The sequence below is a fragment of the Hordeum vulgare genome, chromosome 4H (genome assembly GCF_904849725.1).
Source record: "Hordeum vulgare subsp. vulgare chromosome 4H, MorexV3_pseudomolecules_assembly, whole genome shotgun sequence".
In the NCBI taxonomy this organism is placed as follows: domain Eukaryota; kingdom Viridiplantae; phylum Streptophyta; class Magnoliopsida; order Poales; family Poaceae; genus Hordeum; species Hordeum vulgare.
In genome coordinates, this window is record NC_058521.1 from 398,745,353 (window position 1) to 398,817,441 (window position 72,089).

A 72,089-nucleotide genomic window follows, 5' to 3' on the forward strand; every position below is an offset into this window, starting at 1 on the left:
TTTAAAGGGTTGCCAATCCTGTTTGACAGATTGTGCATATAGCAGCAATTGCATTGAAATGGAAACAATCTGAAGTTTGCCTCTGAAATCGTCTTAGAATGGCTGAGCCAGTTAAAGCTTGGCTGTAAAAGCTTGTGTCTGCGTGTTGCCAACTTACCATTAGTGGCTTCTTCCCATATGTGAACACTTATCTTCTGCAATCTGAAATTAATCCTTGTAGATTGTGTAGCACGTGAAAGAACCTGGTAAGGGCATCTTCGACGCCGATGCCCAAACCTCCCCTATATGTTCGGTCCAGACAATTATAAGCTACGAAGCACCGATACGGCGATACCGATACGGCGACACGGGTACGGCGATACGGGATACGGCAATTTCTAAAAACATCAATACGGCGATACGGCAAGCATATATATGAATAATAAAAAAATAACATGTAATAAAAACTAAAATAATAAAATGTATGCGATGAGATGAAAATACCGTTTCTTCCAGGTCCTCAACTCCTCATGCCTTCTTCCATTTCTAATCTTGAATTAAATGATCATCCAGGTCCTCAACTCCTCATGATGTATGCAAAATAAAAAATACAACACATGATATTAGACATGATAATATGAGATTGACAAGCATGAAAAATGAAAAACCAGTAAACAAGTTGGCTTGTAGCAGTAACATAAACTAAGAGAAAAATAACATGATAAAGAGGATGATCAATATCAAGTAGTGCATTACAACATAACAACAGAAAGATACAAGGCTGACATGGCCATAGACCCTTAGTCATACAGTGCATAATTGTGCATTACAATATAAACTAAATGAGGACAACTCAAGTGAGAGCATCCATGATCTCAGCCTCCAATTCAGGTTCATCAAGTGTCAAATTAGCACCTTCAAGCATGCCAACACTAGTGAAGCTCTCAACCCCATCTCCACCCACATCCCACATCCGGCTTGGCCCAACATGATAAGTCTCAGATTGTCTTGAAAGCAAACGCAGGTTGTTATGTGCGAACACTAAATCCTCAGCACGTTCAGGAGTGAGTTTGTTTCTCTCGGAACTATGGATGAAGGAATATGAGCTCCAATTCCTTTCACAGCAAGATGAAGATGAAGGCTGACCAAGTAACTTTAATGCCAAACTTTTCAAGAACTTTGTGCTTCCTCCATGAGTGCCCCACCATTGCTTTGGTTCAAAATCATCTCTATCTTCAATTGAATCGGCATTCTGGAAGTCATTCATCATTAGAGCAAAATCCGCAAATTCTTTCTTGACGGTCTTGTGGTCATTTGGATCCGGAAATAACTTCTGCAAACACTTGTTTCTCATTTGAAAAATCTCATTATCATCAAGGGGGGTAATACGGCCACGGGCTGCCGCAAGCCAATTTGGACTGTAGTACCTATTTACATGACAACGTAAAATCAACAAACCTTTTAATGTTGACAACTTGAGATTGTCAAATGACAAACATATATAAAGAGCAAACCTCGGATTGCACGAGTGAGCCAAACAATGGAGGGGGGTGCTACTCTTCTCCCAACGTTTTGCAAGTTTTTTCTTGATAACGATATAAAGAGCACAATCTTCATTACGCTCCTTCTTTTCATAACGATAAATAGGGACTCTCACCTATGAAGATGAGGACAATTAAAATCAGCAAGCACCACACATAAAAAATGCACGAATAATGATGAATAAAGCTAAAAGAAACCCTCACCTTCTCTATCATGTCGTCCCACATCTCATATATCAAATGGAGAGATGGTTTGTCCGTGTCGGTCAACCTTATCATTGAATATATGGGTGAGGTGAAAGAGACAATGTATGCAATTTTATCCCACCACACATCACTCAAAATAAGTTCCTTCACCCTTTGAGCTGTAATAGGATCATCCTCTCTATAATTAGCCCAATTTGCATGAATGACCATTAGCGTGAGTGCATCCTTGATTAAAAGAAACCTCTTCAACATGATGACAACACTTGCAAATCTGGTTTCTGCGATGTGAAGAAACTTGAGTTTGCTAAACTCATTCAACATTGACAACCTCATACCATGGGTCATGATGAAGTTCTTGACAAACTGAGCTAGGTCGGCAACCTCTTTTATAAAATGAAGAACCTCATAGTCATCATCATGCATCTTTGGATCACATATGTCCTTCAACACAAGATTAAGGCAATGCACAATGCAAGGAGTCCGGTAAATATTGTTGTACTTTGCTTGAATCATCAATCCAGCACCTTTGACATTAGATGCATTGTCCGTGATCACTTGGACCACATTCTCAGATCCAATCTCCTCAACCACTTCCTTCATCTTCTCAAATATGAATTGCTTAGATTTGACCTACCATTGAAGACAATGAACAATCAGCAATCAATTTATAAAAAAAACAAGACAAGAAAAACAAGTTAACCAAGGTAGAAAGAACAGTTTTTACCTCCCCTTCAGTGTTGATCGCCTTTAGAAACATTGGACCACTCTCTGTCACAGCCATGAAGTTCAAAATTGGCCTCCTTTGAGGGTCAGACCAACCATCAGTCGCAATAGTCACACCTTTGAGCGGCCACGTTGACTTGAGGGGCTCCAGCATCCTCCCAACATGCTTCTTCTCTTTTGCAAGACAGGTAGTCCGCAATGCGTTATATCCAGGAGGCACATAGCCACCCAATTCATTGTTCGCAATAAAATTGTAGGACTCTCGATAGTAGGGATTTCTTGCTAGATTGAAGGGAACCCCTACAAACAAAATAACTAGTCAACAACTATGCTTCAAAAAGACAACAACAATTGACATTGTAATGCAAAGTTGCATACCTCCGGTGATGAACATTCTTGCAATAAGAGCATCAGCTTGTTGTCGAAGCTCTGAATGAAAACTATCTGAAATCCCAGACTGCTTTCCTGCTACCTTCCTTTTCCTTGATGATGCCGATGGACCGGATTCCTCAAAGGGTGGTAGAGGAAGTGTGTTCCTCGTTTTACCATGTGAAATAAGTATAGCGGCTGCCTTATCTTCATTGCGAAGTTCCTCAAAGAGAGGTTGTGTTATCTTGGTACAAGGGTTTATGCCTGCATTTAGTATCTTAAGAAGATGTGCTCTTATTCTCGTGTAGCTGCCCGGGAAATCAAGCATACAAAAGTGGCAACGGAAACGTGTGTTGCCTCCTCGACCTGATTGGTCTGCCGCTAGTTTTGTAACATGCTTCCATAATGGATATTTCGGCTTCATAATGACATTCTGAACCCCTTGATTTGCATCATCAACCTCAATGCTGTTGCTTGCGGTACCACCGATTGAAGATTGGCTTGCTGCCATGCCACTACCCGCAGATGACATGATGTATACTTGTATCTATCTTCTTCCCTAGCAATATGAGGCAGCTAACAACATCAGCAAATAATTTCAGGTATAAAAAACAGCAAGTTTCATGTATAAAAAACAGCAAGTTTCAGGTATGAAAAACAACAAGTTTCAGGTATATAAAAACAACAAGTTTGAGCCTTTTTCAGGTATATAAAAAACAGCAAGTTTCATACTTTTATTACACTAATTACCTAATTACAGAAACAGAGGGAGGCTAATACCAGAGTGGCTGGAGGGGTGTCGGCGAGGGCGGTGGCTCCGACGGCTGGAGGGGCGCCGGCGGAGGGGCGCCGGCTGGAGGGGCGCCGGCGGCTGGAGGCGGAGGGGAGCCGGCGGCTGGAGGCGGAGGGGCGCCGGCTGCTGGAGGCGGAGGGGCGCCGGCTGGAGGGGCGCCGGCGGCTGGAGGCGGAGGGGTGCCGGCTGGAGGGGCGCCGGCGGCTGGAGGCGGAGGGGCGCCGGCGGCTGGAGGCGGAGGGGCGCCGGCTGGAGGGGCGTCGACAGGAGGGAAGGGCGGCTGCCGGCTGGAGGGGCGCCGGCGGCTGGAGGCGGAGGAGCGCCGGCGGGGGCGGGGGCGGCAGCGCGACGGCGGCTAGCGGGGCGCCGGCGGGGGCTGCAGCCTCGATGTCCTGCTGGGAGCCTGGGATTAGGTTTAGGCTGCGTGGTCGTGGCCTCGTGGTCGTGGGCTGGCTGCCTGCCGTATCCCACGCCGTTCCACCGCGTTTTTCAAACGTTCTGTCATTTTTTTCTTTTTTTTTTAAATCAAAAATACCGATACTTTTTAGATACCCGTATCCTAGCCGTATCGCGCGTATCGGAGTATCGGCCGCGTTCTGGACGGCGATACAGAGATCAGCGCCGTATCGGTGCTTTCGAGATTATAAGCCACCAACGCGGCCGTCCAAATTGTTCGGATCGATCCGGGCGTCCAAATCCCCCGGCCCCAAACCCGGGGAGCTCTAGGGGAGTCCGGGCGTCCGCCACGTCGGACTTCGACACCCCGGTGCCATCCAAACCTGGACCGACACACTGCTCCACCTACTGCATTGATTCCCGGTCGGCTGAAGACCCCTCACCCCACCCAAACCCTAGCCAACCCATTTCCCCTACCTTCACCCATCCGCGCCGCTGTCGGCGCTCCTCCCCTCACTATTTCCTCGCCACCCTCGCATCGCAAGATCAACTGGACATACCTCTCATGGCACTGCATGACCGCCGCCGCCAAGAGAGAGGAGGCGTGCAACACTCGTGTGGTTGCCTAAGAAAAAAAGGAGGCACTCGTCGCTCCTCAGTCCATGTGTATTTACTTGGAGTTGTGCGTCGGCCATCACGCCTCCTATGCAAAGGAGGAGGAGGCGTTCGCCATCCGTCACAAGCTCAAGAAAATCGGTTCAAGGTTTCACCGAATGGAGTCGGGACTTGTTTTCGAAAGCCAAGTTGCAGCACCATGCTGCCCTTTGGGTCATTCTCCACCTCGACATGGCACAAGATTTCATGCCTCTCTCGCATGCGGAGGCGAACCTTCGGACAAGGCTCAAAAGGAGACTGGTAAGCTTAGAGGTGCTTGAAAGAGCGAGAAAGAAGCAGTGTGCTAGAATTACAAACCTCAGAGAGGGTGATGCGAACACTAAGTATTTCCGCCGACGCATCAATGCGAGACTCGGAAAGAACCATGTTCATCGGATCAAATACAACCAGTGTTGGGTCACGGAGCATGCCCTCGAAGAGAACATCCTTTTTTACCACTTCTCTGGCATCATGTCTAGGAGTGCTGCCAGGGAGATTGATTTCAACTCGGAGGGTCTCGGCATGGAGCCGCAGGAGTTTTTCTCTCCCGGAGACCCTATCTCCGAGGAGGAGGTATGTGACGCCATAAATCATATGCCACATAACAAAGCACCAGGGCCTTCACTGGCCTCTTTTTCAAGAAGTGTTGTGTGACGTTCAAGATGCGGGCTTATCCATATTTTGACACGAGGGCCTCGACAGGGATAGAAACGCATCTCGTCGTTTCGCAAGAATGGATATCGTTACAAGTACATGTACTGAAAAGATGAGTATAAGGAGTTGGCTTACACTCACCACAAACTACAACAATCACATCAATACAACAGTATACATTCATCATGAAGAAGAGCAGGGTCCGAGTACGGACAAAAACAAACGATAAAAAAACGATGACCATCCTTGCTATCTCAGGCTGCCGGTCTGGAACCCATCCTAGATCGACAAAGAAGAAGAAGAAGAAGAAACTTCAAATGAACAATCATCGCGCTCACATCAAAGTAACTTTTTACATGTACGTGCAATTGGTGTTGTAGTAATCTGTGAGCCACATGGACTCAACAATCTCATTCCCAAAGGTATCAAGACTAGCAAAGCTTAATGAGTGAGGTATGGTTAAGTGGAGAGGCTGCAACAAGCGACTAATCATTTATTTGAGGTGGCTAACTTACGAGTACAAGAATAAGAGGGGGATGATCTACGCATAGCGTACGTGAACTATTGATGATCAAATGAATGATCCTGAACACCTACTTACGTCAGACATAACCCCACCGTGTTCTCAATCGGAGAAGGAGCTCATGAAAGAGACAGTCACGGTTACACACTCAGTTGGCAAGTTTTAATTATGTTTATTTCAAGTTTTCTAGAACCGGATGTAAACAAAGTTTCCACGTTGTCACATAACCGCGGACACGGCTTTTCGAAAGATTTAACCCTGCAGGGGTGCTCCAACTAGTCCATCACAAACTACTACATGCTCCGCCGGAATGACCTCGATCAGGGAAACTCGTGATCTCCTCGGGTTCCTATTGGAAAACCTCAACCTCGAGATAGCCCAAAGTATCCTCGGTATCCCTCGCACAAGACGTTTGAGAAGAGTAGAACAAGTCCAGCAAGGCCACTCGGTCAGCCAGATCCGCATCTAGAGTCGTGCGCTTTCTATCTACGGGCGTCAACCGTCTATGCAAAGTGGACGATAGCCTGAAAACGCCTCGAGTTGCCCCGAAGTGGCACCGCCGACTGCTAGGTGGGTGGATCAACACTCATGAGGAGCACTGCCCCGGGGGGTTTATTAATATCCACGGGCTGATCAAACCCTATGCATATTTTAGTTGTTATTAAGCAAATAGTACCAATGTTGGGCCTTGTCAAACGAGATTTATCCCAAAACAGAAATCTAAGGGGTCCCCATAACAACCCCAAGCATGTTAGGAGCGCTCAATTATTGAACATAACACCGGTAGTCGAAACTAAGGCGGCAAAGGTGGAACAAAACATCATGCTAGAAAGGCCGAGCCTTCCACCTTTTATCAAGTATGTAGGTGCATTGGATTAAATAGCAATTAATATGGTCATATAACAAGGAACCCATGTTATCACATGGAAGCAACTGCACCTGCAACTGGCAATGCTATCCAATGGTTAAGCAAGCGATAACATAGCTAATTAGTGGTTTGTGAAAAGGTTGAAGGTTTTCATGGCAATGTTGGAAGGCTGATATTTAACAGGTGGTAGGCAGCGAGACATAGTGGTAGAAACGATATAACTAGCATGGCAATGATAGTAATGGTATCTAGGGAAATGATCATCTTGCCTGTGATCCCGCTTGGAAGAAGAACGACTCCGTGAAGCAGACAAACGTAGCCGAACGGATCCTCACATTCCGACATGCTTGCGGAACTCTATCGAGATGAAGGCGATCGGAAACAAGAATCAACACATGATATTCACCATGACACATGCACGATATGATGCACACCCTAATCGGTTTTAAATATGCAAGGCATGGCATGACAATTAACACAATCAAACACTACACATTCAGTGAAGCTCAATATGCAACGATTACATATTGACGTAGTTCCACATTTAATTATTTAATTCACTCTCGTTTAGATACACGACAATGTTAACTGTTGTTTAAACATGGAAGGGGTGAAGCGCAATTAAACTACCTATCTAGGCATTTTAAATGAGGCCCGAAACGACATATAGCATCTCCGAACTGACCCCACGTGTTACTTTCAAAATCTATCTAGATTTATTCTGAACACATTTTTTGTTTGTTAAACGGCATTACAAAGTGGTTCACATGATTCTACTCATCGTTTTAGTCCATTTACATATATGGCTCATCTCCAATGGAGCTACGGTTAAATAACTATGAACTAAACCGTTTTTAACCCGTTGACACGCAAACCAACGCAACCAGCACAGCTAACAGTCTTAAATATGCATGCAAGCTGAAAAACAATAATCTACGCGAAAATCTAATCACTATATATATATATATATAATTTGTCGCGATCCGACGCATGATTTAAAAACTACGGGCGTTTAAAAATATGCATTTTTCTGAAAATAATAAATCTGCAAACCTAAAAAAAGTTGAACGGGCCGAAATCTGCTACAGGCCGAAACAGGGGCAGAGTGCTAGATAACTAAAACGCGCGCGGGGGCGCTGGATAGAACGGGGTGCTCACCAGAGGGCCTTGGGCCGGTTCGGAGGAGAGGCTGAGGAGGCGAGCCAGGAGCTGGGCCGCGGGAGGTGATACGTCTCCAACGTATCTATAATTTTTTATGGTTTCATGCTATTATCTTGTCAAACTTTGGATGTTTTGCATGATGATTATGATATTTGCAATAATATCGAAAGTGGGATTGGAGAAGTCATGACTTTAGTTGATGATAATCCCATTATTTTTTAAGAGCGTCAACTTTGCATGCATGTGGATCATGAAAAGAATATCCTTTATGATAGCTACATTGTTGAATTTGATTATGATCCCACATGTAATTTCTTTAAGAGAGGAAAATATTATGGTAGAAACTTTCATATTACCAAATTACCTCTCGTTATGTTGAGATTGCTATTGTCTCTTTCTTCTTCCTTGCATATGGTAACTATTGGTTGTCTTGACAATCTGTTTTCCTATAAAATGCTTATGCATAGGAAGTATGTTAGACTTAGATGTGATTTTCACATGCTTTATGATGCTCTCGTTGTGCTTCAATTCTTGTCTTTTGTGTGAGCATCATTGAATTATCAATGCCTAGCTAAAGGGCGTTAAACCAGAGCGCTTGTTGGGAGGCAACCCAATGAATTTATCTTTTTTTCTGTTTTGTTGCGTCCACACCATCATAATTCTGTTATGATAGTGTCTTTTGTGTTTCTTTTTTGTGCTTTGCTTGGAGCGTCTTGTATCGTAGGAGTCTTTTCTTTTTGTTGTGTCACAATCATCCTTGTTGCACACCTTTTGAGAGAGACACACACTCATCGTGGTTTTGCTAGAATGCTCATCGTTCTTCACTTATATCTTTTGAGCTAGATAATTTTGCTCTATGTGCTTCACTTAGATCTTTTAAAGCACGACGGTGCGTAACTTGGTAGTTGGCTTGTGCTATGAAATTAGTCCCAAAGGTGATAGGTACCAAAGAGGATACAAAAACCTCCATCTTCATGTGCATTGAGTAGAAAGAGAAGTTTTGATTCCTCTCAATTAGTTTTGAGACGTGGATTTGGTAATATTAAGAGTTATGTTAGTAGGGTGTTGTGAATCTAGAAATACTTGTGTTGAAGTTAGTGATTCCCGTAACATGCACGTATGGTGAACCGCTATGTTAGGAAGTCGGAGCATAATTGATCTATTGATTGTCATCCTTTGTGTTGCGGTCGGGATCGCGCGATGGTTAACACCTACCAACCCTTCCCCTAGGAGTATGCGTTTAGCACTTTGTTTCGATTACTAATAAAAACTTTCGCAACAAGTATGTGCGTTGTTCATGACTAATGTGAGTCCATGGTATAGATGCACTTTCACCTTCCACCATTGCTAGCCTCTCTAGTACCGCGTAATTTTCACCGGTGAACAAACCCACCATATGCCTTCCTCAAAACAGCCACCATACCTACCTACTATGGCATTTTCATAGCCATTCCGAGATATATTGTCATGCAACTCCCACCGTTCCGTCTCATGACTTGTGCCGTCACTCTCGTATTGTCATTGCATGATCGTAAGATAGCTAGCGAGATGTTTCAACGTCATACGCCAAGCTAGATCGTTGCACATCCTGGTACACTGCCGGAGGCATTTCCTATAGAGTCATCATTGCTCTAAGTATTGAGTTGTGAGTAAATAAAAGTGTGGTGATAATCATTATTAGAGCATTGTCCCATGTGAGGAAATAAAAAAAGGCCAAAGAGCCCAAATAATAATAAAAAAATAGGCGGAAGAGTCCAAATAAAAAAGAGAGAAAAAGAGAGAAGGGACAATGCTACTATCTTTTTCCACACTTGTGCTTCATAAAAGCACCATCTTCTTCATGATTGAGAGCCTCTCGTTTCGTCACCACCATATGCTAGTGAGAATCTTTATTATATAACTTGGCTTGTATATTTCAATGATGGGCTTCCTCAAATTGCTTTAGGTCTTCGTGAGCAAGCAAGTTGGATGCACACCCACTAGTTCTCCTTTTGACCTTTCACATACTTATAGCTCTAGTGCATCCTTTGTATGGCAATCCCTATTCATTCACATTGATATCTATTAATGGGCATCTTCATAACCCTTTGATACGCCGAGTCAATGTGACCATCTCCTCCTTTTTGTCTCACAACCACCACCACACTCTATTCCACTTATAGTGTTATACGTATGGCTCACGCTCATGTATTGCGTGATAGTTGAAAAAGGTTTGAGAAAGTAAGAGTGCGAAAACAATTACTTGGCCAATACCGGGGTTGTGCATGATTTAAATTAGTTGTGTGGGGATGATGGAGCATAGCCAGACTATATGATTTTGTAGGGATAACTTTCTTTGGCCTTGTTATTTCGAGAGTTCATGGTTACCTTGCTAGTTTGCTTGAAGTATTATTGTTTTCATGTCAATAGCAAACTATTGTTTTGAATCTTACGGATCTGAACATTCATGTCACATGAAAGAAGTTACAAAGGACAACTATGCTGGGTAGCATTCCACATCAAAAATTCAGTCTTTATCACTTCACTACTCGAGGACGAGCAGGAGTTAAGCTTGGGGATGCTTGATACGTCTCCAACGTATCTATAATTTTTGATGGTTTCATGCTATTATCTTGTCAAACTTTGAATGTTTTGTATGCCTTTTATATCTTTTTTGGGACTAACTTATTAACTCAGTGCCAAGTGTCAGTTCCTGTTTTTTCCGTGTTTTTGACCCTTTTCAGAGGAGGATTTTAAATGGAGTCCAAACGGAATAAAACTTCCGAAAAGATTTTTTCTGAAACCGAAGACGATCGGGAGACTTGAGAACCAAGGTAGAGGGTCACCTCGGACCCCACAAGCCCCCTAGCCACAGTCAGGGGGGGCGCACCTCCCAGGCTTGTGGGCTCCCTGGGCCTCCTATACCCTAGGTCTTTCGCCTATATATTCCCTAAAATCCCAGAAAAAATCAGGAGATCCATGAAAATACTTTTCCGCCGCCGCAAGATACCATCTGGGGCACGTTCTGGTGCCCTGCCGGAGGGGGGATTCGGATATGGATGGCTTCTTCATCAACACCGTGACCTCTCCGATGATGCGTGGGTAGTTCACCATAGACCTACGGGTCTATAGCTAGTAGCTAGATGACTTCTTCTCTCTCTTGGATCTTCAATACAAAGTTCTCCATGATCTTCATGGAGATCTATCCGATGTAATCTTCTTTTGCGATTTGTTTGTCGAGATCCGATGAATTGTGGATTTATGATCAGATTATCTGTGAATCTTATTTGAGTTTCTTCTGACCTCTTATATGTATGATTTCATATCCTTGTAATTCTCTTCGAGTTGTGGGTTTTGTTTGGCCAGCTTGATCTATGATTCTTGCAATGGGAGAAGTGCTTGGTTTTTGGTTCATACCGTGCGATGACCTCACCCAATGACAGAAGGGGTAGCGAGGCACGCATCATGTTATTGCCATCAAGGGTAAAAAGATGGGGTTTCATCATTGGTTTGAGTTTATCCCTCTACATCATGTCATCTTGCTTAAGGCGTTACTCTATTCGTCATGAACTCAATACACTAGATGCATGTTGGATAGCGGTCGATGTGTGGAGTAATAGTAGTAGATGCAGAAAGTATCGGTCTACTTGTCTCGGACGTGATGCCTATATGTATGATCATTGCTTTAGATATCGTCATGACTTTGCGCGATTCTATCAATTGCTCGACAGTAATTTTTTCACCCACCGTAATATTTGCTATTTTGAGAGAAGCCTCTAGTGAACACTATGGCCCCCGGGTCTACTTCACATCATATTTCCAGCCTTACACTTTCACTTCGTTGCACTTTCTGCCTTCAGTTCTCACTTTGCAATCAATCTTGAAGGGATTGACAACCCCTTTATAGCGTTGGGTGCAAGCGCTTTTGTGTTTGTGCAGGTACTCTGGACTTAACGCGATTCTCCTACTGGATTGATACCTTGGTTCTCAAACTGAGGGAAATACTTACTGCTCCTGTGCTACATCGCCCTTTCCTCTTCAAGGGAAAAACCAACGCAAGCTCAAGAGACGACAGAAGATTTATGTCGCTGTAGCACCCGTCCACCCCCTTCATCTTCGGCCAACACCAGCTCATCGCCAGCGTCACCGTCGTCTACCCCGACCACTTCGTCTACTCCGACCATCGCGGGCAACATCGGCCCCCGCCAATTTGTGTTGCAACTGTCGTCGAGGCCTTCTCTGCTAGCCTCCTCGACATGGTGTACAAGTTGTGTGCAGGTCCCCATCTACGCATGCCCGATGCTGGCAACACCGATGCGTGCCTTCATCCCCGTTGTGTTCCCAGGCGTCTCAGCGACGCGTCTCAACTACATCTTCTTCCCGGTGCACCACTAATTCGACACCACTGCGCCCATGTCTAACTCGGCGCCTCCTTGCGCCCACAGCTCCACGGCGACTTCCTCGACACTGGCTACCTCAACTTGACATCGACCATGGAGTTCTTCACACGACTACCTCGACCACGGCTACACCACCCTACGCTCTCGGCTACCTCGATATCGGCACAAAGGGCTACCACCTTGCTTGAGCAACCTCATCGGTTTTCACTCCAGCAACAACTTCCGCGATGCATCAATCGTTACGAGTGTGGGGGGATGACCATCGTCTTACCTTCCGATTCTTCTCTAGTCTCAACTTTTGCATCGCTACCACTATGACTGCGGGGGGATGCTGAGTATATTGATTATCAGGAAATATGAGATAGACTAGGGTTTGTCCTACCTTGTCTTGTACTCTAAGTTGGTCATTGTGCTTCTATATATATACCCATGAGGCTCAAGCAATACAACAACTATTCCATCAATCCCTTTCTCCCTTCTAACATTAAGTACTTGGGTCTCCTAAGCTACCAGTGTGAAAGCTTAAAAAGGTGGATTTCCAATTTCTCGAAGATAAGGCGGCCTCTAAGTTGGTCACTTGGGACAGGCAAAATATCACCACTATTGGGCGTGCAAACCTAGTCAAGTATGTGCTTTCCTCCCAAGCAATGTTCTTCATTACACCCCTCGGTGTCCCTGTCGGCACGTTGCAAAACCTCAACAAGCTTGAGCGAGCCTTCCTTTGGGAGGGTGAAGTCACAACCACGAGGGGCAAAAGCAAAGTCAATTGGGAGACGATTTGTCTCCTGATTGAATATGGAGGGCTTGGTGTACTCAACACAGACAAATTTGCATGGGCATTGCGTTTGCGATGGCTTCGGTTTGAGTGAAAGGAACCAAATAAGCTTTGGGTTGGGATGGGCAATTCATGTGATGAGGTTGATCGAGACTTCTTCTATGCCTCGACGACCATTATTATTGGCGATGGTGCGTGCATGTCTTTCTGGGATGCGCCGTGGGTGCACGTCCGAAAACCAAAAGACATTGCCCCATTAATCTTTCAGGCTTCTAGAAGGAAAAACTGGAAGATTCGTGAAGCCCTGAAGGATGACGCCTCGATCACTAAAATCAACACCTCAGCCAACTTCACTTTTGCGCACTTCCGGGAGTTTGTTGAACTCTGGACTATCATTTGTGATTTTCAGCTTCATGATGGAGTTGACGACGACATCACTTGGAAACACACAGTCAGTGGCCTCTACTCGGCGACCTCCGCCTACAAGGCCCGGTTCCTTGGCTTGATTCGGTCCTCTATGTTGGGTACGGTTTGGAAGGCTTGTGCACCGCCTAAAGTCAAAAGTTTTGCGTGGTTGGTCATACAGAACAGGCATTGGACCGCAGATAGGTTGACAAAGCGGGGATGGCTAAACAGTGGACTTTGCTCCCTATGCAAGCAACAAGTACAGGAATCTCTTGACCACCTCCTCTTCAAACGTAGGTTCACGATCACATTTTGGGGCATGCTCAAGGCTTGGCTGCAGCTAAATCACATGGACACCTCTTCTTGACACCTCTTTCGGTCCACCGAGGAATGGTGGATTGGGCTATCCGACGCGTTGATGCCTAATAGAAAAGCAATGGCCTCCCTTGTTATGCTTGCCTCTTGAACCATCTGAAACTAGTGAAATGCTCGCGTCTTCTAATAGAAGAGTGCATCGCTTTTGGTTCTCCTAGATAATCTGAAGAAGGATGTGTCACTTTGGGCGGCTGCTCGAGCAAAGAAGTTGGGTTCAATCATTGCTGCGAGGGTAGTTAATTTTTGGAATAGGAATGTTGTAATTCATGCAAATTCTTCTCTTCTTAATTAATATAGGAGGGAATTTTATTTTTTTTACGTTTTTTTTAAGTTGCGGTGTGCTAAACCCGTGATGCCCTCATTCGGGCTGCTGGGCAGAAGACAGGTGGGTAGGATGAACAGCGGTGACGACGTGACATCCACTTCTATGCGAAAGAAGCCAAGATCACAACCACTGCACCAGTCAACGCTCCGACCACAACCCTCCTATGGGCATTGAGGATGCCCACTCAAATATGTCTGATGAGGAGATGTCTTCATGGGTTCCGCCCATCGTGATAATAGATTAGATTTATATTTCTATACTAAATGCATCAGAACAACTGCTTTTATCAACAACAAAAAAGTTTAACATATAGCATTGGATGATAGCCGTCTGACCAGATGTGTCGGTGTGTCCATTGAAATATAGGGGCATCCATCTTTGGAACCACGTTGGAGATGCCATAATATTGTTTTTTCATAACCTTTCCTAAAGGGCATCTCCAACGCGGATGCCCAAACCTTTAGTATATACATGTTCGGACTAGACGGTCCATACATCTTTAGTCCTTCAACGCAACCATTTAAATTAGGTAAATGTTTTCAGCTAGCGCACCGGACGAACACTTCGACCGGTCTCGTCCACTCATTCTGCTACAGCGAATTAAATCGGGAGGGCCCACCACATTATTTTTTTCCACATCCCCGCATCCTTCATTCCTTCTCCTTTCTTTTTTTCCAACCTCCCGGTTGTCATGGAAAATCTTGCCCCGGCGATCTCCTCCAGCGAGCCTCCGTCTTCTTCCGCGGCAAGCACCCTCGAAGCCTACCACCGACCCATTGTCCTCCCCTTGATTTTTCCCTCTCTCAACTGCTCCATGGTGACCGGAGCTACAACAGGCATGGTCAGTGAAGTTGCATCCATGGCCGAAGGCCTAATTTACTACATGCTTCAACCGGTATCTAAATTTACTACACCCGACACAACATTTTACTACCACCGGCGTCGCATTTTGCTACATCGCACACGACGTGATTTTTTCTACAATCAGTGTTTCATTTTGCTACAACCGGCATAACGTTTTGCTACATCCATCACAGCTGAGTTGCAACCCGCGACGACGGAACTATGCTCGCATTGTTGCAAATTGACAAAAAAAACTTCAACGATATATGAAAAATGTTTCAATAAAAAAAGCTTCAACGATATTTTGCTACATGCATCATGACGGAGCTGGGACCGCCGGCGATGACCGCGATCGACGGCGAGGGGGTGGCGACCAGGGATGACCGGCGATGAGAGAAGATGAGGAGGCATGGCATGGGATGCGACGTGTGAGGGGGCAACGCCCTCCTTTTCCTCTTTCTCTCTTTCTTCCGTGTATGGAAGGTTGAAGATGGGATACAAAAGAGGAGGGGGAGATCTGAAGGCTACCGCATGCAAATCAGATGGATCCAGGTTAACCGGCCGAAATATTTGAACCGACGCGCCAACGCAGAGTACTGTCCTTCAAATTATGACCGATCTATCCAGACATCTGATCCCAAATAAGGGGAGCTCTAGGGAAGTCTGGGACGTTCGACACCTCGGTACCATCCAAAACCCCGCCCGGCTCACCGCTCCCCCTGCCTGCATTGATGTCCGACCGGCCGGCGACACACAAACCCTGGCCCATTCACTTTCTGTTGGCAACCATTCCGCGCAAGATCAAGTGGTCATACGTCCATCGTCATTTTGCACGGCTGTCGCTGCCAAGGGAGAGGAGATGTGCAACCCTCGTGTGGCTGCCGATTGCCGAAGCATAGGAGGAGGCGCTGGCCGCTCCTCGCTCCATGCAGATTTACTCGGAGTGGTTCGCCGCCTGTGTCTGTGTGCAAAGGAGGAGGTGCACACCACCCGTCTCAAAGCTCGAGCCAAAGTCACGGCGTGTGAAACTCGGTGACGCCCTTGATCGGGCCGTCGAGGAAAAGAAAGGGTGCCTAGGATGAGCAGCGGTGACGCATGTTTCTATGCCAAAGAAGAAGGCAAGATCGCCATCGTTGTGTCCTCTGCTTTTCGGGTGGACGTCGGCTCAACGCCGGCATCTTCTACAGCGGGCACACGTGCATTGTTACGGGCTACGTCACCTAGGTTGGTAGCTCCGTCGCGCCCTGGCCGGGGTTGTGGCGCCCATCTTCTTCCTCGCTCGGGTCCGAGCTTATGGACGCCACAGGTCCGCCATGAAGACATGAAGTCGTCATGAACTTGCGCACTCCTGCCCAACTTGCTCCGGCCTAGGAGCATGTTGGGCGAGCAGCAGCTGCTGGCAGTGACGGTGGGGGGAGTACCTACACGCGGAGCTCCTCGAGCGGCGCGGAGAAGGGCACCAGTTCACCACATTTGCGCCTTGTTGCCCGCTGCCTTGCTACTCTTCACCGCCCTTGCTGCTGCACCTTGATGACGATCGTTGTTCCCCACCGCCCTTGCCGCCTCACCTTGTGCTGGTCGTCACTGCGAAAGGCCTCACAGGTGTGCGAGCAGAGAGATGGGATCGAGTTCGTCTCTTGCGTGGTCAATCGGGTACAAAGAGTAATTTAAGGATTTTGCATGGGTTCCATCTATAACAGGGGGCAAAAGATCGAAGTGCAAAGTAAACAAAGAGGGTCAAATTATCAAATCAAATATGTACAATGCAAGTAGTGGCAAATTGTCAAAGTGCAAAGCAAATTATCAAAGTGCTACCAAGCATCCTTCCAATTTAGCATGGGGGCACATCGTTGTCCACATCAAAGAGTTTTGCTGGCATTAACTCGATTGGCTCAAATAGGACAGCGTATACTCATCCACAACCGCAGAACGTAAAAGGGAATAAGTTTCTGCGCAACAAAAACTAAATAACAGACTCCGTGTCTCGTGTGTTCTCCATTAGAAGCTCCAATGCCGTCCAGCTGGGTATCTACCATAACTGCAATGAAATCAGACTAAACAAGAATGGGTAAATGGTACACGCAAGGCTTACACGTCCATGATAATGGAAATAAATTAACATTTGAATGCTACTCCCTCTGTCCACGAATGTAAGACGTTTTGGAAGTTCAGATAGTAGTGATCTGAAACATCTTATATTTGTTTGCAGAGGGGGTACTACATTAAGCTGCCTGCCAGGGTCATGAACCGCCGGTTACTAATATTTACTTAATTCCATATAACAAAAAGAAAAGTGTTACATTCACATGGACATATGCTAGGATCGTCGAATGGCTCTGAAAGAACTTTTTGCCTCTCGGCTCTCCCTTAAATGGAAAATTTTCCCCGCAACTGTATATTCGTGTTCCCCCAGTATGAAATGTTAAGCACCACATTTACAAGGCTAAGGAGAAACCTGCTTTCAGTGAAAGATGGCTGTGTAATTTTCCCTTGCAAAGGGGAACTGTATTGGGTCTATCAAACTTCTAAGCTAACATCAGAAGCATCACTGGCTTCACTGTTATTCTGCTGTGACCACAGTTCAGCATACCGCCCGCCCTTTGACAGAAGAAAATCATGTGATCCTTGTTCCACTACTGTTCCATTCTCCAGTACAATGATCTGAAAATCAATTCAAACATGACTTACATAGGTATCAGGGAAGCGATGATTTTTTATAGATGATATCAAAGCATACAGGGGTTTACTCCTGCAGTTAGTAAATTCATAACATGAGCAGTTGCAATAGCAACCTCTGGCTGTCAATCTGGATTGCATGTTGTCAATTTAGCAACAAGTCACGCTATTTTTCACAAATATGTATGCCGTACTATTCATGTATGTGCACAAATTTTAATACCTCATCGCATTGCATTGCGGTTGTGAGTCGGTGAGCGATAAAAATTGAGGTACGATCAACGGATAAAGACATCAGAGAATTCAAAATAGATGCTTCGGTAGTGCTATCGAGTGCACTTGTAGCTTCATCACATAATCTGGTACAAATCAGAGAAGAAATTATGTCAGCACGGGGAACTGGTTAAGCCCACCGTTTGCACACAAAATATTGTTTGATAAGCGTCTGAAATTAGTTCAAACTTCTAAATCATTTAGCAGGTCTAACTTTGACTCATGTTAGCCATCATACAACAGCGTGAATAGATTCTTTTTTTCCAACTGATCTGGAAGTGGACCGCAAATGGCATCTACTCGGCGCAATCCTGCTACGCGGCCACTTTCCAAGGTTCAACGCACTGCCACTCCTGGAAGCTGATTTGGAAGACGTGGACGCCACCTCGGGTCAAATTCTTTCATTGGCTGGCCAACCTCGACCGCTGCTTGAACGCGGATCGTCTGGCTCGCCACGGTCTGCAACATCACCCACGCTGCCTCCTCTGCGGTCAGGCCCCTGAAACAATCAGGCACTTGCTGCTGCACTGCCCTTTCACACGGCAGGCATGGCAGGAGACGCTGGCCTGGCTACGCATACCGACAACGATCCCCAACGAGGAGCCCACTCTCATGGACCGGTGGCGGCGCGCCAAGGCCAACACGCCGCAGCTGCAGCGCAAAGCCCTGCAATCCGCCGCGCTACTTGTGCCACCAATGGTCGGGAGGCATAGGAATAGCTGCGTTTTCGAAAACGCGACGCCCTCCCTAGACACGCTTATGGTTAGGATCAAGGAGGAATCCTGCCATTGGGCAAAGGCTGGAGTGTCATGTGGGGACAGCCCTATAGGCGCAGCAAGGGCCCTGTGCGGTCCGGGCCTGCACCCGCCTAAAGCTATATCCTACTACCTCCGTTCCTAAATATAAGTCTTTGTAGAGATTTCACTAATGGACTACATACGGATGTATATAGACATACTTTAAAGTGTATATTCAATCATTTTGCTCCGTATGTAGACACCTAGTGAAATCGCTTAAAAGACTTGTATTTAGAAACGGAGGGAGTAGTTTAATTATAGAGAGTTAGAGTAGGAGTCTGGGTATTAGTTGGAAAGGTTTAGTCCCCAAGAAGGTTACCCTGCCAACACCCAATTAGAGTAGGAGTCTGTAATCTAGTCTTGTAATCAGGCTATATATAGCCAGCCCTTGGATCAATAAAACCAAGCAGAAAATAATCTATCTTCTCCTCCCGTGCTCCTGCGCCTCGGCACCTATCCTCCTCCCAACATAGGTCGACGAGGGCCTTGCCCCCGTCCTCCGATCAACCACGACTACAACCTACGCGGGACTCAGACGGCCCCTGACAACTTGGTATCAGCTTCCTCGTCGATCCCGGCGGTCATGTCCGAGCCGCCGCCGCCCCTTCCGCAAACCCTAGCGGACCTCCCCACCAAACAGCAGGAGGATCGTGATGCCGTGGTCGCCACCCTCAACAACCTCTCCGAGGAAAACCACATCGCCAGGGCTGAATGCGTCGAGGATCATGCCACCCTCAAGACCATCGCCGACACGCTCAAGACACTCCAGGGACAGCTCGCCGATACATCCCAGCAGCAGCGCGCAGAACCTGGCCCTCCTCCGGCTTGAAGGGAAAAGCACGCCCCAACTCGGCGGCCTCGGACTCATGCGGCCACCAGAGACGTCCCACACCGGGGCCCCGGCCGTCGTGCCCGAACCACCCGATCGGGCGCCGCGCCTCTACAAGATCGACTTTTCCCTCTATGAGGGGCAGGCAATCCCATGGTTGACGCGCTGCAACCTGTTCTTCCTCGGACAGCCAACGCAGGAGGCCGATAAGACTAGCTCGCATCCTACCACCTCACCGACGTCGCCGCATTATGGTATGGCCACCTCGAGGCAAAGCTGGGCCAGCGGCCGTCCTGGACAGAATTTCAACAATTGATCGCCAACTACTTCGGACCGCCGACACGCGCCAACCCCTTTGGCGAGCTGATCTCCACCGCCGCACCGGCATCGTGGCGGAATACTCCAAACGATTACTCGAGAATCTCTCTCGTGTGCGCCCCATTGCCGATGATGATGAGCGGGATATCTTCACCAACAACTTGGGCGAGCCCATGAAAACTCAGGTCGAGATGCTGAAACCGACAACTTTGGACGCGGCTATGGACTTGGCAATCTCTTTCGAGCACCTTAATACCGTCACCAGCGCCGCGACCACCGCGGCATGGCCCAGCCGTCCACTCCGTCCCCTGGCCGCACCTAGTACGGCTGTACCGGACTCCTCAAGCCCCACGCCCACGCTCGTCTTCAAAAGACTCACACCTGCCGAGATGGATGAACGGCGCGCTAAGGGTCTATGCTTCAATTGTGACGAGAAGTTCGCGCGGGGACATCGGTGTAAACGGTTGTTCTACATTCAGTCCGCCGACGTCGACGAAGAGCAGTTTGAGGATTTCCAGGAGGTACAAATCTCGCTCTTGGCTGTCACCGGAGTTCCCACCAGCGACACAATGCAGGTCACTCTTTGCATCGGGGAACGTGACCTGGTCGCCTTGCTTGATTCGGGCAGCACTCATTACTTCATCCACGAAGAGCTGGCCACCGTCGCCGGGCTGCCTTTCTCCTCCAATCGGCACCTGGGAGTCACAGTCGCTAATGGCGATAAGGTGACCCGTCGGGGACTCCTTCAGCAGGCTGCGATCACCATTGACAAGGAGCGTTTCATTGTTGATCTGCATACCATACCATTAGGCGGGTTTGACATCGTTCTCGGTACACGATTCCTCAAAACTCTTACGCAATGGATGTCGTTTTGGCACTCAGATCACCACATGGAGTGGTCGGGACTCAGCTCCCTCGGACGACCTGCACACCTCCATGTCGTTCTGGCCACGTTCGCCACGTTTTCGCCGACCCTCAGGGCCTGCCGCCGCAACGCGCCCATGACCATCATACTCATCTTCTTCCCGGGACACTGCCTATTGCTGTCCGACCCTACCATTACCCAACTATTCAGAAAGATGAACTGGAGCGCCAATGTGCAGAGATGTTGGCTCGTGGTCTGACCCGTCCTAGTTCTTTAGCATTTTCATCCCCCGTTCTACTCGTCAGAAAGCACGATGGGACTTGGCGTTTCTGTATCGATTACCGTGGTCTCTCAACCTTGTCACCATCAAGGACAAGTTTCCAATTCCCGTTGTCGATGAACTTCTGGATGAGCTGAAGGGCGCCCGTTTTTTCACCAAACTGGACTCCGATCCAGTTACAACCAGGTTCGGATGGCTCCTCAGGATATTCACAAGACGGTGGTCCGCCCACATATGAGGGCCTCTTTGAGTTCGTGGTGATGGCCTTTGGTTTGACCAATGCCCCAACGACGTTCCAAGCACCCATGAACGACGTTCTTCGTCCCTACCTTCGTCGGTTTGTGCTTGTGTTCTTTGATGATATCTTGATATACAGCTCCTCCGGGTCGGATCACCTTCGTCATGTCAAGCTCGTCTTGGAGGCTATGCGCACACATTAGCTGTTTCTCAAGCGCTCCAAGTGTTCCTTTGGGGAGGAAACCATGGATTACCTAGGACACGTCATCTCTGCGGCAGGAGTTGCCAAGGACAGCGACAAGGAGCGACAAGGTTCTCGCCGTGGTAGACTGGCCAGTTCCACGCAACGTCCGTGTTGTGCGTGGTTTCTTGGGCCTGGCAGGATACTACCGCAAGTTCATCCAAGATTTTGGCACTATTGCAACTCCCCTCACGGCACTCCTCAAGAAAGACGGATTTCTTTGGACGCCAGCAGCGACTACCGCCTTCGAAGCTCTCAAGACAGCTCTTATCACCGCCCATGTGCTTCAGCTGCCGGATTTTGCAGTTTCATTCATTGTGGAGTGTGATGCTTCTGGATCTGGTTTCGGGGCGGTCCCGCATCAAGGTGGCGGCCCCATCGCCTATTTCAGCAAAACCATCGCTCTGTGCCATGCTTCTCTCGCCGCTTACGAGCAGGAGCTCAATGGTCTGGTGCACGTCGTGCGCCGCTAGCGGCCCTATCTTTGGGGATGTGCGTTCGTCCTCGAAACTGACCATTACAGCCTGAAGTTTTTGCTGGACCAACGCCTCGCGACCATTCCACGGCATCATTGGGTGGGCAAGCTGTTGGGGTTCGACTTCACGGTGGAATATAAACCAGGTCGCCAAAACATCATCACCGACGCTCTTTGTCGCCGTGATGCTCCTGCTGGCCAGGCACTCGCCATAACTGGGCCTTCCTTCGATCTATTTAAAGCTCTTCGTCAGGCTGCACACACTGACCCGGCGCTCGTCACATTCAGGGAACAACTCGAATCTGATGAGTTGGGCCAGCCTTGGGCTTTCGTTGATGGTGTTGTTACCTTCCAGCAGCGGGCTTATGTGACACCCGTGTTGCCGCTGGTCGGGGAGGTACCGGTTGCAGCCCACGATACGAGCCATGAAGGTATCCAGAAGTCGCTTCATCATCTTCGCCGGGATTTCCATCTGCCGCAGGCAAGGGCAGCACTTCAGCAGTATATTCGTGCTTCTCAGGTTTATCAATGCAACAAGACGGAGTAGCTTCATCCCGCCGGCTTGTTACAACCCTTGACAGTTCCATCTCGTGTCTGGGAAGACATCTCCATGGATTTCATTGAGACCCTCCCAATGGTGGTCGGCAAAAGTGTGATCCTAACCGTCGTGGATCATTTCTCCAAGTATGCACATTTCATTCCTTTGGCGCATCCATACACTACTGAGTCTGTTGCTAAGGCCTTCTTTTCCAACATTGTCCGACTTCATGGCTTTTCAACATCCATCGTTTTGGACAGGGATGTGGTGGCTTTTGGAAGGCTCTGTTTACCGCCGCGGGACGCGCTTGCACATGAGTTCGGCCTTCCATCCGCAATCTGATGGACAATCGGAGGCCGTGAATCACATCATCACTATGTACCTTCGTTGCATCACTGGGGATCGTCCACGCCAGTGGCTACAATGGTTGCCTTGGGCGGAAAACTCCGTACCACTCAGCATTGAAGGACACTCCTTTCAGGGTGGTTTATGGACAGGATCCCCCCTCACTCCGGGACTAAACGTCGGGCAAAATTCGCAATCAGGCGGTGGAACAACAGATCGTCGACCGCGATCAGTTCTTACTCGACATCCGTGAGCGTCTCCTTCAGGCTGCACAGCAGTACAAGCATTACTATGATGATAAACATCGGGCCCGTTCTTTTGATGTTGGCGAGTGGGTTTGGCTCCGTCTTCAGCATCGGCCGGCGGCATTCCTTGGAGCAGGCGCCAAAGGGAAATTGGCTCCCAAATATTATGGGCCTTTCAAAGTCCTTGCAAAAATTGATACGGTTGCTTACCGTTTGGAGCTGCCCCCACGCGCCCGCATTCACAATGTCTTCCATGTTGGGGTCCTGAAGAAATACCATGGTACGCCACCGGAAGTTCCGCCGATGCTTCCCCCTCTGTTTCAGGGTCGAGTACACCCAACTCCGGTCCAAGCATTGCGTGCTCATATTGCTCGCGGTATCCAGCAGGTGCTCAATCAATGGGAGAGCCGGCCGGTGTCTGCTGCTTTGTGGGAGGTCACAACCTTCCGCGACCGCTATCCAAGTTTCCAGCTCGTCCTCGAGCTGTTTGAGAATGGAGGGGGAGATGTCATGTGGGGCCAGCCCTATAGGCGCAGCAAGGGCCCTGCGCGGTCCGGGCCTGCACCGGCCTACAGTTCTATCCTAGTTTAATTATAGAGTCTTAGTTAGAGTAGGAGTCTGGATATTAGTTGGAAAGGTTTAGTCCCCAAGAAGGTTACCCTGCCAACACCCAATTAGAGTAGGAGTCTGTAATCTGGTCTTGTAATCGGGCTACATATAGCCAGCCCTTGGATCAATAAAATCAAGCAGAAAATAATCTATCTTCTCCTCCCGTGCTCCTGCGCCTCGGCGCCTACCCTCGCCTCCTCCTCCCAACATAGGTCGACGAGGGCCTCGCCCCCGTCCTCCGATAAACCACGACTACAACCTACGCGGGACTCAGCCGGCCCCTGACATGGAGCGTCAGGTCTTAGAGTGGTTCTGCCCCCTTCATGGGATGTGCATTAAGAGTATGTAACCTGATCACCCGATCGTCCGCCCGGACACTTGTAACTTCCTTCCTTTTCAATGAAAAGAGACGAAAATCTTCTGCATTTTCTCGGAACAAAAAAATGTGAATAGATTCCACATACAGAGCGGCTTGCCTAAAGATTGAGAACAAAAAGACCCTGGTTGTCAGTACTGCGATTGGAGCATGGTATCATGCGCTAGTACAACCCTGCCTGAGTAGAACAGAACATACGATGGATCGCAACCTGGTGGGAACACAATACAACTTGTAAAATCGTTGGAGTCATGGCACTGATCAGGCTCACACACCGAGGACAGAAACAACTGGGGTTGGGCCTTCCCTAAAATGGTCTGATGGTGCAGCTAGCCACTCGAGTCAAGCAAAAGCTTATAAACGAAGTCACTGCCTTCTGCGTTCGATGAGGTATTAAAAGCTTGAGGCCTATTGCCTCCTGACAGTATATAGCTGCTCGTGCAAATCTTAAAAAGGCATGCTGCATGCATGCATAAACGGAGTTCAAAGCCCGATTGCAAATCTTAAAAAGGCATGCTGCATGCATGCATAAACGGAGTTCAAAGCCCGATTAGCTTCTACCTGCACGAAAGCTCAATGCCATTATCTACTACTCCCTCCATCTCATAATGTAAGACATTTTTTTACGCTGGTATAGTGTCAAAAAGCGTATTACATTGTGGGACGGAGGGAGTATGTACTATCCATGCACAAACTGAAACTGACACCCTGTGACCTATGCTAGAGTAGACAGCTAATAATTTCAATCTCACAGATCACAGCTTGAACTTGTTTATGCATTTTCAATTAATAAGTACTTCATGTGTCCGTAATTGAGTAGCGATACTAGCCAATTGCCCTCTACATAAGTAGGACTAAGACCGAGTACACGAGGTGCGCTTTTAGTACTACTAGGCACGAGGAGGGGGATGTAAGCCTTGATGGGCAGGTGGTGCCTCAGAAGGAGACCGTTCGATATTTGGGGTCAATGTTGCAGAAGGATGGGGATATCGATGAAGATGTGAACCATTGAATTAAAACCGGATGGATGAAGTGGCGCCAAGCTTCTGGCATTCTCTGTGACAAGAGGGTGCCACAAAAGTTAAAAGGCAAGTTCTATAGGACGGCGGTTCGACCCGCAATGTTGTATGGCGCCGAGTGTTAGCCGACTAAAAGGCGACATGTGCAACAGCTAGATGTGGCGGAGATGCGCATGTTGAGATGGATGTGCGGCCACACAAGGAAGGACCGAATTCGGAATGATGATATACGAGATAGAGTTGGGGTAGGACCAATTGAAGAGAAGCTTGTCCAACATCGTCTGGGATGGTTTGGGCATATTCAGCGCAGGCCTCCAGAAGCCCCAGTGCACAACGGACGGCTAAAGCATGCCGATAATGTCAAGAGAGGCCGGGGTAGACCGAACTTGACATGGAAAGAGTCCGTAAATAGAGATCTAAAGGATTGGAGCATCACCAAAGAACTAGCCATGGACATGGGTGCGTGGAAGCTTGCTATCCATGTGCCAGAACCATGAGTTGGTCGCGAGATCTTATGGGTTGGGACTAAAGGCTTTGTTGTTGTTGTTGTTGTTGTTGAATGGATAATCCTTTGGGTATTTTCTTACAATACACAAACTGAGTATGCTTACAAAACAATTATAAACATCACGATACTTCAATACTGCTGACAAGAAAACAATACCTACCAGTGGAGATACGCAGAAAATCAAGATAGTGCCAACAATACGAGTGGATCATGACCAAGTAACAGGCTAGAGAAGCCCGGATTAATAGATTTAAAGCCTAACACACACACACACATAGTAATAGATGGTTTACTAACGTGCATAGATTTAAGAGGTGCAGGGGCAGGGTGACATGACCCAGTATGGCCGCTACATAGATCTGCCACTGGATACTACCTAATATCTCGATACTGACAAGAGATCCATCAATAATACAAATGAGTGAGAGAGACTCACAGAATGGAAGGCTCCTTCAAGAATACACGAGCAATTGACACTCGTTGTTTCTCACCACCACTTAACTGCAAAAACGGCCAAACCACAGTTCTTGAGATATGCTAAGCTAATAATTTCAATGTCACAGGTTATGGCATTTCCTGATTTTGCACAAAACAAGACATTGTCTTACCTTCAATCCACGCTCTCCCACGACTGTGTCATACTTGTCAGGAAAATTCATAATTGTATCATGGATAGAAGCACGTCGAGCAGCATCATAAACCTGTATGGAAAATTGGAATAAGAAAAAAAGACATTACTTTTCTACAACAAACATGACTAAGCTGCCTCCGCGGCACCACCCTATAGCTCCTCTATGTATTGGAAGAACACCTCACCTCTTCATCAGTTGCTGATAACCGCCCATATTGTATATTATGCTTAATAGTATCATTGAAAAGTACCTGCAATGGTATTAATTCTGTAAGCTTGGTTCTGTTTGAAATGCCAAGTGATGCATTGAATTAACCTGATTCCCTTGCATTCTATTGGAAAAGGCGGTGCCTTCGACGTGCCACTGACGCAGTGTTTAAAATGTGTGGTTTCCTGCACCTCTCGCGGCTGTTAGGAAGTATTAGTATTAGTCTAGGAGTCCTTATTAGTCTACTAGTATTGGTCTAGGAGTCCTTATTAGTCTATGTTTACTTTCCTTCCACCTCAAGTCATATGTAATATATATATATATGCCCCTTGGGCCTTCAATATAGATAAGTTGCTTTCCTAACATGTTATTAGAGCTTAGGTTAATTTTTTAGCACGCGCAACTCGTGCAGATCCAATCTCGCGCCGCCACCAACCTCCTCTTGGTCGGACGCTCCCTCCCCTCGCGATGCCGCCATCGTCCTCTGGCCGTCTCGCGCTGCTCTCCCTCCCCCTTCACGCGCCCTGCCCAGGTCCTTCCTGGTCAACGCTCTCTCCAGGTCAGGAGATTGGGCCGCCCCAGTCAAGGCTGGCTCCAAATCTTGCGGAGGGAGGCGAGAGGCTTCTTCTTCCTGCTCTCGCCGGATCCCGCTGCAGTCCCTGCCATCGGTCTTCAGGATCCCGCCGCAGGCCCGCTCTCTCCTGGATCCAGCCGCTCCAGGTCGCACCGCCTCCACTCCAGGTCGCGCCGCCCCATCTCCAGTCGCTCCAGGTTGCGCCGCCTCATCTCCCGCTGCTCCAGGTCGCGCCGCCGGACGGTGGCCCTGCTCCTCGACTCCCCATCTCCTACCGCTGGACCAGGATTGTCCCGATCCCAATTGAATCCGGATCTCGCCGGATTCTGATTCTCCAGGATGCTCACCACCACCGTGATCTGCCCGGCGCGTTACAGCCGCGTGGGCGCGTGACTGCTCATGCATCTGCCTTCGGCATGGGCAGCAGTTCCTGCTGCTACGTGGTGCTACTCCTGCTACTACGTGGTGCTCCTCTTGGCCGCCGCTGCCTCTGCTCCGCACGTTGCTGCTGCGTGCTACCTTGGCACGACATGTGCTGCTTTGCTTCCGTGTGCGTACCTGCTGCTATCTTCCTCTACGCTGGCTGCTGCTGCATGCTTGTCTGCACTAGCTACTAGCCTGCTACGTGGTGCATGCTACCAGTTGCTAGCTGCTTGCGTGCTACTGCTAATTGCATGCTCTGTTCCCACTGCCCTTTGCTGCACTGCTCAACTGCTGCGTTCCTGCTAGCCTGCTTGCTAGTTGCTCGCTCATGCATGCTACCTGCTGCCTTTCCGTCACGTACGTGGCTGGCGGCGTGCTAGCTTCTGCTCCGTTCCTATTTTGATTTCAACAACAATAATAAAAAAAAAGTACAATGTCTTCTGCATACACGATGGATTTTGCATTTTTGTGTCGTGTATGCTTCCTAGCTTTTAGCTTCCTTGTTTTCCGCTGCGTCCACCAAATCCTTTGATATTTTATGTTTTCTCATGCCATGCGAGTCCACCATACCTTAGTCCGTCAGCCTTTCTCCGGTCCTGATCCTTTCTATGCAACTTTTGTGGCCTACTTGCCCTTGTTGTTTTCTATAGGATTGTCTGGACTTCTTTTGCATTGTCGATCTACATCCATCGTGCCTTATCCGCCGAGCTTCTTTCGCTGACGGTTGTCGTGGACTATGATTTTCTGCACAATGCTTTATTCTCTTGATGTGCCATCTTCTTTTGACAACCCATCTTCTCTTGATACTTATGTTGTATCTTCAAGTGATGCGGTGTCTTCCTCTGATGTGCCATCTCTTTGGTGTCTTCCTCTGATGTGTCATCTTCTTTTGACAACCCATCTTCTCTAGATACTTATCTTGTATCTTCAAGTGATGCGGTGTCTACCTCTGATGTGCCATCTCTTCGTTCTCTCCTTCGACGACTCGAGAAGGTTTGAAGACTCTTCATGCTACGACGACACTCTCAAGACGCGGATTTGGATTATCATTGTTTTTTAGTATTACACTTCTTCAAATGCAATGCTATTGCATACGCTTTGCATTTGAGGGGGGGTGTTAGGAAGTATTAGTATTAGTCTAGGAGTCCTTATTAGTCTATTAGTATTAGTCTAGGAGTCCTTATTAGTCTATTAGTATTAGTCTAGGAGTCCTTATTAGTCTATGTTTACTTTCCTTCCACCTCAAGTCATGTGTAATATATATATGCCCCTTGGGCCTTCAATATAGATAAGTTGCTTTCCTAACAGCGGCCGCTTAGCCGCCCTTCCGACCGAGACGCCATCACCAACATCATCGCCAACCTTCGTCTGATGGCTCTCCGCATGGCGCCCCCGCTTCCTCCGCCTCCTCCAGAGCCAGATTAGCCTGTTGTGGCTATCACTCCACATCACATCCCCCCGGTGTTGGGTATGGATGTACATGTTTATGTTTCTTAGGGCTTGTTGAGTTGTGCCCTCAGCGGAACCCTTTGTTGGTGTCCTGTGCTACCTATGTGTGTCTGTGTGTGTGTGTTGAACTTGTGTCGTTTGTATTGGTCTGGCGGTTTGCTTTATTTATAAAGCGGAGCGAAAGCCTTTTTCAGAAAAGGCGGTGCCTAGGAGCTAGGCAACAACCAAACGCCTCGCCTTGGGCATACGCAGTAGTCTAGGCAGTGCAAGCAAGGAAATATCCATTCCAGCGAGAAATCGTAGCATGTTGCATTGACCGGCAACAACAACAAAGCCTTTAGTCTCAAACAAGTTAGGGTAGGATAGAGCTGAAACCCATCAGATCTCACAACTAAGTCATGGTTGTGGCACATGGATAGCTAGCTTCCACGCGCCCCTGTCCATTTGCATTGACCAGCAAATGGGCCATATTCCAATGACAATAGCTAATAGTTTACTCATTTACATGTTCGCACCCCTGTCCATTTGCATTGACCAGCAAATGGGTCATATTCCAATGACAGTAGCAAATAGTTTACTCATTTACATGTTACAAAGAACATGTTATGCACATATAATACTCAAAATACACCCCTGGTACTCAAAACTACACGACCACCTAGGCCATGCTTAGGGTGCTTAAGCATTGCCTATTCGTTAGGTGATGGCCAACCGCCTCTCCTACGCCTAATGCTTTTTCCAACCCTTGCAACAGAACAAACCACACTATTTCAATCATCTATTGGAACTTTTCTTCTGTTAAATAAGTTTGTTATCCCATGTAATGATACTTCGATATGTATTCCCTATCTGTGCGGTTTGTGGCTGCACCAGAAGCAGCTATGGTGGGGAAGCTGTTGTTTTGTAGGAGAGGTTTACATGGAAAGCTGGGTTTCCAAAAGAGAACTAGATAAAATACAATTTTTTCGTCTTCCTAAAGTAGGTTATAGTAATGCATTTCGATGCTGCAGCACAATGTAGTGCATTCAGTAAGAGGACAACAGAAGCATGAAATATTAAGCGTTGACAGAGAATAGAGTATCAGAGGGGTAACCGTATCCTGTGGTACAACACCAAGAGACTTCCGAAGACTCTCCAGCGTGACTCCTCGGATGTCTTGTCCATCTATCCGTATCTGCCAGGAAGAAAGAACACAAGGTATCACAAGAATGGAAAATATAAGTACATCAGATAGTTGAGAAACCATAACACGAGCATCAATTTATCAGCAAGAAATCAAAAGTAGGGATTATGCTTCTCTGTTCTTACAGATCCTGAAGTTGAATCAAAAAATCTGAAGAGAAGTCTAAGTATTGTTGATTTTCCTGCAGAAGAAAGGACTAGTTAATGAACATCACATACCCAGAAGTAACAGCTCTTCTATGGCTCACATTAAAGCAAGATTAAATAATACGTGCTGTCCATCCAGTAGACAAGATTTGGACTCAAAGAAATCATGGTGGTGAGGGATGGCGGGGATAGGACCAGAGCGGAACGGATAGAGTGAGGCAGGGTTTGCTCCGCTTGGGGGGGGGGGGGGGGGGGGGGGATGGGCCAACACAGGCCGATCCGACGTGGCCCGTTTCTGCCCCACATATGGGCGTAAGTGGGGGGTGCCAGACAGCCTGGACATATGGGCTGGGTATAGTCCGGTTGGGTGGCGTTTTTGGTCCGGGCTGACAGACCAGACATATGCGCAGGAGGAGGGGGGCAGTGGGGCTTCAGTTGGAGATGCTTTGTTGAAGCCATTGCTCCGGCAGCGGCTCCGGATCCGCACCAGACCACATTGACCAGGACGCCCTCGAAGCAGAGTCCGATGAGGAGCTCATCATCTGCGGTCGCGGGTGGATAGGGGTGCCTCATCAAGCTCCGCGCCCTCCCCGGTGGCCCGAAATGGCTCCTTCAGCTTCACACCCGACTGCCGCGGTCCGCTCCACGTCACCTTCGACCGAACTGGGTGCTAGTCCCATCCCCTCTGAGCCCACAGCGGCTCCTCGAGTTGGAGGCGCGGGCAGCTCACCGTGCGAAGCATGCAACCAGGGCAGGATCCAGCCGCTCCATTCATGGATCTTGCATTCCCTACCGACTCCGACGACAAGGACCAGCTCCTCCATTGCGTTATGCGCCTGTCCTTGACCACCACGGAGACGGACGCTCACTGCCGCCGCCGCAAGGATGCAAAGGCATTGCGGCTGGGACTCAAGTCATCGGAGCAGCTTGCAACTGAGCAACAATCGCCGCCTTGCCAAGGAGCAGGCCTGGGCCACCCAATGTTTCACCAGGCTCCCCTCCTCCCAGTCCTCCAGTAACTTTGACGGCTTCCCGGACGACGATGCGTACTACCGCCGCCCCGGACACAACAAGGGGAAGGGCAAGGCGAAGTGGTGATGTCCATTTGCGTACTTTTATCTTATCTAGTCGTAGATTGTAATCGGACCTATCGCATTTGTATGAACTAAATATGGCCGGTTGTCCTATCCTAGTGCTATCATATGATACATCCGTATCTAGACAAATCTAAGACAAGTAATACAGATCAGAGGGAGTAGCTATGATGAACTTGTTGTGTCCGGTTACATATGTATGATGAACTGCTATGTGTTTATCGCCGTTGTGTTGATCTACGTTGCATGGCTTTGTATGGACTTGGGGGTTTGGATATGAGGGGTGCGACTGCTGGGGTGGACAAATAGGGTTTGAGCCCATGCTGTCCGCGGACGCATCCGCGGACATATGAGGGGTAAAATTACCCCAGTCCGGTTGGAGATGCTCTTACAGGTCCTAAGAGAAGTTTGTGCATCCATTACTGGAAACTCAATATCCTTCATTAACGAATTTAGACCATGTATCATGACTACATGACATGCTGAGATATCATGCATTGGCCAATGTGGCACCGTTTACACTTTCATTACTGATATTGTATATATATGAAGACCTTACAGAAAAGAGATTGCTGATGTGTACCCTACTAGGATTTCTTCTTAGTTCTAAGTGTATTTAGAAGTCCAAAATCACTAAGCTATTGCTAATCACAGCAGACATATATCATCGCAGTGCATGTCTAGAGAAGCATTGCAGACATAGACAATCCAATCAACCCTACATAAGTCATGTTGATAGCAACAACGGTGGGAGTATCAACTCTTGTATGATTGTGTACAGGTCTACAAGGGCACTTCAAGAGGAGCTTCTAATTCAAAGACCTCTCATAAACTCACGCACTGATATTTATTTTCCAGACGTGGCCTAAATTATTATGATATCCAACACAAAACAGCTACAGGTCTACAAAAATGAGATGCCAACAGTTCTACTTGACGCCCCAAAACCCGTGAGGTAATATGATGCCCATGACTTCGAACATTATATTTTGCTTACACCAACATAATAAGATAAAAAAAAAGCTTTAACATTATTTAGTAAATAAGAGGATTAGTGTACCGCTGCCACTAGTTCCAACAATTGCCACACTGTTTCCTGCCGGTACAGTGAAAGAGGCCCCATCAAGAATCTTCCTTTCTGGTACATACCTGGAAGAAATCAAATCTCTGAGCTACTTCTTAATAAATATGGCACTGGATCATACTGTTGTCTAATTTACAGCCTCTACTACATCACAGATCTGATTTACATAGTTGTACTTAAAGCCTCGATTGGTTTCTTAAATTTACTTTGAAGCAATTCTGTTTAGTCAGGGTACTCCCTCCGTTCCAAATTAATTGAATTTCTAGGTTTGTCCTAAGTAAAACATGTCTAAGTTTGACCAAGTATATACAAAAATGTGTTCGAGATCTACAACATCAAATATGTATAGTACGAAAAAATATTTTATAAAGAATTCAATGAAAATAATTTGGTGTTTTAGATGTTGGTATATTTTTCTGTAGACTTGGTCAAACTTAAACGAGTTTGACTCCGGACAAAGCTAGAACTTCAATTAATTTAGAACGGAGGGAGTACATCCCAATATGCAGTGACAGTTCTCAGATTTTTGCTAATTAAATGACGTTAAATTTAGTAAATCTTAGCTGTATGTGTAAATCCCTAACAAAGTAACAAGATAGTATCTGAAACAGTAATGATTAACCAGATGACATGAAGCGGGAGTTATTTGTTAAACGATCCAAGTTGTTAATATTTCACCCATTTGAGGTCTTTGAAGATGACAGTCAAGATGATTAGAGAAGTTCAAATTTACAGGGAGATCATAGACAAAGAAAATCACAAAATTCAGATGTCCTATAAACACTTCAGTACCATATATTCACTGCTGAAAGAAATTTCAGGAAAGGAAAAAAAATCACTCTACAAGGATGTACTCCCTCCGTCCCAAAATAAGTGTCTTAAGCTTAGTACAACTTTATACTAGAGCTAGTACAAAGTTAAGACAGTTATTTTCGGACAGAGGGAGTAGTATTTAACAGGAATACTTTCATATTCTGTTCAAAGGAAACCAAATGTACTGGAAAAAACATTATTATTTAGTTGGCTATCAATGGTTAAAAGAAGTTAAACTACTTGGTTGCTCCACTGCTTTCAAACTTGCTACATGTGCAGTTCTCTTTTGGGAAATAATATAAGCACTTAGTGGCACTTAACAAGCTAACAAAGGACAAAACTTACCCAAAATGCACGTTCTCAAATTCAATGCATCCTCCCTTGAACTGCAAAGGTTGTGCATGAGGCTCATCCTTTATTCCAGGTTTTTCCTAAAACAAGACGCTTAGTTCTGAAGTGACTGAGACTATGATTATAAGGATAAATTAAACTGCATGCCATCAGACACTGAGCACTATGAATCTATAACTACAAAGCTTTTACCTCAAGCAACTGAAACATAGACTTCATGTCAATGAGGCTTTGTCTAGATTCTCGGTAGACACTCCCAAGGAAGTTCAGCGGCAGTGAAAGCTGGAATAGAAGTCCATTAACCATGACCTGTACGCCAAGATTTCAACACATTAATCAAAGGCAACTACGAGACTGAGAAAAGCAGAAAACGAAAAAGACCTGAAGCTTAATATCAAGTCATTGTTAAATATATTTTATTTTTCAGTTACTCATTTCTGCTTCTAACAACTTTCATGTTGACAACCTGAGGTAATGTTGGTCAACCTGAGGATATATTTAACCTGAGTTGAATATCTTTCTGCTTTGATGTGGATGAATTGCTACCCCAGTGTGTCAAAGTGATCTAAGAAATGAAATGGCAGAAAGTATAAAACACAAAGACTTGACATAAGGAACTACCAAATCACCGACAGTCAGAGCACCACTCATTACACCATATGAGCTCAAAACCATTGCTGTGGATAATGCCGAGCTGAATATAACACTTTGCCCAAAATTCAGGTAGGCGAGGCTACTTTGGGTTTTCAGTGCAGCATCCTCGTAGCCTGAGCACATTGTAGGAAAAGGTAGTTAAAAGATCAAACATATCTAACAAAATTAACTTATAGTGTAGCTGTGTATTACACTTTGTGATGACATTTCTCCCACAAATTAATTGATATACGTACTTACTCTTTAAGTATTTATCATACTTCTTAACTTCAAATTGCTCATTGTTGAAGTATTTGACAGTCTGCAAGCAAGCAAAATAAGAATGGTAAGAAGTTGAATTACAACATGGAACGGTAAAAATATAGACCAGACACCAGAGTAACGGACAACCATGGGATAACCTCATAATTCAGAAGGGAGTCAACTGCCACTGTACTAGAAGCATTATCAGCTTTATTCATGGCTGTCCTGAACTTAGTCCGCCACTGTCATAATGAAACAGACAGTGATGAGGAACCAGAGTAATACATGGTAGGAAAGGATACCATTAGATAGGTAGTTTGAGCATTTATGAAAGCAAGATATTAAGACTACATATGTGATGACAGAGTACAGCGTCCGCACCTGTGTGATAGCCAAAGTGAAAGCAATATATGTAGCAACTGAAACTGAAGTAATCCAAGCAAAAGTGGAACCAAACTGGTAGGCAAGTATACTTGACACCATACCAATCTGTAAATAAGAAGCAAAAGCACATGGCAAACAGAGCTCTCATAAAGACCACAAGAAGAAATGACATAAATTACCAAAAGCATCCAGCATCAATATGACAATATCACAGGTAATTTGCACAACTGATGGACAGTAACAGTTGAGGGCAGTAACTGTGAGTACCTCTAGTATTGTGGGAACAACATTGAACACCATCACTGTAAGAATGTAATTTATTGCGCGACTGCCTCGGTCAATTATGCGATTTAGAGCTCCAGTTTGACGGCTGAAACACATAAACCGGCAAGAAAACATAATGAAAATTCAAATAGTCTCCTTCCCATAAGCATCAAAAGTCAGCAACTACATAATAGTAAGTGTTGTTCTTGTAGCTTGTTTCCACACCGATTTACAGGATGCAATACAAGCAAGACCTTAGGGCCAATTAAGAGCTGGCACACCTTACTGGTGTGGGCACATGGGTAAGCAGGAAAGGTAGCATGGGTACGGATAGAGGATATTGGGGTTCAGAGACTTCTTATTGACTGTTTGATTGAATAACAAAATGGGTGCAGCTTATATAAAGGAATTAGTGTTTAACCATCGAAGTTACTTGTGGTGTTTTTACCACAAATGTATTGTACGCCAGCACAACAGATAATGTGGTCAACCAATGAAAACAGGGAAAATATTGAAACAAGAATGATGGCATGAATTGAAGCATTTCCCAAGTACCTTAGATGATAACGAAGATCAAGCTCATGCAGGTGAAAAAATACCTGCAATGTAAAGAGTTAAGAAACTAAGGCAATACTTAAAGAGCCAGCAGTTTAACATCGAAACTGTTGCACGGCACCAGTCACCCAACAACAAGAACTGGATGTTCTCCAGATGCCATTATAGTAACATTTTTCTTCTCCGTGAATATAAAGATATATAGGAGAACAATAGCATTGGACATCAAGAAAAATTAAGATACTTAATTCAACATATATCCATACTGTGTTGAAACATCCAAAATTCCGGATAGCGTCAAACAGAAAATAATCATTAAACTTCACTAAAATGTGGTACCATAGAAATGAGAAGGTTCCAATATTTACCGTCCTGGAGACTGAACGGATGGCTCTCAAAGTCACTTTAGAAAATAAAGCATTGCGCAATTCTGAAAACAGAGAATTTACCATGAGGAATAAATCATAGTTCTATAGTATCTTTTAACAGGAGAGCAGTAAGAGAGAGAATCTCAAAAACGCATATCCTCATGCTCTTTTCAGGCATAAGAAAACAATGATAAGCAATTCTTGTAACAAATGTACCTGTACAAGCTGATACTCCTGACCGTGCAATACCATATCCAATCAGAACTGCTGCTGGACTTGCAAAGAGAGCCAGCATGGTTGCATTAGCATCTGTAAATGATGCCAACGAGGCTTCAGCGCCACCAAAGGCTGCAAGCCAATCGATAGCAAGCTTAAACAAGAAAGGCACTTGAACATTTATAACCTGGTGTCCATTATAAACAGAAAAGCTTCGTCAAAATAAAATCATAAACAGAAAAGGCACGTGACAAAGTTGGAAGGTTCATGTAACAACTTCATCCGTTATGACATGTATCATGACTGCAGGGCAATATTTTTCCTTTGATTTCAGAGTGATGATAATTGACTATTTGAGGTATTAAACAAGAAGAAACTCCATTAAAAAAATACAAACCTACAAATAGGCTGTATCTCAGTTTATCACATTACATCAGAATAGGCTGGAAGGGTCATTTGTATACAGAAAAAAGGGATGAATATCAGTGCACCATGAAGTGAGGTAAAGAGATTATTCATACTGAGCCTGCAACATGCAAATGCACTGCATACCAACGAAGCGAGGTAAAGAGATTATCAATACTGAGCCTGCAACATGATGGACAATGGTAGCTTCTATGGAAGAGTGTTGGCTCAAATGAGATTGCCAAAATTTGCAGATTACTAGTCATTAATGAGCAGGACTACAATAGAAAATACTAGAAGTTTTTGCAAACAAAAGTTGTTCTTTCTTATCATCAACAATACTTGTATAGGTTACAGATTTCACAAGTAGCATTTACCTTTGCGCCAACTAAGAGGCCCAACGACAGCACAAGCCTGAAGCGGAAATCAGGGCTATCGTTCAGCATTAAGTACTTCCAAAGGTTTCGAAGAATCTGCGTGTCTGCTATCTGATCATCAATGTCCTTTTTTGGGGCATCTTTATTCACGTTATCATCAGCCGGCTTCCCAACAGTCACTGCATTGGCAGCTGTGGAGAATGCATGCCCTCTCTACAAACATAGTAAGAATCACAAAACCATATTGATAAACAAACGGTAGCTTCTATTCAGAAAATTAACAGACAAATGCATCAAACTTTTCGTTACTGTTGTAATCACTAACATCATGACCAACCACAAGAAGACACTTGAATAACCATATTTCAGATGGAAATGAATAGTGCTGGGTAAATAGTACTCCCTCCGTCCCATAATATAAGAACGTTTTTGACACTACACTAGTGTCAAACGTTTTTATATTATGGGACGGAGAGAGTACAACACTTGACAGGCAGAATCAGCATAAGTAAGAAGACAAAGGAGACAACACTGCCATATGCACCACGCTTGTACTTCATTTTGTGCTTTGAAAGATTAAGGAAGAGACGGAGTGTCTTCCCTTTGTAACAACTAGAGAACAAAATTGAAGCGCAATCAACAGCGCCCAATAACTCCATCAGTCGTGTTTCATTTTGATGTGTAAGCTATTAACGAATCACCTTACTGTTGCCGACTGTTTTGCTAGGAAATCCACGCTTATTTCGGTAAAACATTGATGACGTATAAAGTAAGACCCTATCATCCACTACTGTATCTATGCATCTCAGCGTCGAAACTAGCACGAATTTCAGTAAGCACTTGTTACCAGGTCGCGGGGGGGGCGCGCGCAGTGCGGCGGGTAGGTGGAGTCCGGCAGCAAGCAGTTGAGGTGGGCAAAGGGGGCGCCTCTCCCAGGAAAAACCCCACAGTTTGGTCCGGGTTCTCCGAGGTGGGGATTACGGAGAGGCTTCGGCACTGGCGGCCCATTGGTTCCGTCGAGCCGCCGGAAAACAGAGGAGGCGGCGGCCGCCGTGGAGGGTTGGAAGCGGGAGCCGCGCAGGAGGTGCCTCGCGGCGAGTATGTGGGAGGAAGGCCGCATGGCGCTCCCCGGCGACGGCGACGGCGACGCTTACGGATGGAGGGGAGGTCAAGCGTGGAGCCGTGGAGGCGGAGTTGGGACTCCCTGGCCCCTGTGGAGAGAGTAGGGGTCTTTTTTCCCTTTCCGTGTGATTTTTGTTCCTTATTACTCCGCTTTTACCCTTTTTTCAACCAAAACTGTCTTTTGGAAACTTGAAATATCATGGTTCAACGCACCTGGACAGTATGTAAACATTCTTGAGCAAATTTGGATGGAAGTATAAAATGAATCCAACTCCCTCCATTCCTAAATACTAAGTCTTTTTAGAGGTTTTACTAGAGGACTACATACGGATGTATATAGACATACTTTAGAGTATAGATTCATTCATTTTGCTCCGTATGTAGTCTCTTGGTGAAATCTCTTAAAAGACTTATATTTAGGAACGAAGGAAGTATTATCTATTCATGCAATAGCAAAAGCATGTGGGAGATCAAATATTGGCCAAGTTCTTTTGGCTATTTTCGGAGAGGTTCGGTTCTCAAGATTTTGAGAGAATTAACAAAAAAAGCTAAACCGTTATTTTAAGGTCGAGGAGATTAGATGGTTAGTGTTAAATAGAGAAGCATGGTTATCTCTTTGACTATACCATCCATTAGTTTAGTTATATTCAAATGCCAAAGTCTATAAAGTTTTTGAAATATTATGAGTCGCTATGAATTATGTGACCAATATTACGAGTCTCCAAAAAAATAATGGTGATCTATGCATTTTGTTATAATCGATGGATGTCATCATACTCAACTTGAGTGTTGCTTTCTTCCAATATATTCATGATTTCATAGGAGTGCACTAGAAAAGGCAAAACACTAATGTTTAATTTATCAACACAATACAGATTTTTCGTGATAGCACATGCATAGATCTCTGAACTCTCATCATTGACTACATTTCAAATGTGCATACACTAACGAAGCCAGTTCGTGATGTCTCACAAGAGCGTGTGGTGACTAACTGCTAGCTACGGAAGTAGATGGTCGCTAGATATGTCATCCTATTTGGAAGGTTCTGATTAAGAGAATGTATTGGATCGATTGGCAAGTCTAGTGTTTTGTTCTTTGACAATACTTCAATGCATTGGTGGTTGTATAAAGCAAACAGTCTGGCGGACTAACCTTCGCCGAAACAAAGATACCCCCATCATAGTTTGTCATGTCGGGTTATTACCTGATCACATGTGTTTGGTCAAGCAATACACATGCATGATTTATTTGGTTGTTGCATGTCAATTGTGCGAGACATGAACTCATCTTTTCTTTTTTTTGTAAGACCCCTCGTGTTACACTAAAAGACGACAGAAGAGTCCACGCAAAATACAAATCGAGATACATCCAAAAGCAACAAAAATAAAAGAAACTTACAATCTCGCATAACTCGTACATGTGAAGCCTAGCGGCGCGGTGAGAGCACCATCTTGAGTTTCCACTGCGGCACCATGAGTTGCCCACATTCATCGGCAGGGAAATCTTGCCACACCTTCGAGAGAAAGCTTCAACAGTGGCTGAAAGATAATGGCGTAATGCAAGCTCTAGGGTCAAAACGGGTTGGTAAAACGGTGCTAATAATGATGTTGAAGCATATCAACCAAACGTTGAATACAAGCACCAAACGAAAGAAGGAGCAATGATGTCGATCAAACTATCAACCAAACAAAGCCATGAACCCATATGGGGCCTATGATGGAGGTTCGAGAGGCTCTGGTATTGGTAATGGAGCACTCATCATCTAAGGGTGCGGACATAATGGATTCGCGTCGGACAGAACCCATCATCGGTGGGGCGTAGTCCTCCCAGGAGCGGTAGAGGGCAATGTAGACAACCATTGCCTCCTCTATCCCACATGGGACGACACGAGAGTCAATGGATCCAGGGGTGGTCGGGGCAAAACTGATGCCCACCATGTTGGGGAAGCCGAAGATTGTCGGACAGGAGCTTGGGGCGGAGCGAAGTGGAGTGGAGTGGCTAGGGTTTGGTCCAGAGAACAGATGGGAACGGATATATGTGGGGTAGGGTGGGCCAGCATGGGCCTGGTCCGACGTGGCGCACATGCTCAGTCGCACCTGGGCCACTCCATCTTTGGGCTGGATATGAGGGGTGTCGGTTAGTCTGGACGTTTGAGACTGGTTTGAGGCACCCATTTGGGAGACTTTTTTGAATGGGTTGTTCGCCCAAGCGTTTGAGTGGGGTCTCAAATGCCCGGTTGTATATACTCTTAGATTTTAGGGGTCGGTTAGGTTTTAGAATTTATGCTCCAAAGTTTTTTCTTTAGAGTTTGGTTTTCGAAGCAATGTTTTATGAGTTAAGTTTTGGCGATTGGTTAAAGACGCCTTTAAGTTCATATAACTTGCAAGTAACAAGATTATTCTATTGATGTATACAATGGGAAGTGAACAAGGAACGCAATGGGGAGCATAAAGAATTTGAGTCTCCCCTTCGTCGTCCCTCCCAGGGCGACTTGGGTGGCGCTCCCCGGCGGCCACCTACCTCCCTCGTGCTTCCCCCACCGCCAAGAAGGTCTTCTTCGCGTGAAGCACGCGAGGATTTGGTTACAACAGGGCCGTCAAGTATGGGAGCTGGTGGGGCGACGAACGCGGGGTGATACGTCTCCAATGCATCGATAGTTTATGAAGTATTCTTCATGCCATATTTACCTATGTTTATAATACTTTTATATGGTTTTAATGCACTTCATATGATTTAATTAGAACTAACCCGAACTGACGTTGTTTTCAGCAGAATTATCGTGGTGTTGTTTTTTATGTAGAAGATAAAAGTTCTCGGAATCGCCCAGTACTTTTTGATGTTTATTTTGGGACAATATGAGAAATACCAGAGCAAAGAACTACCGGAGGGGGGCACATGTGGGCCACAAGACAACATGGCGCCCCCACCCCTAGGCGCGCCCTATTAACTTGCGGGGCCCAGGTGACTCCAGTTGATGTGACTCCAACGTTGGAAATTCCTATAAATCAGAAACCCTCAAAAGTTAACCTAGAACTTCCGCTCCACCGACACAAGCCTCTTTACCGAAGAAAACTCATCCAGAGCTTGTTCCAGCACCGTGTGGGAAGGGGCAATCATCACCGGTGGCCACCTTCATCATCCTGGAGGTGTCCATGACGAGGAGGGAGTAATTCACCCTCGGGGCTGAGGGTATGTACCAGTAGCTATGTGTTTGATATTTCTCTCTCTCTTGTTCTTGAGATGTCACGATCTTGATGTATCATGGGCTTTGTTAATATAGTTGGATCATATAGCGTTTGTCCCTTGCTATCTTGATGTGATGAATTGAATCTTTCCCTTTGAGATTTTGTTATGTTTGTCTGAATATTGATTTTGAGATTAGTTGATGTATGTCTTGCATGTGGATACCCGTGGTGACAATGGGGTGTTCTATCGATCCACTTGATATATGTTTTGGTACTCAACTTGTGGATTCCCGTGGTGACAATGGGGTAATATACGCATAGGGGTTGATACACTTTCCTGTCCTAATTTCTCCAATAGAAATCTCGAGGTACTCTTTGAAGTTCTTTGTGTTGGATTGAATATGATGAATCTGAAATTGTTTGATGCATGCCGAATAATTAACCCATGGGTACTTGTGGTGACATTGGAGTATCTAGGTGACATTAGGGTTGAATGTTGTGCCCCATAGGTGTTATTCTAGTACGAACTCTAGGGCTATTTATGACACTTATAGGGATAGCTCAATTGATTGATCGGAAAGAATAGCCTTGAGGTGGTTTTACTACCTACAACAATTTCATTTTATGTTCTTCGCTACTTATGAAATTTGGAGTGATTCTTTGCTACATGTTGAGGGGTGATCATATGATTCTATTACTAGCAAAAGGGCCCGTGCGTTGCAACGGGAGAGAAAAATACCACACGCTCTTAATTTATAAAACATGATCTATAATCTGAGAATTTGTAGTTACGACACAAATAAAGATGGTTTTATCCTAAAAAACTGCAGTTCAAGATTCCATAGGTCTTCTATTTTAACACGGCTTGCATGTAGGTCTAATACGTACAAAGAAACGGGCAAGTGACCTTTAGTTTCATCTCCAACCCTGATTTTGTTGACGTGTTCATCCCCAATCCGATTAGTGCTGGTATGAAAGAAAGATGAATAACAAATTATTTATTAAGATTGCACCCTAGATAGTATTTTTATTAAATGTTTTACAGGTAAAATAACATCATATTCAAATTCTACATATTTTTCTAATCAAATTCCATATATAATATGTCAAATTTGAAGTTACGGTTTAGAAGATATGAGTATTTCAAAAAACATTTAATATGTACTACAGGTTTAATGTCAAAAACATGAGGGGTTTTCTATAAAATAGTATGACGGACTAAGAATACATATTTTTTTATTAGTAGGTATAGATGTTAGCATTGTTGAGAGATTGCACTAGGGAAAGTATGAACTCTAGGCCTTATTTCCAAGCATTTATATAACATTTTGCTTGTTGTTTACTAATTGTTACCTTGGTGTTTTTTATTTATTTAGATTATAAAAATCTATTTCTACTATCCATACTACACTTGTATCACCATCTCTTTGTCGAACTAGTGCACCTATACAATTTTTCATTGTATTGGGTGTGTTGGGGACATAAGAGATTTCTTATATTTGATTGCAGGGTTGTTTGAGAGAGGCCATCTTCATCCTACACCTCCCATGGATTGATAAACCTTAGTCCATCCACTTGAGGGAAATTTGTTGTTGTCCTACAAAACTCTTCACTTGGAGGCCCAACAACGTCTACAAGAATAAAGTTGCATGGTAGACATCAAGCTCTTTTCTGGCGCCGTTGTCGGGAAGGTGAGTGCTTGAAGGTATATATTTAGATTTTGCAATTAAATCTTTTAGTTTCTTGTTTGTCACTAGTTTGGTTTTATAAAATAAAACTACAAAAAATGGAATTTAGGTTGCCCCGATTGCTTCGCCTTTTTAACGTCTTTCGTGAAAATGATGGTTCAGAAAATTGTGCTCAATTGTTAGAGGAAGAATTTATAAAAATCATTAATGTGAATTCCTTGAATAACGAGCATGATAATAATATTTTTAGTATGAATTATCTGAATGTCCATGATAACAATGATGATTGCACTAGTCATGAGAAAAATATTTCCAATAAGCATGCCAATTGTTGTGGTGTGAATAAAATTTGTGAAGACATGCCATATAGGGATGATAGATTTTGTAAGAAGCATAAACATGATCGAACTAATTGGTGTCTTAAAGTGATAAATGAATTTGCCACAAGATTATGCTCTCTTCATCCCATTACTTGTGAACTTTGCAATAGGGTTGGTCATCTTAATTTCCAATGCATGCATTTTTATCATCAAACTGTTTCCAAATATTTTGATAATTTGATCTCCGATGAACTCTATAATGAACTTTGTTTATTTTGGGGATGTGAAGAATTGTCACATAAAAATGATTGGTTTGGTATATCCTTATCACTAATGAAACTAATCTACGAGAAATCTATATGTTTTGCATACTAAATTGCAATGAGAATGCTTATATTTCCAACTATAGAAAGAGGAGAAAACCAATAGAATATAAAAGGAATACTAATGACAGGGTAAAGGTCTCCCAATACCCTCCTATTGTTTCTCGTAATGAATCAAGTTGCAATGAGGAGCTTCCCATCGAACCAATCTCTTCAATAAGAAGCTCGGATAAATTACTTAAACCCACACATAAGATTGTAGGATCCGAAGTATTTCTAGAGAGGGTGATTAGACTACTTGACCAAATAAAAACTTAGCATTTTCCCAAATTTAGCTATGGGAAAGTTTTAGCAATTGTAACAAGTCAATCACACCCTACACATGCAAGTCTAAGAGTATAGCAGCGGAAAGTAGCGACATGCACATGTAAATAGAGGGTAGGGATAGGAAGATCAAACACAAAGATTGACATGGAGATTTTTGGCGTGGTTCCGATAGGTGGTGCTATCATATGTCCACATTAATGGAGACTTCAACCCACGGAGGGTAACGACCGCGAGACTTCACGGAGGGCTCAACCCACGAAGGGTCCACGGAGAAGCAACCTTGTCTATTCCACCATGGTTTACGTCCATGAAGTACTAGCTTCACTCGGGGTAGATCTTCGCGAAGTAGGCAATCTCCTTGCCCTTACAAACTTATTGGTTCAACTCCACACGAAGTCGGAGGCTCCCAAGCGACACCTAACCAATCTAGGAGACACCACTCTCCAAAAGGTAATAGATGTGGTAGTATGATGAACTCCTTGCTCTTGTGCTTCAAAAGATAGTCTCATCAGCACTAAATCACTCTCTCAGAGATTTGTCTTGGGTATAAGAGATTGACTGGGTGGAAAGCAACTTGGGGAGGCTAGAAATCAAGATTCATATGATAGGACAGGAATATCTTGATCTCAACACATGAGTAGGTGGCTCTGTCTCAGAAAATGGATGGGGTAAGTGTTGGTTCGTTCTGAGTGCTTCCTCTATGAATGAGAGGTAGGTGGAGGGGTATATATAGGCATCTCCAGAAATATAACCATTACAACATTATTGCCCAATTCGGTGAAACCGAAGTAAAAAAACTCGGTTGCACTAACTAGTGCAAAATGTGGCAACTTTAGGCTTTTCGGTGAGGCCGATATATGAAACTCGGAGGGTCTGGTATTGGCTGGCCTAGGAAGTTACTAGACTCGATGACACCGATTTGCAAAACTCAAAAATTCTGATTTTAGCAAATGGCTATCTAGAGAGTTGGTCACTGTTTTTCGGTCACACCAAAACCTAACTTGGTGGTACCGAGATGTTAGGGTTTGGCATAGGTTATATCTAGGGTAAAACTCGGTAGGGTCAATTTGGAAGTATTGGTGGTACCTAATTTAACTCTGTGGTTTGGACAGAATATTTGTGGGAGAATTTCATGAGTATTTTTGGTGGCTAATTGATAACCCACAAATATAGGGGATCGCAACAGTTTTCGAGGGTAGAGTATTCAACCCAAATTTATTGATTCGACTCAAGGGGAAGCGAAATAATATTCTCAAGTATTAGCAATTGAGTTGTCAATTCAACCACACCTGAAAGATTTAGTGTTTGCAGCAAAGTATCAGTAGCAAAGTAGTATGATAGCAGCAGTAGCAACAGTAACTAGTAACAACAAAGTAACAGCAGCAGCAGTGACATCAGTAGCGGCAAAGTAACGTAGCAAGGATCAGTAGGAAAAACTCGTAGGCATTGGATCAGTGATGGATGATTATGCCGGATGCTATTCATCATGTAACAGTTATAACACGGAGAGATAAGTAACTAGCTCCAGTTCGTCAATCTAATGTAGGCATGTATTCCGTATGTAGTCATACGTGCTTAGGGAAAAGAACTTGCATGACATCTGTTGTCCATCCCTCCCGTGGCAGCGGGGTCCTAATGGAAACTATGGGATATTAAGGTTCTCCTTTTAATAAAGAACCGGACCAACGCATTAACACTTGGTGAATACATGAACTCCTCATGGTATGGTCATCTCCGGGAGTGGTTCCGGCTATTGTCACTCCGGGGTTGTCGGGTCATAACACATAGTAGGTGACTACAACTGGCAAGATTGGATCTAAAACACACATATATTGGCGACAACATAACAGGTTCAGATCTGAAATCATGGCACTCGGGCCCTAGTGACAAGCATTAAGCGTGGCAAAGTAGTAGCAACATCAATCTCAGAACATAGTGGATACTAGGGATCAATCCCCGTCAAAACTAACTCGATTACATGATAGATCTCATCCAACTCATCACCGTCCAGCAAGCCTACGATGAGGTTACTCGCGAACGGTGAAGAGCATCATGGAATTGGCGATGAAGGAAGGTTGATGATGACGATGGCGACGATCTCCCCTCTCCGAAGCCCAAAACGGACTCCAGATCTACCCTCCAGAGGAAGAATAGGAGGTGGCGGCGCCTCCGTATCGTAAAACGCGATGAACTCTTCTCCTTGATTTTTTTCCGGTCAAAAGAGGTTATATAGAGCTGGAATTGGGGGCGGCGGAGCTCCGAGGGGCTCACAAGCGTGCCAGGCCCGGCTAGGGGGGGGGGGGCGGGCCTGGTGGGCTTGTGAGCTCCTGGCTCCGTCCCTCCAGTTGATTCTTGCGCAAGTATATTTTATATATTCCACAAAAATTTCTCCTAGATTTCCAGGTCATTCCGAGAACTTTTATTTCTGCGCAAAAACAACACCATGGCAATTCTGCTGAAAACAACGTCAGTCCGGGTTAGTTCCATTCAAATCATGCAAATTAGAGACCAAAACAAGGGCAAAAGAGTTTGGAAAAGTAGATACGATGGAGACGTATCAACTCCCCCAAGCTTAAAGACTTGCTTGTCCTCAAGCAATTCAGTTGACAAACTGAAAGAGACAAAATAAAAACTTTTACGAACTCTGTTTGATCTTGTTGTTGCAATTATGCCTAACTCATATCCAGAATTTCAGCAAGATCATAAGCAAACCACAAAAGCAAATGACATCTAGGTCTCACGGTAAACTCATACCAATGGCATAATCAACTAGCGAGCAAATAATAATAAGTCTCAAACGTCAACACTTCAATCAAAACAATCATGAAGCAGTACGAATAGATGGTATCTCGCTAGCTCTTTCTGAGACCGCAAAACATAAATGCAGAGCACCTTCAAAGACCAAGGGTTGACTAAACATTGTAATTCATGGCAAAGAAGATCCGGTCGTAGTCATACTCAACACAGTTAAAAGCAAAGCATAAAAATGACAGAGGTGCTCTCTAATTGGTGCATTTACAAGAGGAGGATGACTCAACAGGAACATAAATAGATAGGCCCTTCGCAGAGGGAAGCATTGATCTGCAGAGGTGCCAGAGCTCAAGCTTTGAAAACAGAGATAATAATTTTGGGTGGCATGCTTTCATTGTCAACGCAATGACTAAGAGTTCTACCATCTTCCACACTACACATGCTATAGGCGGTTCCCAAACAGAAAAGTAAAGTTTTGACTCCCCCACCACCAATCAATCACACTCCACGATTAGCCGAATACTCGGGTGCTATCCATACCAACATCAATCCAGGGGGAGTTTTGTTTGCAATTATCTTTTCGATTTGAGCATGGAACTGGGCATTCCAATTATCGTTCCCTTTCTCGTGAATGATAGTGAATAAACACATATCAAGGATAACACGCCTAGCATGGAAGATACCGATAGCCCCCTGTCACCACATGAGCAGTTTGGGCATGCAAACCAGATTATTTCTTGAAGATTTAGAGAGTGGCACATGCAAATTTACTTGGAACGGCAGGTAGATACCACATATAGGTAGGTATGGTGGACTCATATGGAACAACTTTGGGTTTAGGGAAGTGGATGCACAAGCAGTATTCCCGCTTAGTACAAGTGAAGGCTAGCAAAAGACTGGGAAGCGACCAACTAGAGAGCGACAATAGTCATCAAAATGCATTGAGATTAACCAACATTGAGTGCAAGCATGAGTAGGACATAAATCACCATGAACATGAATATCATAGAGGCTATGTTGATTTTGTTTCAACTACATGCGTGAACATGCGCCAAGTCAAGCCACTTGGATCATTCAAAGGAGGATACCATCCTATCATACTACATCATAGTCATCTCAAAATTCATGTGGGCATCCAAGACAAACCATTATAAGCTACTAGCTAAGTAAGCATGGCATCAGCAACTATGATCTCTAAGTTGTCATTGCAAACATGTTTCTCTCACAACAAAGCTGAATCAGGAACCATGAGCTAGTCATATTTACAAAAACAAAATAGATCAACTCCATACCAGCTTTTCCAGGCTCAATCACTTCATCACATATCTTCATTATTGCCTTTCACTTGCACGACCGAACGATGTGAACAATAATAAGAGTGCTCGTGCATTGGACTAAAGCTGGAATCTGCAGGCAAACACAAAGGAGAAGACAAAATAATAGGGCTCTTTGACAGATAAACAGATATGCATGCGAGAGCCACTAAACATTGTAACCATGGTCTTCTACCTTGACCCAAAGAAAAAGAAAACTATCTACACGGGAAAGCTCCCAACAAGCAAAAGAAGAACAAGAAAATATTTTTGGGTTTTCTCAAACTAGACAGACATATGAAAATAAAACGAGAAAAAAAATAAACTAGCATGGATGATACAGTGGCAAAGTGTGAACACCGACGAACAAAGTGAAAGCATAAGCAAGAATGTACAGTCGGTGAGAAACACGCACTCCCCCAAGCTTAGGCTTTTGGCCTAAGTTGGTATACTCCCATGGAGGGAAATAACCAGCTCTGGGGTACTCCAGAGTGGACTGAGGATGCCACTGCTGTGTGAGCTCCTCTAGCTCCCATTGATAAACCGGCGTTTGGTACTCGACTGGTGGCTCGGGCACGGGCACCTGTGGTTGGGCTAGGCCCCAATATGCGTAGATGTCCAAGGGCATAATAATGTACATGCCTGCATGAAGATTGAACAAAGAAGGAACGCGCAAAGTAATAGTCTCACGAGTACCCTGACTAAACACCAGGTTATAAATCATCCTTCTATTTATATCTCTATCAAGAAAGTCATGGCAAACCATGCTATCGTAATCTAGATATCTTTTGGGAAGAAGAGTCTCTTATTCCTCTTCCAGTCTAATAGGTATCACAAAGTGTCTAGCAAGACGAGTAGCATAGATACCTCCATAGACAATGCCTTTAGAACGGTTCGTGTTCAACCGTTGAGCTACTATAGCGCCCAAGCTATAAGTTTTATCATTATAAAGGGCTTCGTGCAAGACCGCAAGATCTGGGGAACTAAGTGACCCAGCTTTCCCACGACCAATCAAACATTTTCCCACAAATAATGAGAAGTACCAAAGCACGGGAAAATGAATGCTAGCAGCTCTAGCGCAAGACACTCTTCTCTCCTCTCCTACAACAATAGTATCGATGAAAGCTTCCAAGTCCCTTGGACGAGGTTCATGAATATCCCCAACGTAAGGTAATTTGCAAACATTGCAAAAATCCTGGAGTGACATGCACTGGGGGATATCATAAAGTTTGAACTCAACCATAGGAGGATTCTTCCTCGGATAGAAGTTAAAGCTTTGTACGAAGATATTAGTGAGGAGGAGGTATTGCAGACACTTATCTTCAACGAAGGCGGTAAGGCATGCGTTCTCCACCAAGTAGTAGAAGTCCTCATAAAGTTTGGCGGCGCGTAAGAACACATCGCTTGGCCACTCGCACGCTCGAACTTCTGCAACTCGAGGGACCGGATACTTGGGCTTCTTCTCACTTCCATCATCCTTGGGGTCACAGCTTGAAGAGCCTCTTAAGAACCTCCTCATCTTTTCCCTTTTCCATCTGTGAAAATTTCTGAAATTTTTAGTGATTCTAAGGAAAAGTGAACAAGGCTCAACAAAACTTGTAGCAACTACTCCCACAAGTGCCTAGAGGCCATATTACGCATCAAAACTACTTGGGACCAGCTAAAATTAGCATGCAAAGCTCAAGAACATGGTCACCAAGGCAGCAAAAATACGCGAAGTATAAGGCACTAGAGCAAAAACTAATTGGACCAATGGAGGAGTCACTTACCAAGGAGTAATTTCCCCAAAACAGTTCGGAGAATGGTGCTTTGAGCAAGGAGATCAAAAATCCCAGCAAGAGGAGCAAGAACACGGATTTGAGCTGCGAAATGAATTTTTCTAGAGGTAGGAGAAGTGGATGAGAGCTAGAATGAGTGGAGGGGGTGCATGTGGGCCCCACAAGCCTGCCAGGCCCGACTAGGGGGATGGTCGGGCCTCCTCGGCTTGTGACCCACTGGCGCATCCCCCAGACTAGCTCTTCGTCTCAGTATTTTTCAAAAATTCCAGAAAAAATCATACTTGATTTTCAGGACGTTCGAAGAACTTTTATTTTCGAGGTGCTTTTCTACGGGACGCTAAAACAGAAAACAGGGAAAAGTAAACTAAATCTATCATTTTTCTTTTAAGCAACCGAAGGTGAAAGCTCGGAAGAGAGGTTTGTGACTCCTCGATTCATCCATCTTATGGTCATCGAAAGAAATCCGTCAATGAGGTTGATCAAGTCTCCTCGACAAACCTTTTCGAATCGCAAAAGAGAACGGAGAATTTTCGAATAGTCACTAGGCCACCTCAATGGGGATGTGTATCTCCCCAACAAGCAAATCATACTTCATCTTAACAGGAGGTATAGGGCATTCGAAGCTCCCAATAAGAATCGATGAAGTTTTTTCGATAGCATTGATGCAATGTACTCGATATTGTTTCTTCGGAAAGTGCACCGTATGCTCATTACCGTTGACATGGAAAGTGACGTTGCCCTTGTTGCATTCTATAACAGCCCCCGCAGTGTTTAAAAAGGGTCTTCCGAGGATGACCGCCATGGCATCGTCCTCGGGAATATCCAAGATAACAAAGTCTGTTAAGATAGTAACATTGGCAACCACAACAGGAACATCCTCGCAAATGCCGATAAGGAAAGCAGTTGATTTGTCGGCCATTTGTAGAGAGATTTTAGTGGGTGTCAACTTATCCAGTTAAAGTCTACGATAAAGAGAGAGAGGCATAACACTAACACCGGCTCCAAGGTCGCATAAAGCAGTTCTAACGTAGTTACCTTTAATGGAGCAAGGTATAGTGGGCACACCGGGATCACCTAGTTTCTTGGGAGTTCCACCCTTGAAAGTGTAATTAGCGAGCATGGTGGAAATCTCAATCTCAGGTATCCTCCTCTTATTAGTCACAATATCCTTCATGTACTTAGCATACGAAGACATTTTGAGCATATCTGTCAAACGCATTTGCAGAAAGACAGGTCTGATCATTTCAACAAATCGCTCAAAATCCTCATCATCCTTTTTCTTGGATGGTTTGGGAGGAAAGGGCATAGATTTCTGAACCCATGGTTCCCTTTCTTTACCATGCTTCCTAGCAGCAAAGTCATTCTTATCGTATCTTCTATTCTTAGGTTGTGGGTTATCAAGATCAACAAGTTCAATCTCCACATCCTTATCATTGCTAGGTTGAGCATCAACATGAACATCACTATTGATATTATCATTAGGCTCATGTTCATCACCGTATTGTGTCTCAACATCAGAGACAGAGACATCATTTGGACTCTCAGGTGTAGCAGCAACAGGGCTACTAGCGTGCAGGTTCCTATCATCTCTCTTCTTCTTTATAGGATGACTAGGTGCATCAGTGCTAACTCCTTGAGAATCTTGTTCAATTCTCTTCGGATGACCCTTAGGATACAAAGGTTCCTAGGTCATTCTACCGCCACTAGTAACGACTCTGACAGAATTGTCATTCAACTCATTGAGCAAGTCATTCTGAGCCTTAAGTACTTGTTCTACCTGAGTAGTAACCATAGAGGCATGTTTACTCAAGAGCTTAAGATCATTGACATTTCTGTCCACACAAGCACTTAAATGACTAAGCATACGAGCATTCTGTTCCAATTGTCTTCTAACATAATCGTTGAAACTCTGTTGTTTGGCAACAAAGTTATCAAATTCATCCAGGCATAAGCTAGCAGATTTATCAAAAGGAATATCACTCTCATCAAACCTATGCAGAGAATTTACTTCTACTACCTGTATCGGGTTATCGAGACCATGGATCTCTTCGATGGGTGGTAGATTTTTGACATCTTCAGATTTAATGCCTTTCTCTCGCATAGATTTCTTAGCTTCTTGCATATCTTTGGGACCGAGGAATAGAATACCTCTTTTCTTCAGAGTTGGCTTAGGAGGTGGGTCGGGAATAGTCCAAGCATTCTCATTGCACAAGATATTATTCAACAGGATCTCAGCTTGTTCTACAGTTCATTCCCTAAAAACACAACCGACGCAACTATCTAGGTGGTCTTTAGAAGCATCGGTAAGTCCATTATAGAAGATATCAAGTATTTCATTCTTCTCAAGAGGATGATCAGGCAAAACATTCAGTAGCTGGACGAGCCTCCCCCAAGCTTGTGGGAGATTCTCTTCTCGAGCTTGAGCAAAGTTGTATATTTCCTGCAAGGCAGCTTGCTTCTTATGGGCAGGGAAATATTTTTCAGAGTAGTAGACCATATCCTGGGGGCTACGCACACAACCAGGAGCAAGAGAAGTGAACCAAGTCTTAGCATCATCCTTTAGCGAGAAAGGAAACAACTTGAGGATATAGTAGTGGCGGATCTTTTCCTCACTAGTGAATAGGGTGGCTATATCGTGCAGTTTGGTAAGATGGGCTACAACCGTTTCAGACTCATAACCGTGAAAAGGATCAGATTCGACCAGAGTGATTAACTCAGGGTCGACAGATAATTCATAATCCTTATCGGTCACAAAGATAGGCGAAGTAGCAAACGCCGGGTCATATTTCATCCTAGCGTTCAAAGTTTTTTCTTTCCACTTGAGCATTAGTTTCTCAACATCATAGCTAACCTTACACGCAAGAAAATCCTTAGCTATCTCTCCCTCCATAACATAACGCTCATTCATATCAGGCAATTCAGGCATAATAGCAGGTTCTACTTCAATAGTATCAGCAGTTTCAGAAGTATCAGCAGTTTCAGAAGTATCATCACATCTAGCAGCAACTCTAGCAATTTGTGCATCAAGGAATGCACCTAGTGGCAAAGCAGTATCAAGCATAGCATCATCAGGCAAGGTAGTATCAAGCATAGCATCATCATAAGCATCATGGGCAGCAGAAGTAGCATCATCAAGCACAGGCGACATATCAAGATTTCTAGCAGGAGGTGATGTCACAAACTTACTCATAACGGAAGGTGAATCAAGTGCAGAGCTAGATGACAATTTCTTACATGTCCTCATAGTGGAGGGCAAGACTTTAGTTCTTGGATCAATCGGATTCCTCATAGTGACCAGCAGACGTAAATCCCCAGTGACTCAGAGAATATAGCTGTGCTTCCCCGGCAACGGCGCCAGAAAAAGGTCTTGATAACCCACAAGTATAGGGGATCGCAACAGTTTTCGAGGGTAGAGTATTCAACCCAAATTTATTGATTCGACTCAAGGGGAAGCGAAAGAATATTCTCAAGTATTAGAAGTTGAGTTGTCAATTCAACCACACCTGAAAGATTTAGTTTTTGCAGCAAAGTATCAGTAGCAAAGTAGTATGATAGCAGCAGTAGCAACAGTAACCAGTAACAACAAAGTAACAACAGTAGCAACAGAGTAACAGTAGCAGCAGTGACAGCAGTAACGGCAAAGTAACGTAGCAAGGACCAGTAGGAAAAACTCGTAGGCATTGGATCGGTGATGGATGATTATGCCGGATGCTATTCATCATGTAACAGTTATAACACGGAGAGATAAGTAACTAGCTCCAGTTCGTCAATCTAATGTAGGCATGTATTCCGTATGTAGTCATACGTAATTAGGGAAAAGAACTTGCATGACATCTATTGTCCATCCCTCCCGTGGCAGCGGGGTCCTAATGGAAACTACGTGATATTAAGGTTCTCCTTTTAATAAAGAACCGGACCAACGCATTAACACTTGGCGAATACATGAACTCCTCATACTATGGTCATCTCCGGGAGTGGTTCCGGCTATTGTCACTCCGGGGTTGCCGGGTCATAACACATATTAGGTGACTACAACTTGCAAGATAGGATCTAAAACACACATATATTGGCGACAACATAATAGGTTCAGATATGAAATCATGGCACTCTGGCCCTAGTGACAAGCATTAAGCATGGCAAAGTAGTAGCAACATCAATCTCAGAACATAGTGGATACTAGGGATCAATCCCCGTCAAAACTAACTCGATTACATGACATATCTCATCCAACTCATCACCGTCCAGCAAGCCTACGATGAGATTACTCATGAATAGTGAAGAGCATCATGGAATTGGCGATGAAGGAAGGTTGATGATGACGATGGCGACGATCTCCCCTCTCCGGAGCCCAAAACGGACTCCAGATCTGCCCTCCAGAGGAAGAACGGGAGGTGGCGGCGCCTCCCTATCGTAAAATGCGATGAACTCTTCTCCTTGATTTTTTTTCCGGTCGAAAGAGGTTATATAGAGCTGGAATTGGGGGCGGCAGAGCTCCGAGGGGCTCACAAGCCTGCCAGGCCCGGCCAGGGGGGGCGGGCCTGGTGGGCTTGTGAGCTCCTGGCTCTGTCCCTCCAGTTGATTCTTGCGTCAGTATTTTTTATATATTCCACACAAATTCCTCGTAGATTTCCAGGTCATTCCGAGAACTTTTATTTCTGTGCAAAAACAACACCATGGCAATTATGCTGAAAACAGCGTCAGTCCGGGTTAGTTCCATTCAAATCATGCAAATTAGAGACCAAAACAAGGGCAAAAGAGTTTGGAAAAGTAGATACGACGGAGACATATCACTAATCTCTAAGCACTTGAGCAACCAAATCATCATAGACACATCATCCCCTTTTAATAGTATTGGCTTTCCTATGGACTCAAATGTGTTTTCTCACAAAATGTAAAATGTAGAGTCTTGAAGCTTGAAGCTTGGCTAGTCTCGTTCCTTGCATCTAGGGGTTCTCCTCAAAATCCTTAGCCAATCCGTCATTGAACTTTCCCTAAAATATACTAGATAGAATCATTAGTCCAATGACATATATGTTGTTATTAATTACCAAAACCACCTAGGGACAAGTTGTGCTTTCAGTCTCCCCCTTTTTGGTAATTGATGACAACATATAGATCAAACTTCAACATAAAATGTAATCAATGAGTAGCATCATCACTTTTAGAAGTATGTGATACACAAGAGCTCCCCCTAAATTTGTGAATTATTTTAAATTTGTGTTTGAATGCAAATGCACAATCGATTAGGATCATGGGTCACTCTTCCATGTTACATACATATTGGTGGTGCGCATAAATGATATGAATGGACTACAATGCAATAACACCAATAATGAGTGAATGGTCATCACATAGATATCTCAAGGATAGGAAATAGTAGCACCAAACATAAAGTGTATGATCAATCACAACAAGGTTTAAGATATCCAAAAGATAAACCAAATGTTTTCAAAATGAGAAGAGCAGCAAAAGCAACACACACTCTCTCTAAGCAGTAATGATCTATGCACTTATCCCCCTTTGGCAACAAGTTACCAAAAAGTTCAAAGATATAGAGCTAAGCATCGCTCTGGGCACGATCTCCTTCGATAGATGTTGAAGGAGTCAACAAGAGAGTGTCGGCGAAGACTTCAGCTGATGTCCTGTGAGGTGGTGGTGTAGACACTGGAGGTGTAGGAGCTGAAGGAGCTGGTGAAGAAGGTCTCATCTCTAGGACTAACACGACAACATATCTAGCTTGAGTTCTGAACTAAGTGTATCTCTGGAGAGAAGTACTATCATGATTGTCACTACTGGAGCTGGGAGTGGGCACTCCATCAACTTCCTGCTTCAACTGGTTGACTATACTATTCAACTCAGTCACCTTGTCATCCAGGTCATGAAACTTCGTTTCCACGATCCTCTCTAGGCTCTTCTGGTTCAACAAAATGTCTTTGATGTTCTTTTCCATCCCTTGGATGGTGTTGATAAGAAACATCATTTGATCACCTTTGCACGTAAACATTCGAGCACTAGAGGCTCTGGCCACCTCTGCCTGGGCCTCAGCCTCTAACTCAGCGTGTGTAGTAGCTGAAATGGGATGACTTGGATCCATCACCACAACGTTATCCTCGAACTCTGGTTTGAGTGGCATGTGTTGACGACCAAGTAGACACACATTCTTCCCAACCTTAGAGTTGACCAACATTTGAATATAGGGAGTGTATCCACAAGACCTCTTTTGGTCAGTGACACGTCTCCAACATATCTACTTTTCCAAACACTTTTGCTCTAGTTTTGACCTCTAATTTGCATGATTTGAATGAAACTAACCCGGACTGGCGTTGTTTTCAACAAAACTACCTTGGTGTTATTTTTGTGCATAAATAAAAGTTCTCGAAATCGAACGCAACTTTTTGTGAATTTTGGAGCAAATACCTGCCAGAGAAATGCTGCCAATGGGCCACAAGCCAACAGCCCCCAGGGCGCACCCTAATGGCTTGTGGGGCCCACGTGGTTCCTCCGACCCTAATTCATGTCCTATAAAATCACATCTCCGGGAAAAAACAAAGAGAAGTTTTCATCGCGTTTCACGAGACGGAGCCCCCGTCACCTCCTGCTCTTCCTCCGAAGGGCTGGTCTGCATTCCGTTTGGGGCTCCGAAGAGGGGGGTTGGTCGTCGTCATCATCACCAACCCTTCTCCATCAACATGGCTATGATGCTCACCACCGGGAGTGAGTAATTCCTTTGTATGCTTGTTGTACGGTGGTGGTGTTGGATGAGATAGATCATGTAATCGAGTTAAGTTTGATAGGGCTTGATCCCTAATATCCACTATGTTCTGAGATTGATGTGACTATGACTTTGCTATGCTTAATGCTTGTCACTAGGGCCCGAGTGCCATGATTTCAGATCTGAACCTATTATGTTTTCATGAATATAAGAGTGATTTGGATCCTATCTTGCACGTTGTAGTTACCTATTACGTGTCTTGATCCGCATACCCCAAGGTCATGATAATTGGGATTCTTTATGGTGATTGTCGTTGTTTGAGGAGTTCATGTATTCACCATGTGTTAATGCTTTGTTACGGTTCTCTATTAAAAGGAGGCCTTAATACCCCTTAGTTTCCAATAGGACCCCACTCCCACGGGAGGGTAGGACAAAAGATGTCATGCAAGTTCTTATCGCAAGCACGTATGGCTATATACGGAATACATGCCTACATTATATTGATGAATTAGAGCTAATTCTGTGTCGCTCTAGTGTGTAACCGTTACATGATCAACGTCTTCTAAATCATTATCCACCACCGATCTACATGCCTATGCTTTACATATATTGAATCTTGCTAAGTTACTACTGTTGTTTCTAGTGTCACACCTGCTACTCAATTTTTACTGTTACTACTGTTACCAAAATTGTTGTTATCACTATTACTGTTACTATTATCATTTGATGTGCTACTAAATCCTTGGTGCAAAGAGATATTCCAAGTGCGGTTGAATTGGCAACTCAACTGTGAAGGCCAATAAATATTCTTTGGCTCCCCTTGTGTTGAATCAATAAATTAGGGTGAAATACTACCCGTGAAGACTGTCGTGATCCCATATACTTGTGGGTTATCAAGACCTTTTTTTGGCGTCGTTGCCAGGGAGCATAACTCTATTTATTGTGTTGACTTGAGGATATCCAATTGCCACTAGGAGGGACTTGAAATATAACCGGACTAAGATCATCCCCTCTCGCATGAGAGGAGGTAAGGAACTACCATCTAGCTCTGCTTTTGATTCACCTAATGTTTTGAATCAGCTTGTTACACTACCACGTGTTGATCGTCCTAATATGTCACATGAACTTTATGATCTACTTCTGATATCAATCATGATGCTATTGCTACACATGTTGAAAATGAAATTGTGCCACCGAATGAACTACTTGATGCTTATAATGCTAGAGCTAGTGAACTTGAAAATGCGGAAACTGATGAGAACTTTGAATCACCTGTTACACCTCGTCCTCCTAATAGATATGAATTGCCTTATGTGCCTGAAGGTTATGTTATGGATGGTGAGGTAGCTAGGGATTTTCTTGCTTGTGAAAATAGATATGGTGTGAAGAGATTACTATGCAAACTAAAAGAAAAATCTATGAGGGAGAAAATGAAACATGATCCTAAATTTGCTACTTCTCCTATATTTGTCATGAATAAAGACTACAAATTTTTTATAGACCCTGAACTAATTCTTATTGTAGAGTCTGATCCTTTCCATGGCTATGAAAATGAAAGTGTGGTTGAACACCTTATGAAGATTAATGGTATTGCTGCCTTGTTTACCAATGATGAAAAGATACACTACTATTATAGCCTTAAGCTTTTTTCCTTTCTTGCTGAAAGGCGAAGCTAAGGAATGGATCCTTTCTCTTGCTCCTAGTTGTATGCGTAGTCCCCAGATATGCTTTATTACTTTTCTGGAAAAAATCCTTCTCACACTAAACAAGCTGCTTTCCAGGAAATATTTAACTTTGTGCAAATTAAAGAAGAGAATCTCCCTCAAGCTTGGGGGAGGATTGTCCAGCTACTTAGAGCTTTGCCTGATTGTCCTCTTGAGAAGAATGAAATTCTTGATATCTTTTATAGCGGACTAACCGATGCTTCTAGGGATTTCCTAGATAGTTGTGGTGGTTGTGTTTTTCAGGGAAATAACCATTGTACAAGCAGAAGAGTTATTAAATAATATATTGCAAAATGTCGATGATTGGACACTCCCTGAAGCACCACCGGAACCTATTCAAAAGAAGAGAGGTATTCTATTCCTTAGCCATGGAGATATGCAAGAAGCAAAAAAGATCTATGGAAAATAAAGGTATTAAAATTGAGGATGTCAAGAAATTACCACCGATTGAAGAAATACATGGACTTGATACCCCGACACGGGTAGTAGAGGTAAACTCTCTCTGTTCTTTTACTGAAAATGATATACTTTACGCTAAGACTCCCGCTCAATGCTTGGATGAATTTGATAATTATATTGTTAAGCAAGATCACTTCAATAACTATGTTAAGAATCAATTGAAAAATAATGACATGATGATAGATTGCTTAAGTGACTTGATGTTTAGAATTTCTAAGGATGTGAAAGGTCTAGGTAAACATGCTTCTATGGTTCACACCCAACTAGATGAAGTAGCTAAGTCACAAAATGATTTGCTTGCTGAGATGAATAATATTAATGATCATGCTGTTAGAGTAATGACTAGAGGAGGTAGATTGACTCAGGAACCTCTTTACCCTAAAGGTCACCCTAAAAGAATATAATATTATTCTTAGAGAATTAATGATGATACACCTAGTCCCACTAATAATAAAAATAAAAATAAAAATGATAGGACTTTGCATGCCCCTAGTGAATCTTGTATCGAGAAACCTGTTGAGAATCATAATGATGTTTCTATTCTGATGCTGAGTCACAATCTGGTAGTGAACATGAACTCAATGATAATGATAATAATGATGTTCATGTAGAAGATCCACCAGGTAGTGATAAGGAACCTAATAATGATGTTGAGATACAACCTGCTGAGGGTCTTGATAACCCACATCCTAAAAATAAACGATATGATAAGAGAGACTTTGTTGCTAGAAAACATGGAAGGGAAAGCGAACCATGGGTTAAAAAATCCATGTCATTCACTCAAAAGCCTTCCAAAAGTAGGGATGATGAAGATTCTGAATGCTTTGCTGAAATGATTAGACATGTCTTTTTGCGCACTCGCTTGACTGATATATTGAAAGTGCCTTTGTATGCTAAGTACATGAAGGATATATATTACCAATAAAAAAAGATATCCGAAACTGAAATTGCTACTATGCTTGCTAATTACTCTTTTGATGGTGGAATACCTAAGAAGTTGAGAGATCCAGGTATACCCACAATACCTTGCTCTATTAAAATAAATTATGTTAAAACTACTTTATGTGATTTAGGAGCTGGTGTTAGTGTTATGCCTTTTGCCCTTTATAAAAGACTTGAATTGGATAAGCTTACACCCACTAAGATGTCTTTGCAAATGGATGATAAATCCACTGCTTTACCTATTGGAATTTGCGAGGACGTCTGTGTTGTGCTTGCAAATGTTACTATCTTAGCAGACTTTGTTATTCTTGATATGCTCGATGACGACAATATAAAAGCAAGGTTACTCTTCATGTTAACTATTTGCGAGGGCGCCATCTATAATTATTTGAATGTGTCTAAGAGTTAATATTATATATGAGAAATAAATTTACTGTCTCATGGCAATTCATATTATATGATATATGAAATTGCTTGGTCCAATCGCAAATATTATGAGAAACGAAACATCACATGTACATGTGAAATCTTTAATGACATTTTTGTGGGTGAATGACTGTTATGCCCTTTCTAAAGTGCAATATTAGTCCCATAGTATCATTCTCACATGCTATTGGATTAATACCTAGATTTAAAATTAATCACATGTTTTTATTACTATATATAGTTTCTTATGGGACTTGTTTTACGGTGAGTTTATTATTTGATGTTAGATCAGTACACGGCTTTAACATCCGATTTTTGGTTGTGCGTACTACATCCACATTGATGAAGGTCCATATGATCTGATCCAAATAATTATGAGGTTCCAATATAGTAATGGGTGTGGACTTTTGAATTGATATAAATAGGAACTTCCTTGATAAAATGAATAAGAAAATATTTCTGTTGACAGATGCGACAAACATAGTGGTTCAAAACTACATTTTAGTTACCTTTAATTTTTTATATTCTTAGTCTTCTCTATGCAAAAGTTGGTAATTATTTCGTATGAATATTATTCTATAAGTTTGAGATAACTTACTAAACAAAATAGGTTCAAGATAAATTTAGTCATATTATTTTCTTTCAATGGTTTTAGTAGTATATTCAAACATTGATGTATAGTCAATGTTATAAAAGTCTGAATATAAAGTCTATAGGACAATGTCTATTTTTTGCCGTAGGTGGTTTCATTTATTTATGCATTTTGAGTAAATGTTTTCATGTTCTACACCACTGTTCAATTAATTTTTGCGTGATCACATTTTTATGTAGTTATTGGTAGATCATACTGGAATTCATATATACATCTGATCGAGTATTGCTTTTTTAATGCATAACGTGCATGCATGTACTTACGATTTATGTGGACACGATGTCAATCTCATCCATGTGACTACATGGTCTTCTCGGATAGAATCTTGTACCTTATATGTGTATAAGTGGCAAACAATAATTTTAGCATATCATAGCGAGGAAAGATTGTTAATCTTAGTCGTTACAATTAGGTCCAACCGTGATCAAATGGCTTATCTCATAGGAAAATCATATGAATCCATGAGCCATATTTCTTTATAAGCTTAGTTACAAAGTACTTTTTAATGTAACACGTGCAACTTTAGTATTCACCTGAACTCTTATGAAATTTCCTGCATTTTCCTTCTGGTGCAACAAAACAACACTATGGTGGAATCATGCGTTTTCGACTCCTCTGGAAATAAAAATGGCATGGCATCTATCTCAAATATTATAAAAAATATATGTCATTTGGTTCATAGGATATGGTTTTTTTCATTAGGTCAAAGCTAATGGTTTTTTATAGTTTGAAATGCTAAGGATAGGAGTTGATCATATGTAGTAACAGGAATCCATTCTTGAAAACAAAGGGTTTCAGAGGAATTTGTTTTGCAGGAATCCTATCTTACAAAATTTCTAGAAAATCCTATAAACCAAAGGACATCTTATCAAGTTCACTTGAAAACAATACTAATGAGCTGGCTCCACGCCATTCCATATTGTTCAAAGGAAAATTTGTTCCATCAGTTAATCTCTAAAATCCTTCTTTCTTTATTTTTTTTTCTCATTTGTATGACTAAAACTACATGTTCTAAAGGATAGAAGAGTCTAATCATTAATAGGGAATGAGAGTTATCTCTCAATTACATTCGTAGTTGTCCTTTTATAATCTTCCCGTCTATGTGTAATTACATGAATCAGAATGATCGTATGTACGGTTCGTACTGCCGACTTAGCAATCATCATTCCTAGGTTGGATAGAAAATAAGAAAAGGTAATCTATATCTATGCCCAATACAGAAATCATGAGTTAGGATGTGATATTTTTAATATTAGCCATCCAAAATCAATAATATATTTCTTTGCTTCTCAATATTATATGGTTGTGAATAAAGTAGATCTCCTTCAAACTATACTTATTTCCTCATAGTTACTCCTTTATTTTAGCTTGTTTTATGAGCTTAAATACGTATTTGAAAATTTGTTCATGTCCTAACTATTAAGTTGTACATGCATGTACGATTCTTTCAGAAAAAAGTTTGTAGTTTTAGGTGAAATTGTATTTTATTTATTTTTTCAAAAGTGTTCAAGACCAACCTCTAAAATAGGTAGGCAAATTTTCTAGCTTTGACTTACAAAATAGTAATATTATCAAAGTCGACAAAAGATTGTTAGAATTTGGCAATGTTAAATATTTCAATAATAACATACATTTGACATTTCTTTAGATATGTGTATATGAATAGTGGCCATCCTTCTTTCTTTAATCTTTTTCCTCATCTCTATGACTAAAACTACATGTTCTAAAGGATAGAAGAGTGTAATAATTAATAGGGAATGATAGTTCTCTCTCAATTACATTCGTAGCTGTCTTTTTATAATCTTTCTGTCTATATGTAATTACATGAATCAGAATGATCGTATGTATGGTTCTTACTGCCGACTTAGCAATCGACATTTCCTGGTCAACAAGAAATAAGAAAGGGTAATCTATATCTATGTCCATACATAAATCATGAGTTACGATGTGATATTTTTCATATTAGCCATCCGAAATCAATAATCTATTTCTCTGGTTTTCAATATTATATGATTGTGAACAAAGTAGATCTCCTTCAAACTATAGTTATTTCTTCGTAGTTACTCCTGTATTTTAGATTGTTTTATGAGCTTATTTACGTATTTGAAAAATTGTTCATGTGTACATGCATGTACGAATCTTTCATGAAAATTTTGTAGTTTTAGGTTAAATTGTATTTGTATTTAATGTATTTAATTTTTGTAAAGCGTTCAAGTCTAAATAGGTCGGCAATTTTTCTAGGTTTGACTTACGAAATAGTAATATTATCAAAGTCAACAAAAGATTATTAGAATTTCGCAATGTTAAATATTTCAATAATAACATACATTTAACATTTCATTAGATATGTTTATATGAATGATAGACATGACACCTTCGTCGCACTTCTCGCCGACATCGTCATCCGCGATTGCATGTCATACTTGAATTGTTTGGACAATAATTTTCATTTTCACTGTCCACACATCGTAGTTGTCATCGATAAGCATTGGATACTAAATTTGAATGTTACGACGCGACATTACGTTGGCGTTGCCCGTTCCTTCACCATTGGTTGCTGATTTGCCATCCTTCAGGTCGTCATTCTCGTTTGTCTTGGAGCCTCCATTGTCGTACTCATAGTTGACCGACTCCTCGTCATTACTCACCATCCACATCATCGTGACTCCCAATGTCTATTGTTGACTTTTAATTCGCTAGATTTGTTTACCAGAAGTTGCACGTACGTACATGCATAGCCATCACATGAGCACACATGGTAGCAGCTTAATTGATAAGTGATTTTATTTTTTCTGCATTCAGTCGTGGGTGCTTAAGTTCTCTTCAATTTGTTGCATCATGGCATCATGGCATCATTCATTGTGTGCACCATTGTTTTCTCTTGTGGTGATGGTGATGTTAGTGTGTGCAAGTGATCTTGTGTGGTTACCAAACTTTTCAAAACCTGGCTCTTTCAAATAGGGAAAAACTCTCTTGTTATTTTCTTATTTTTGTGGCTGTGATAAAAGTTGTTCTTTTGTGCACATAAAAATGTTGCACCTTTCAGATATATTCTGTCTTGCATGTGTAGTAGTAGCGATTGCCATGTTGGAAGTTTGCATGGTGTCAAAACTTTGCAAAACAGAGGGAATCATAAGTGTTGGGTGATATTTTTATTGCTGTAGAAAATGCCAAATCATTTTTATTAAATAGGCAGATTATGTGACCCAAGGTTTTTTTTTATTTTGTACAAATCCTTCTCTATTTTCTCCAGGTGTTTCTTTTGTTTGAAATGTTTTAAAAATGTAAAACTGTTGTTATTTGTTTTAAAGAGTGAGAGGCTACGCTTGTTGGGTAACGTAGCAAAATTCAAAAAAATTCCTACGCCATATTCAGATCTTCCTACGGAGAAACTAGCAACGAGAGAGGGGTGAGAGCATCTTCATACCTTTGAAGATCGCTAAGCGGAAGCGTTGCTAGAACGCGGTTGATGGAGTCGTACTCGCTGTGATTCAGATCGTGGTGTGATTTCGATGTAGTGTCGAACCACGACACCTCCGCGTTCAACACACGTGCAACCCGGTAACGTCTCCTGCACCTTGATCCAGCAAGGAGGAGGGAGAGGTTGGGGAAGAGCTCCGGTAGCACGACGGCGTGGTGGCGATGGAGCGACGAGGTCTCCCGGTAGGGCTTCGCCAAGCACCGTGGGAGGCGAGGAAGAAGAGAAGCAGGGCTGCGCCGAGAGAGAGAGAAATAACCGTGTCTCCAATGGCCAAAACCACCACTATATATAGGGGAAGGGGAGGGTGGCGCCCCCCTTAGGGTTCCCACCCCTAAGGGGTGCGACATCCCTAGATGGCGCCAGGAGGTGGCGGCCAGGAGGGGGAGGGGTGGCGCACCCCCTGGTGGGCCTAAGGCCCACCTGACTTAGGGTTCCCCCTTTCCTCTTTTGGCCCCTTGGGCTAGGTGTGGGGGGCGCACCACCCCACCCAGGGGCTGGTTCCCTCTAACACTTGGCCCATGTAGCCTCCCAGGGCTGGTGGCCCCTCCGGGTGGGCCTCCGGAACCCTTCTGGTGGTCCCGGCACGTTGCCGGTGGTGCCAGAAACATTTTCGGCGTCCAAACCCATCCATCCTATATATCAATCTTTACCTCCGAACCATTCCGGAGCTCCTCATGACGTCCGGGATATCATCTGGGACTCCGAACAACCTTCGGTAACCTCGTATAACAATTCCCTATAACCCTAGCGTCATCGAACCTTAAGTGTGTACACCCTACGGGTTCGGGAGGCATGCAGACATGACCGAGACACCTCGCTGGCCAATAACCATCAGCGGGGTCTGGATACCCATGGTGGCTCCCACATGTTCCATGATGATCTCATCGGATGAACCACGATGTCAAGGATTCAATCAATCCCGTATACAATTCCCTTTGTCTATCGGTATAGAACTTGCCCAAGATTCGATCGTCGGTATCCCTATACCTTGTTCAATCTCGTTACCTGTAAGTCTCTTTACTCGTTCCGTAGCACATCATCCCATGACTAACTCCTTAGTCACATTGAGCTCATTATGATGACGTTCTACCGAGTGGGCCTAGAGATACCTCTCCGTCACACGGAGTGACAAATCCCGATCGTGATTCGTGCCAACCCAACAGATACTTTCGGAGATACCCGTAGTGCACCTTTATAATCACCTAGTTACGTTGTGACGTTTGATACACCCAAAGCACTCCTACGGTATCCGGGAGTTGCACAATCTCACGGTCGAAGGAAAAGATACTTGACATTAGAAAAGCTTTAGCATACGAACAACAGGATCTAGTGCTATGCTTAGGATTGGGTCTTGTCCATCACATCATTCTCCTAATGATGTGATCCCGTTATCAATGACATCCAATGTCAATGATCAGGAAACTATGATCATCTATTGATCAACGAGCTAGCCAACTAGAGGCTTGCTAGGGACACATTGTGATCTATTTATTCACACATGTATTACTGTTTCCTGTTAATACAATTATAGCATGAACAATAGACGATTATCATGAACAAGGAAATATGATAATAACCATTTTATTATTGCCTCTAGGGCATATTTCCAACAGTCTCCCACTTGCACTAGAGTCAATAATCTAGTTACATTGTGATGAATCGAACACCCATAGCATTGTGGTGTTGATCATGTTTTGCTCATGGAAGAGGTTTAGTCAATGGGTCTGCAATATTCAGATCCGTGTGTACTTTACAAATATCTATGACTCCTCTATGGACCTAGTTCTGGATGGAGTTGTAGAGGCGTTGGATGTGCTTGGTCTTCCGATGAAATCTGGGCTCCTTGGCTATGGCAATGGCTCCAGTGTTATCACAAAAGAGAGTCATCGGACCTGACGCGCTTGGAACCACTCCAAGGTCGATGATGAACTCCTTCATCCAGATCCCTTCATGAGCTGCTGCTGAAGCAGCTATGTACTCCGCTTCACATGTAGATGCTGCCACGACGTCTTGCTTGCTGCTGCACCAGCTCATTGCCCCACCATTCAAAACATACACGTATCCGGTTTGTGACTTAGAGACATATAGATCTGTGTCGAAGCTAGCATCGGCGTAACCCTTTACGACGAGCTCTTTGTCACCTCGATAAATGAGAAACATCTCCTTAGTCCTTTTTAGGTACTTAAGGATATTCTTGACCGCTGTCCAGTGTTCCATACCGGGATCACTTTGGTACCTCCCTACCAAACTTATGGCAAGGTTTATATCAGGTCTGGTACATAGCATGGCATACATCAGAGAACCCACGACTGAAGCGTAGGGGATAGTACTCATCTTCTCTCTATCTGTTGCCGTGGTCGGTGACTGAGTCTTACTCAATCTCTTACCTTGCAAAACTGGCAAGAACCCCTTCTTCGAGTTTTCCATTTTGAACTTCTTCAATATCTTGTCAAGGTATGTACTTTGTGAAAGACCTATGAGGCATCTCGATCTATCTCTATAGATCTTGATGCCTAATATGTATGCAGCTTCTCCAAGGTCCTTCATTGAAAAACTCTTATTCAAGTAGGCCTTTATGCTCTCCAATAATTCTATATAATTCCCCATCAATAATATGCCATCCACATATAGTATGAGAAAAGCTACAGAGCTCCCACTCACTTTCTTGTACAAACAGGCTTCTCCATAAACGTGTATGAACCCAAACGCTTTAATTACCTCATTAAAGCGAATGTTCCAACTCCGAGATGCTTGCACCAGCCCATAGATGGAGCCTGGAGCTCACATACTTTGTTCGTACTCTTAGGATTGACAAAACCTTCTGGTTGCATCATATACAACTCTTCCTTAAGATACCCGTTAAGGAATGCTGTTTTGACGTCCATTTGCCAAATTTCATAATCATGAAAAGCGGCAATTGCTAATATGATTCAGACTGACTTCAGCTTCGCTACAGGAGAGAAAGTCTCATCGTAGTCAACTCCTTGAATTTTTCAAAAACCCTTTGCGACAAGTCGAGCTTTATAAATAATCACATTACCGTTTGCGTCAGTCTTCTTCTTGAAGATCCATTTATTTTCTATGGCTCGCCGATCATTGGGCAAGTCCACCAAAGTGCATACTTTGTTCTCATACATGGATCCTATCTCGGATTTCATGGCCTCAAGCCATTTGTTGGAATCCGGGCCCGCCATTGCTTCTTCATAGTTCGAAGGTTCACCGTTGTCTAACAACATGATTTCCATCACAGGGTTGTCGTACCACTCTGGTGCGGAACGTACCCTTGTGGTCCTTTGTGGTTCAGTAGCAACTTGATCCGAAGCTTCATGATCATCATCATTAACTTCCTCTTCAGTTGGCATAGGCGCCAGAGGAACAATTTCCCGCGCTGGGCTACTCTCTGGTTCGAGAGGGGGTACAATTACCTCATCAAGTTCTACTTTCCTCCCACTTACTTCTTTTGAGAGAAACTCTTTCTCTAGAAAGGATCCGTTCTTGGCAACAAAGATTTTACCTTCGGATCTAAGATAGAAGGTATACCCAATAGTTTCCTTAGGGTATCCTATGAATACACATTTCTCCGCTTTGGATTCGAGCTTTTCTGGTTGAAGTTTCTTCACATAAGCATCGCAAGCCCTAACTTTTAGAACGACAACTTAGGTTTCTTGCCAAACCATAATTCATACGGTGTCGTCTCAACGGATTTAGACGGTGCCCTATTTAAAGTGAATGTTGCAGTTTCCAATACGTATCCCCAAAATGATAGCGGTAAGTCGGTAAGAGACATCATAGATCGTACCATATCTAATAAAGTGCGATTACGACGTTCAGACACTCTGTTACATTGTGGTGTGCCAGGCGGCGTTAGTTGTGAAACAATTCCACATTTCCTTAGGTGTGTGCCAAATTCGTGACTCAAATATTCTCCTCCACGATCCGATCATAGACACTTTATTTGCTTGCCACGTTGATTCTCAACCTCACTCTGAAATTCCTTGAACTTTTCAAATGTTTCAGATTTGTGCTTCATCAAGTAGATATACCCATACCTACTCAAATCATCGGTGAGAGTGAGAACATAACGATAGCCACCGCGAGCCTCAACGTTCATTGGACCACACACATCAGTATGTGTTATTTCAAATAAGTCGGTTGATCTCTGCATTATTCCTAAGAATGGAGTCTTAGTCATCTTGCCGATAAGGCACGGTTCGCATGTGTCAAATGAGTCATAGTCAAGAGACTCTAACAATCCATGAGTGTGCAGTTTCTTCATGCGCTTAACACCGATATGACCAAGGCGGCAGTGCCACAAGTATGTGGGACTATCATTATCAACCTTACATCTTTTGGTATTCACACTATGAATATGTGTAACATCACGATCGAGATTCATCAAGAATAAACTATTCACCAGCAGAGCATGACCATAAAACATGTCACTCTTATAAATAGAACAACCATTATTCTCTGACTTAAATGAGTAGCCTTCTCGCATTAAGCAAGACCCTGATACAATGTTCATGCTTAAAGCTGGTACCAAATAACAATTATTAAGGTTTAAAACTAATCTCGAAGGTAGATGTAGAGGCCGCATGCCGACGGCGATCACATCGACCTTGGAGCCATTCCCGACGCGCATCGTCACCTCGTCCTTGGCCAGCCTCCGTTTATTCCACAGTTCCTGCTTTGAGTTGCAAATGTGAGCAACATCACCGGTATCAAATACCCAGGAGCTACTACGAGTGCTGGTAAGGTACACATCAATAACATGTATATCACATATACCTTTGACGTTGTCGGCCTTCTTATCCGCTAAGTACTTGGGACAGTTCCGCTTCGAGTGACTGTTTCCCTTGCAATAGAAGCACTCAGTCTCAGGCTTGGGTCCATCCTTTTTCTTCTTCCCGGCAGCTGGCTTACCGGGCGCGGCAACGGCTTTGCCGTCTTTCTTGAAGTTCTTCTTACCCTTGCCCTTCTTGAAACTGGTGGTCTTATTGACCATCAACACTTGATGCTCTTTCTTGACTTCTACTTCTGCAGATTTCAGCATTGAGTACAACTCGGGAATGGTCTTCTCCATCCCTTGCATGTTTTAGTTCAGCACAAAACCCTTGTAGCTTGGTGGGAGAGACTGGAGGATTCTGTCAATTACAACGTCATCCGGAAGTTCGACTCCAAGCTGAGTCAGACGACCGTGCAACCCAAACATTCTGATAATATGCTCACTAACAAAACTGTTCTCCTCCATCTTGCAGCTAAAGAACTTATCGGAGACTTCATATCTCTCGACCCGGGCATGAGCTTGAAAAACTAGCTTCAGCTCCTGGAACATCTCATATGCTCCGTGTTGCTCAAAACGCCTTTCGAGCCCCGGTTCTAAACTGTATAGCATGCCACACCTAACCAGAGAGTAGTCATCACTCAGCGCTTGCCAAACGTTCTGAACATCTTGGGCTGCCGCGGGAACATCAAGGACATAAGCCTTCTTGGATGCAATGAGGATGAGCTTCAAGTTGCGGACCCAGTCCGCATAGTTGCTACCATCATCTTTCAGCTTGTTTTTCTCTAGGAACGCATTGAAATTGAGGTTGATAGGTGCGTTGGCCATTGGATCTACAATATTTGTAAAGACAACTTTTAGACTAAGTTCATGATAATTAAGTTCATTTAATCAAATTATGTATGAACTCCCACTTAAATCGACATCCCTCTAGTCATCTAAGTGTTGCATGATCCATGTCGACTAACCCGTGTCCGATCATCACGTGAGACAGACTAGTCGTCGATGGTGAGCATCTTCATGCTGATCATATTCAACCATACGACTCATGTTCGACCTTTTGGTCTCTCGCATTCCAGGTCATGTCTGTACATGCTAAGCTCGTCGAGTCAACCTAAGTGTTTTGCGTGTGTAAATCTGGCTTACACCCGTTGTATGCGAACATTAGAATCTATCACACCTGATCATCACGTGGTGCTTCGAGACAACGGTCCTTTGCAACGGTGCACACTTAGGGGAATACATTCTCAAAATTTTATGAGGGATCATCTTATTATGCTACCGTCGTTCTAAGCAATAAGATGAAAAACATGATAAACATCACATACAATCATATAGTGACATGATATGGCCATTATCATCTTTGCTCCTTTGATCTCCATCTTCGGGCATCGCATGATCATCATCGTCACCGGCATGACACCATGATCTCCATCACCATCATCTCCATCATCGTGTCTCCGTGAAGTTGTCACGCCAACTACTACTACTACTACTACTACTACTACTACAGCTAACCGTTAGCAATGAAGTAAAAGTAGTAAACACATGGCGTTGCATCTCATACAATAAATTAAGACAACTCCTATGGCTCCTGCCGGTTGTCATACTCATCGACATGCAAGTCGTGAATCCTATTACAAGAACACGATCATCTCATACATCACACATGTAACATCACATCTTTTGGCCATATCACATCACATGTCAAACCCTGCAAAAACAAGTTAGACGTCCTCTAATTGTTGTTGCAAGTTTTACGTAGCTGATTTGGGTCTCTAGCAAGAACGCCTTCTTACCTACGTGACAGCCAAAACAATGATAGGCCAAAGCTATTTACCCTTCATAAGGACCCTTTTCATCAAATCCAATCTGACTAGAGTGGGAGAGACAGACACCCGCTAGCCACCTTATGCACCGTGTCCATGTTAGCCGGTGAAACCTGTCTCACGTAAGCGTACGTGTAAGGTCGGTCCGGGCCGCTTCATCCCACAATACCGCCGGAAAAGAATAAGACTAGTAGCGTCAAGCGATTGACAAAATCAGCGCCCACAACCTTTTTGTGTTCTACTCATGCAAAGAATCTACACATAGAAAACCTGACTCGAATGCCACTGTTGGGTAACGTAGCAAAATTCAAAAATTTTCCTACACCAAATTCAGATCTTCCTATGGAGAAACCAACAATGAGAGATGGGTGAGAGCATCTTCATACCTTTGAAGATTGCTAAGCGGAAGCATTGCTAGAACGCGGTTGATGGAGTCGTACTGGCTGCGATTCAAATCGCGGTGTGATTCCGATCTAGTGCCGAACCACGGCACCTCCGTGTTCAACACACGTGCAACCCGGTGACGTCTCCCGCACCTTGATCCAGCAAGGAGGAGGGAGAGGTTGGGAAAGAGCTCGGGAAGCATGACAGCATGGTGGCGATGGAGCGATGAGGTCTCCCGGCAGGGCTTCGCCAAGCACCGTGGGAGACGAGGAAGAAGAGAAGCAGGGCTGCGCCGAGAGAGAGAAATTACCGTGTCTCCAATGGCCAAACCCCCCCACTATATACAGGGGAAGGGGAGGGTGGCGCCCTCCTTAGGGTTCCCTCCCCTAAGGGGTGCGGCATCCCTAGATGGCGCCAGGCGGTGGCGGCCACGAGGGGGGGGGGAGGGGATGGCGCACCCCCTGGTGGGCCTAAGGCCCACCTGACTTAGGGTTTCCCCCCTTCCCTCTCTTGGCGCCTTGGGCTGGGTGTGGAGGGCGCACTAGCCCACCCAGGGGCTGGTTCCCTCTCACACTTGGCCCATGTAGCCTCCCGGGGCTGGTGGCCCCTCCCGGTGGTCCCGACACGTTGCCGGTGGTGCACGAAACATTTCCGGCGTCCAAACCCATCCATCCTATATATCAATCTTTACCTCCGGACCATTTCGGAGCTCCTCGTGATGTCCGGGATCTCATCCGGGACTCCGAACAACCTTCGGGAACCTCTTATAACAATTCCCTATAACCCTAGCGTCATCAAACCTTAAGTGTGTAGACCCTACGGGTTCGAGAGGCATGCACAAATGACCGAGACACCTCTTTGGCCAAT

General features: G+C 44.0%; 1 protein-coding gene across 3 annotated transcripts; it reads right to left on the reverse strand.

Annotated features, from left to right (window-relative positions):
• Positions 1 to 16,694: 16,694 nt before the first annotated feature.
• Positions 16,695 to 38,262, reverse strand: LOC123448725 (ABC transporter B family member 25, mitochondrial). Of its 3 annotated transcripts, none has more exons than XR_006631923.1 (21): positions 37,871 to 38,262; positions 37,024 to 37,236; positions 36,242 to 36,428; positions 36,026 to 36,087; positions 35,658 to 35,701; positions 35,106 to 35,208; positions 34,836 to 34,943; positions 34,613 to 34,696; positions 34,452 to 34,512; positions 34,179 to 34,324; positions 33,750 to 33,866; positions 33,552 to 33,637; positions 32,370 to 32,458; positions 30,195 to 30,250; positions 29,980 to 30,060; positions 26,418 to 26,483; positions 26,210 to 26,302; positions 26,038 to 26,102; positions 17,870 to 18,005; positions 17,426 to 17,631; positions 16,695 to 17,008 (listed from the first exon to the last, which is right to left on the reverse strand). XR_006631923.1 is itself a non-coding variant. In XM_045125706.1 (20 exons), the coding sequence occupies exons 1-20, from the start codon at positions 38,141 to 38,143 to the stop codon at positions 17,488 to 17,490; spliced, it is 2,214 nt and encodes a 737-aa protein (XP_044981641.1). In that variant the 5' UTR covers positions 38,144 to 38,262; the 3' UTR covers positions 17,225 to 17,487. The 3 variants fall into 3 exon arrangements, 1 of the variants encoding a protein (XP_044981641.1); XR_006631922.1 differs by having other exon boundaries at positions 16,695 to 17,024; XM_045125706.1 differs by lacking the exon at positions 16,695 to 17,008 and having other exon boundaries at positions 17,225 to 17,631.
• Between the last annotated feature and the right edge of the window lie 33,827 nt (positions 38,263 to 72,089).

Bases quoted from the DNA above. Each gene is read 5' to 3' on its own strand.
- LOC123448725 (XM_045125706.1), bottom strand. From the start codon at position 38,143: ATGCGGCCTTCCTCCCACATACTCGCCGCGAGGCACCTCCTGCGCGGC. The intron at 35,702-36,025 runs GTAAATATTGGA...TTTACATTGCAG, and splicing joins TCCGTTCAGTCTCCAGGACG to GTATTTTTTCACCTGCATGA. The intron at 33,638-33,749 runs GTAAAAGCTTTG...GTCTTGTTTTAG, and splicing joins CTATGTTTCAGTTGCTTGAG to GAAAAACCTGGAATAAAGGA.